The sequence below is a fragment of the Notolepis coatsorum genome (assembly GCF_963971535.1).
Source record: "Notolepis coatsorum genome assembly, chromosome: 13".
Taxonomy (NCBI): domain Eukaryota; kingdom Metazoa; phylum Chordata; class Actinopteri; order Aulopiformes; family Paralepididae; genus Notolepis; species Notolepis coatsorum.
In genome coordinates this window covers 61,718,095-61,790,183 of record NC_140177.1, presented here as the reverse complement: position 1 = coordinate 61,790,183, position 72,089 = coordinate 61,718,095, and the positions used below count along the sequence as shown (strand labels likewise).

Below are 72,089 nucleotides of genomic sequence, written 5' to 3'. Positions count from 1 at the left end.
TCAGTCTGGTCGAAGATGCTAAAAAGACCCGTTTCTTCTTCTTCTTCTTTTGAATTTCCGGCAGAGTAGACGCATCGTGGCATATTACTGCCCTCCGCACTTCTTTTGATGATCTCTTCTTCTTCTTCTTCTTCTTCTTCTTCTTCTTCTTCTTCTTCTTCTTCTTCTTCTTCTTCTTCTTCTTCTTCTTCTTCTTCTTCTTCTTCTTCTTCTTCTTCTTCTTCTTCTTCTTCTTCTTCTTCTTCTTCTTCTTCTTCTTCTTCTTCTTCTTCTTCTTCTTCTTCTTCTTCTTCTTTCTTGGCGTATTTCTTCCCTCCTCATTTCTTATACTACACTAGTGGTGTTCCATCTTTAGGCCTCTTCAACTCACACTTTCTCCTTCTTCTCTGCTCCTCTTGCCTGTCCAATACTAATACATACACTAACGCTATATCCTCTGGTACAACTCTGAAGCATGCAGAAATGTCAGCACTGCCTCTGTGATCAACTGGTGGTTCTCATTATCCATGCCAAAGAATGATTTAAGAGAGAAGGAAGATACTCCCAGCTCTACCAGACTTTTATAAAAGATTCCCCTCTCTTTCCTATACCTTACACATTTTAGGAAGACATGCCCGACAGTTTCAGTCTCTCCACATTCACACACCCCATCTGGATGTTTGCCCACAATGAACAAGCTGTTCAACCCACAGTGCCCCAGCCTCAGTCTACACATCTTCACCCTATCACTCCTTGACCCATATCCCTCCACCTTGATCTTGACCCGAGGCTGCAGAGAGAAATAGTGCCTTCCCTTGGTCCCCCTTTCCCACTCATCCTGCCACTCAGCCTCAACTCCTTTCTTTATCTTATCTCTGAGTTCTACTCTTCCCATTGAAATACCTATCTCTTCCTCCCTTCCCAGGCTCTGTTTGGCAAGGGAGTCAGCCATCTCATTCCCCGCAATCCCAGCGTGTCCCGGGACCCAACAAAACTCCACTGACCAGCCCGCTTATAGAGACCCAAAGGTTCTAGAATGTTCGGTTATGACATGGTTCTAGAATGTTCGGTTATGACATCATACGGTGACAGCGCGAAGGTTCGATAATTCTATCATGACGTCATACTGTGGTTCTAGAATGTTGTACGTTCTAGAAAGAACTACTATGACATCACCCCAAACGTTCCTGACTGTTTTATGTTCTAGAAGGCTACTATGACATCACCACAAACGTTCTAGAAGGTTCTATGTTCTAAAATGCTCTATTATGACAAATGACTCTCTCTAAATCCCATCAATATCATATAATGCAATAACCTAAACACATATAGCTTTGGCTCTTACAAATGCCATGGTGAAAAAATTTAATATTGATCTAAAAAACGCTGTACAGCGATCTTGGCGGTCAACGCATGGCGGGCAATAACGCTGAAAAGCGATTTTGGCGACCAATGTGGCAAAAATGGGGCTTGTTTTCTTTTTTGACGATTGTATACCCAAAGTAATTTGCGATTTATTATACTTTTTTTTCCTCACATTTTTGTTTATTATACTTTTTTGAGGACATACAAGAAAAATATGCATTATTGAATTGCCATTGCCAACATAGGACAGATGAAAGTAAAATATTACAAGAAACCACCTCTAAGTGAGGGGGAAGTGAAGTATTCTAGTTAAGAATGAAACATGAGCAGAATGGATAGTAATATTCTTACCCCTAGGGGGCAATGTAGACTTATAAAACCCTGGTATAACAACAACATTAAACAGAAAAAGAAATGATTTGGTCGCACAACAAAGTTACATCAATAGTATATATTGTGGGAGCTATTCACTATTCACATTTATTTAATATATTTATTTGTTGTGGTTTTGTAGAGTTAATTTGTTATGAGTTGCAGCTAAATGCTTTTATTTTGAAGCGGTTTGGGCAATTGGGAAGCACAGCAAGTTTCAAGTTTCAAGTTTCTTTAATAGTTGTCATACAGAAGTACAGAATACTTTTATACAAAATGCTTCTTACTGTTTCGCTCCAGAGACTGTGTTAGACAAGATAGTATGAAATAAAATAAAAAATAGTATAGCATGTAAAATAGAAGTGAAAATAGAGGTCACAGTGTTCAGTATAGACATATGTACAATGTTCGATGCAGAATAGAAGTAACTGAGTTACCATACAATATACTATGCAATGTAGTTGTACTAATATACAATAATATATAGTGCAGAGCAGAAATGGGATGAGGTACAATTTAGGTAACTCAAGTCAAGAGTTTTATTTGTCACGGCATACGAGTATACAATGAAATGCGGGTGGTCTTGCCCGCAACGATGTGCAATACAGTGGTACAACATATAATAGAATCCAATTTGCTAATACTAATTTAAAGTGGCCTTTCCTTTTGGCAATAAGTGTGGGTGTGTGCGGCATGAGTGTGTGCCCGCTCATGTTAAAGTGTTAAAGTGGCTGCTAGTGTGAGCGTGCACAGCGTGCGTGTCGTGTGTGTGCTCATGTGTGCTTATGTGTGGATAGTTCAATGTTCATTGTTCAAGACTCTGATGGCCTGGGGGAAGAAGCTGAGCCTAAGCCTCTCTGTCCTAGTAGCTGGGGTTCGCAGGCGTCAGCAGCGTGACCTCAGCAGCTGAAACAGGCTGTTATTGGGGTGGTGGGGGTCTTTCATTATTCTGCAGGCTCTGGATTTGCACCTCTTGTTGTATAGAACCTGCAGGGGAGGTAGTGCAATACCCGTGGTACGCTCGGCTGAGCGCACCACTCTCTGTAGGGCCTTCTTGTCCTGTGCCGTGCTGTTTCCATACCAGGCAGTGATGTTTCCGGTCAAGATGCTCTCTACAGCTCCTGAGTAGAAGGACTGGAGTATCTTCCCCGATACTCTGAACTTCCTTAACTGTCTCAGGTGGTAGAGGCGCTGTTTCGCCTTCTTTACTACTGTGTCTATGTGTGTTGACCATGTCAGATCCTCTGAGATGTGGACCCCCAGGTACTTAAATCTGCTCACCCTGTCCACGGTAGCCCCGTTAATCATCAGTGGTGTACAATTTACAGTAAGGTGTGCGAGTTGTAGTGCAAATCCTTTACCAATAAATATAAAGTGTAAAGTGTGTTTAGGTGTTCTAAAGTGTGTAAAGTGGGTGCTGCAGTGAGTTGCCCGTTTAAAGTGAGTGTGTGCGTGTGGATGTGTGTGCTGTGTGCATTTGATGGTTACTGCATAGTGTTTATTGTTCGTTGAGCAGCCTGATGGCCTGGGGATAGAAGCTCCTTCTGAGTCTTTCTGTGCTCGCCTTAAGACTCCGGTATCGCTTGCCTGACCGCAGCAGTTCAAAGAGGCAGTTGTTCGGTTGGCTGGAGTCCTTGATGATTCTCTTAGCCTTCCCCCTGCACCGCTTGTTGTAAATGTTCTGGAGAGTGGGAAGCCCCCCTCCAATTGTGCGTTCGGCTGAACGTGTCACTCTTTGTAGTCTGCTACGGTCTTGTGCAGTGCTATTCCCAAACCAGGAGGTGATGTTGCCAGTCAGGATGCTCTCGATTGTACATAAGTAGAAGTTCCTAAGGATCTTCTGACTGACTTGGAACTTCCTGAGGAAGTAGAGGCGTTGTCGTGCCTTCTTCACAACACTGTCAATGTGTGTGGTCCATGTCAAGTCCTCGGATATGTGGGCTCCGAGGTACTTGAAACTGTTCATTCTCTCAACCGGTGCCCCGTTGATGCTGAGGGGGCTGTAGTCCTTGACCCCCGACCTCCTGAAGTCCACAATCATCTCTTTTGTTTTGCTGACGTTCAGGGAGAGGCAGTTCTCCTGACACCACTGTGACAGATTCTCTACCTCTTCCAGGTAGGCCCTCTCGTCGTTGGCAGAGATCAGGCCCACCACTACTGTGTCATCAGCAAATTTGATGATTGTGTTGTTGTTCCGCTGTGCCACGCAGTCATGTGTGTACAGGGAGTAGAGGAGGGGGCTCAGAACACAGCCCTGGGGGGCCCCTATGTTGAGCGTGATGGATGAGGAGGTGCAGTTGCCTGCTCTTACCACCTGGGGTCTGCCCGTCAGGAAGTCCAAGACCCACTGGCAGAGGTCATAGTTCAAGCCCAGGTCCCTGAGCTTGGCTATGAGTTTGGAGGGGACTATGGTATTGAATGCTGAGCTGTAGTCAATGAACAGCATTCTCACATAGTTCCCCTGCCTCTTGTCCAGGTGTGATGCTGCTGTGTGCAGCACATGGGCTATGGCATCCTCCGTGGATCTGTTAGGGCGGTATGCAAATTGCAGGGGGTCCAGGTTGATGGGGAGGGAGGAACAGATGTAGCCCTTCACTAGCTTCTCAAAGCACTTCATGGCTATGGAGGTGAGCGCTACAGGGCGGTAGTCGTTGAGGCAAGCAGGCGTAGATTTTTTGGGTACAGGGATGATGGTGCTGGGTGTATTTAGGTGATTAGAGATTGTATTGTATTAAGGATCCCCATTAGCTGGTGCCATAGCAACCAGCTAGTCTTCCTGGGGTCCACACACACACAAAAACATACAAAAACAATTATTGCAAAAACTAAATTATTAAAAGTCAGTACACACAATGCATAATGAAACTAACAATCAAGATAGCTAAAATTACATTACAGTGTAAAAATACTTTACAATGTTAAAAACAATTTAAGATTGAGGACAACAGCAATCAGTGGGCACCAGGGAAGGTGTATGGTTTTCTCAGCGTCAGGGAGAGACAAGAAAACACAATTTCAAACATCCTCCACAAACACAAGGAAGGAACCCCACGTTTTCTTGAACCTGGATGAAGAACCTCTCAGACTCCTCAGAGTACATCTCATATTTTCTAATTTGATCTAAGTAGAGTACATCTCTAATTCAGTGAAGGTGAGAGGGGGGAGCAGAGGACCTCCATTTCAACCGAATCAGACGCCTGGCCAGTAGAGTGGTAAATGCCACAAAGTGTGCTTTGTGCTTTGATAGTGATAACGTAGGTGGAGAATATCCAAAAAGAGCTGTCAATACAGTTGGTTAAGAATTTGTCTCAATACTTCCTGAGATGGTCTAAAAAATATCTGTCTAATACCTGTGCAAGGATGGGCATGACCAAAACATGTGAATATATGTGGTTGGAGCTGAATGACATCTATCACATATAGGATCGATATCCTCATATACTTTGGCTAATCTGACTTTCGTCAGGTGTACCCGATGAACAATTTTGCATTGTTTCAGCCTGTGTCTTGCACAAATAGAAGAAGAATGAACAAGACGCAGAATGTTATGCCAAATGTCATCCGAGATCTCCTCCTTTTTTCTGCATTTTTGTGGATAGGACAGGCAGAGAGGAAAGTTGGGTGAAGAGATGGGGAAGACATGCAGCATAGGTTCCGGGCCGGATTCGAACCCAGGACGCTGCGATTACACTGCGAGCGCAGGTACGTGGTGCGCCACTGTGGCACCCAGACAGTATGTTTGAGAGGTCGAAGGTTGATCACCTAGTAAATAACCATTTTTACTGTCCTTATCAGATTCAGATTCCTTTATTAAGCCATATGTGTAACCACATTGGTAATTGTCTCAGCATTACAGGGTAGGCATTTTTCCATACATTTTCTTTTCACATAACAACACACAGGACAAAGACAGTGCAGTGCAGGATTAATCATTTGAATATATATATATATATATATATATATATATATATATATATATATATATATATATATATATATATATATATATATATATATATATATATATAAAGTGTAAAGTGCAGTGCAGAGTTCCAGGTCAGTCCCAGTGCAGTATTCTTGCCAGTGACATTGTTATTGTTATTGTGCCAGTGTCACTTGGGGGCGGAGGGGTCCTGAGGCATTAATCAGCCTGGCAGCTGAGGGGAAGAAACTTAGTCTATGACGAGCTTTCACAGCCTTTGGGATCCGCAGCCTTCTCCCAGAGGGGAGCAGGGTGAAGAGGCTGTGGGAGGGGTTGGCCATGATCTTTCTTGCCCTCTTCAGTACCCTGGAGTCGTGCAGGGACCTGAGGGAGGGCAGGGGACAGCCGATCACCCTCTCCGCTGCAGCTTGGCGAGATATTTTGCCACTGCAGCGGGGAACCAGGAGATGATGGAGTGGGTGAGGATGGACTCAATGATGGCCGTGTAAAAGTTCAAGAGTCAACATGTTCCAACACATCTAATAACACATCTAATAGACCTACTTTGAACCTTGTTGATGTCTGTATTTGGAGGACGATATATACAACCTTAATGTAGGCTATATATTTGCCATTTTGTATTAATAGTCCATATATCTTGTATTGTTATTTTTTTTATTGTTGGTTTAATATTTTTTTTACCTTGCTTAGTGTGCACATTGTAAGAGCCAGTGGAGAAACATTCCACTGCTCACCATACTGGTATGATGTTGCATGTAACAAATAAAACCTTGAACTTGCACTTGAACTTGAACATCAATCATGTAAATCGAACCATGCCATCCCATAATTAGTGATCATGATCAATCACGCTATTTAAACAGGCCAAATCTGCACAATATGGCATATCTACTGCTGCTGGAAGATATCGCTGATCGAGTGCTGAGGAGTGAGTGCCAGTAGGGGAGAGTGGGGTGAGTAGTGCCACTTTTTACTTAAAGTGCCTTTAAAGCAAGGGGATTACAGTAATGCCCCCAACTAAAATATGTACATATAGTTTAGGATGTTGTGCATCCCTGGGGACAATCAATTTGGATCTTAAATAAACTTTCAGAAATATAGCTTTAGAAAAAAAAGTGGTTTTGTGGCACAACTTGCCCCCGTGCGGGGTAAATTGTGACATTAGAGAGAATACACTGGGGTAAATTGTGCCATTGATAATTTTACGTAAAACAGATAATTTTAATCTCAAAAGCGGTAAAAGCATCCTGCAGATCTTCATCTCCTTTCCAACCTGACGTATAGTCTTCCCCTGTTGCACCTCTTTCACTGCTCTTTCCAACTTATCAAGAGGAGTTGAAACCCTGTCTGTCTTCCGTTTGTATATCTGCGTGGCATGATGGATTTTGGTCTAAAATTAAGAATATCACATAATTTTAGTGATCAAATGCAAGAATGCAATGTACAATAAAATCATGGTGTACCTTACTAAAGCACTAAAACATGTGTGAACTGTTTTCAAAGTTGTCTATAATTGTTCAAACACAGCAATCAAAAAACCTCGATCATACAAATTTTACTTTGGAGGGCAAAAAACTGTTTTTTGAACTTAAATGTGCTTACCTCTCAAGCCAGGGCCCTCATTCATCAACGTGTGCGTAGAACATGTTCTATTTCCACACGTAAGTACAGAATTTAGAATGAGTGTACGCACAGGAAAGTCGGGATTCATCACACGTGCGTACGCAGGTTCTACGCACACCTGTCATGATGAATATGACTTTGATCCTACGTTTGAGCTCGTGCACTGTTTTAAGTATTTGCATACCAGAAACGCCCCGATTAACCATATACGGTAATGGAATACACCCATGAAATGTGGAAAAATGGACTAAGCCGAGGGAAGCGTGTCATGAGACAGGCTGACAGACGTGTACACTTACGGTGATGTCGGATATGATATCTATTAACCATTGCTGCCTGGGCAGCGCAAACACTAATAAATACCGCGCTGGAATATGACTGCCTTTTCCCGTGTTGTTTGATTAATACCCAGGGATTAAAGTTCTCCTCAATTTTATTCCAAATCGCGATGGATCTCCCGTCAATTTTCTACCTGCTGCATATGATTTCTAGAGGCATACTACAATCTATTTTGATGTCAGTATTGGGTAGCCTATATAAACAATAATACGAGAGCATATACAAGAACAATGAATCTCACTGCATGTATGATGTAGCCTGCCTTTCAATACATGAACTTGAATTCCATCATGTTTGTGTGCGGGACTCACAAGGCTGTTGTCACAATGGGTGGTACCGCCCGGTACAGTAATAATAACAGTCCACACAATATCACGATCCATGCCATAGCCTATGTTCTATTAGGACATGATCTGTGACGACAAATGTTCTAGAATGTTTGATTAAGATATCATACTCTGACAGCATGCCTATGATCAACAAAAACGCGAACTTGAATCCCATCATATACATAGTCTGTCCACTATCTGGTGTCATTGCAATGCGTTTTCTATTCTTTCTTATACAGTAAAAAGGGGGAAGAACACTATATTCATATGACTTGTATTCTGCTTACAGCTTCGAAATTCCACTTGTTTCGTTTAACGTAAAGCCTTTTAAATATAATCAAAACGTTCCCGTGTTTCTGTGGTCTGTGCGCAAAATAATAACGAGTTGAGCTTTATGATTTATGATGAATTGAAAATGGGGGACCCTGATGTAAACAAGACGAAAGTCTTTCTCTGGTCTGCATCCCCTTAACAATTGTATGTACTGAGCTGTACTGTACTGTACGTCTGTACCCATTCTGCAATCTGTTAATAAACTTTTCAATCAATCAAGCTACGCGGAGCGCAGTCAGTCAGTAGCCTACACCCCGTATATTCCGATAACGCTATATAAACCATGCTGCATTCATTCTGAGAGAGATCTATTATTCCAAATGCTATTTATAGGGTTTTGACCATAATTACACTACTGTTGCTATTTTACAATTAACTATAATGAATTACGGTTCATACTAGAACATGCCAGTGTTATTATGCACAGAAGCTCATTTCCTTGTTGTAATAATATATTCTACCACTGGGCGTCAGCTAAGTGTGCTCTGACCTGTGCGTAGACGTAAGCACGGAGTCAAGTTCAAGTTGAAATTGATGAATCCCACTCTTTGCTTAGAAATGATCGTACGCACAGGGTACGCACAAATCTGTGCGTAGAACACGTTGATGAATGAGGGCCCAGGGCCCTCATGCATCAACGTGTTCTACGCACAGATCTGTGCGTAACCCGTGCGTACGATCATTTCTAAGCAAAGAGTGGGATTCATCAATTTCGATTTGAACTTGACTTCGTGCGTACATCTACGCACATTTCAGACCTGGCGTACCTAGCTCCCAGTGGTAGAATATCGCTACTACGCATAAGCACTCCTCAGTCCTGCATTAGTTCCAAGGCGGAAATAAAGTCACTGGCGCGTGTTCTGTATGACCCCCGTGATTCATCATAGTTCATTGTGAAACAGCGATATTAGTGTAATTATGGTCAAAACCCTATAAATAGCATTTGGAATAATAGATCTTTCTCTCAGAATGAATGCAGCATGTCATATATCATGTTACGATGAATTGAAAATGGGGGACCCTGATGTAAACAAGACGAAAGTCTTTCTCTGGTCTGCATCCCCTTAACAATTGTATGTATTGAGCTGTACTGTACTGTACCCATTCTGCAATCTGTTAATAAAGTTCTCATTCATTCATGGTTTATATAGCGTTATCGGAATATACGGGGTGTATGCTACTGACTGACTGCGCTCCGCGTAGCTTGATTGATTGATTGATTGAAAAGTTTATTAACAGATTGCAGAATGGGTACAGTACAGTACAGCTCAGTACATACAATTGTTAATTGGGGATGCAGACCAACTTTCGTCCTGTTTACATCAGGGTCCCCCATTTTCAATTCATCATAAATCATAAAGCTCAACTCGTTATTATTTTGCGCACAGACCGCCGAAACACGGGAACGTTTTGATTATATTTAAAAGGCTTTACGTTAAACGAAACAAGTGGAATTTCGAAGCTGTAAGCAGAATAAGTCATATGAATATAGTGTTCTTCCCCCTTTTTACTGTACAAGAAAGAATAGAAAACGCATTGCAATGACACCATGCAGATAGTGGACAGACTATATGATGGAATTCAAGTTCATGTATTGAAAGGCAGGATACATCATACATGCAGTGAGATTCATTGTTCTTGTATATGCTCTCGTATTATATTGTTTATATAGGCTACCCAATACTGACATCAAAATAGATTGTAGTAGTATGCCTCTAGAAATCATGCAGCAGGTAGAAAATTGACGGGAGATCCATCGCGATTTGGAATAGAATTGAGGAGAACTTTAATCCGTGGGTATTAATCAAACAACACGGGAAAAGGCAGTCATATTCCAGCGCGGTCTTTATTAGCCGACAACAAAATAGATGCCTCTAAAAATCATATAGCCAATCGAACACAACTAATAAAGGCATTCATATTGTACAGCACGGTTATAATGACACACAACACAACCAACGCCAAACAGTGGTCAACGAACGGTCTTTATTAGTATTTTGAGCTGTCCAGGCAGAATTGCAGCAATGGTCTTAGGGAGCCGTTGATATCTGACATCACCGTTTACAAATCCGCCTTTTATTTATCCACCTCCGTTACGAGGACCTCCACCTCGGTGTCTGTGTAGTTTCTCTTTTTCGTTCGCTTTGCCATCCTCCAACATTCCACGCACAGGGATTCCCTCATGGTATTTGAAGGGGAGGGCCTGACCATATTTGGTTGGTCGGGGCGGTTTTGGTATGCAAATACGTGAAAGCGTGCACGAGCTGCGGCGCAGGGCCAAGGTGGGATTCATCATGACAGGTGTGCGTAGAGCCTGCTTACGCACGTGTGATGAATGCCGACTTCCCTGTGCGTGCGCTAGTTCTAAATTCCGTGCTTACGTGTGGAAGTAGGTCAAGGTCAAAGTCCACGTTGATGCATGAGGGCCCAGGTGTCTCCCTTCTCTGCAGGTTGAGTGAAATGGATGCCTCTTAAAAAATATGTTGTCACATGACCAACTTCTTCTATGGTTTTCTAGATAACAGGAGTGGAACTACATGCCCCTTGGCACTTCTCACCCCACTCTCCCCTACTGCAACCATGCAGATATATTAGCAGAGAGCGATGAGTACCTAGTGGGATGCTACCAAGACCTGTCCTAATGGAGTTGTACGATACCATGGAGCCAGCACTGAGGAGCCGGACCAGATGCTCAAACCGTATGCAACCACACGTCCAGGTACTGTCCACCTTGGGCTTTTTAGCTACTGGGACATTCTAGAGGGAGCTAGGAGACAGAGTTGGCATATCGCAGACATCCATCAGCAGCGGCCTCCAGTGAGTCATGGATGGAATCATACAACCAGATTAATTTCCATATCTCAAAAGCAATACCACTCCATCAACGTTCAAATCATCTGTGACGCTGTCACGTTTTAGACTCAATCGTGAAAGTTGTAAAAGATACTTAAAGATATAAGAGATGAAACACTTTTGAAGGTATTTATTATAAAAAGTTAACAAGCAATGTAATATAAAAGTGAATAAGCAAAGTATTTATACAAGGTGAATATAGCAAGGTACAATTGAAATCTAGATTGTTACAACCGGCCGGTCGAGTATATAAGAGAAAGAAAAAAACAGTCAAGTCATTGTGGGTCAGTCCAGCAGTCTCGTCCGTGGAGTCCAGTCAGTCCGTCCAGTCAGTGTCCAGTAGAAGTCAAAGCAGAAGAAGTTCCCCCTTCCCTGTGAGGGTGATCTTTATTAGTCCCCTAGTCCAGTGTGTGTATGTGGTGTCTCTCCTCAGTGCACGTCGTGTGTCTTGTGTATTGGTCAGCCTGTATGTCAGCCGTGCATGAGTGCGTGGTACGCACACTTACGTGCGCATTTGTGCGTGTCTCTATGATAACGATCTGTGATTAATGGAGACTAGAGTATGCGACCAGTGGTTGACCTGGTCGTATATTAGTTGGCTTGTGGCATTTTGTCATAATGAGTTGAATTATTTGATCCGGGCTAGTCTGGTGGGATCTCTCACCAAAGGCGAGGGTGCATGTATGTGTGTGTGTGTGTGTGTGTGTGTGTGTGTGTGGGGGAGATGTGTGCGTGTGTGTAGGTTTGTGTGTGTGTGTGCTTTGAGAGTGTGGGGGTGTGGAGTGAAAGTGTATGTGTGTGTGCTTGTCCTATGTGTAAGTGTGTGTGTATCTAGTGTGTGTGTATCTGTCCTGTGTGTATGTGTGTGTGTATGCTTGTGTGTGAGAGAGACGGAACCACAGCCTGCACCAAGGGTCAGCAGGTCACTGATAAGAATCTGTGAGTGGCCCTCTGGCTGGGAGAGAGACGTCTTTTTAAGGGAAACAAACTTTGTATAGTGTAATGATGGGAGAATGTCTCTGCTAGAATATTTACGTGATATACGTGTCATATTTCAACAACGCCAAGAACCACCTGCTCAACATGGTTTACCGCTTCCCAGGAGGTGCACATGACTCTTACATCTTACAAAACAGCTCTGTGGGTGTGCACCTCGAACAAGGAGATGCTGGAGACACATGGCTAATTGGTGATTAATCGTTCCAGCAACAGTAGGCTTCTATTCTTCTAATGACTTGTTTTAGTAGCAGATTGCGGATATGTGCTGGCCCCCTGGTTGATGACCCCACTCATCAACCCTAAGATGGAGCAGGAGGTGGCCTACAATGAGAGCTTTGCGCGCACTCGTTCCAGTGTCGAGCGCAGCATCAGACTGCTGAAAAGACGCTGGATGTGTTTGGATGCAGAAGCTGGTACACCGGTGACTGCTGTGGTGCCCATGATGGCAGACAACCCTGAGCCAGCTGTTCCTCCTTCAGTGGCCAACATCTCTCTCCTGTGTTTTGCCATTCTTTTTCACTTCAGCCGCTGTGCGTCCCTCTCCTGACACCACGTTAACCTCACATCTCATCCCATGCTACTCTTTTTTTGGGTGGCCTTGTACCCCATATTGACACTACTAAATAAGATGTCATGCTTATGTTCTACTCCTTGCAACAGTTAGGTCTGCGTTTACTGGCCGGTGCACCACCGGTGTTCGCTTTCTGCTTTGACATGATTTTCATGTCATATATATATATATATATATTCTCCACACCTGTATAATAAAAATTACATATACATGTATCTGTAGCTACTACATCTATATCTATACATATCCCTTACCTACTCTTACTAGTTACACTGCTGGCCAGTATGACTTACGTTACTACCATAGGGTCTTTATACCTGTATCACTGTAAATATTAATACTACAACTCTGTACATCTGATTAGCACTATTACTAATTTAGATATTTTACACCCAGTTTAATCACCTTTACATTTGCACTCAAACTTATTTTCGTTGTACTTGTGTCTTGTGCTGTATAATGACAATACATTTGAATCTATACAAATTTTGATCAGTTGCAAATTGCTTTTGCGTTTGCGTGGATTCTGTGTGCACATGATCCTGTGGTTGCATGCTTTTATAAGGAGCTGGTGGAGCATTTGTGTATGCAAATTCAGGTGTACGAGAAGGCACGTTCAATTTAAGAATCAGTGGCATTCCAGGCGGCTACGTGGTGTAGTGGGCAAGGCGCTCGCCACGAAATCTGGAGACGCTGGGCTTGCCTGTTCGAGCCCAGCGCTCCACATTTGCTTTCAGTTTAGCTGGTCGTCCGTACTAATACACATTGGCCGTATTAGGACTATGACTCCTACAGGTCGGTTGGTGCGCCTGCGCAGTAGAATCAGGAAGTGTCGGGGGCAGCGTGAGCCTCCCACGCGTTACTCCTCGCCACTGAGAGATCGAGCTGCGCAGGTGAAAAGATGCGACTGCTGTTACCTCAAGTACCGGAGGGGACTTGTGCTATGTATGACTTAGTCCACATTGCAGCCGGCTTGTGGGAGGCAAGAAACAGCGTTCGTGACAGGGGAGGGTTGAATTGGATGATACGAAATTGGGATGGGAGAAAATATAGAAAATGGGAGAAAAAGTGGATAAAAAAAAAAAAAGAATCAGTGGCATTCCTCATTCTGGGGAGTGCAGCTGAGAACACTTTTGGCTGTTTAAGAGCACATTCCACGCGTTCATGAATCCAGCTGGGATCTTTCTTAGGGTTGTCTTACCAAGTTTGTAAGAAGACATTTAAGAAAATGTTCCAGAATGAGGTCCCTTGTGTGTATTAATTAAAACAGCCTTTGTCCAGTCACATCCACAACATGTCACTGAGGAGCCCTATCTACGTTTCTGTTCCAGTGAACGGACAAGTGAAGCAGCTTCTTTTGGAGTGTCGATTCTTCTCCGTGTTCCACCCACCATCACCTTTAATGTTGCCGGGTACAGTAGCACATAATCCATTCCCATTTTCCTCAGCAGTGCCCTAATGTCATCAAAAGCCTTGCGCCTTCGTACCGCCTTAGCAGAGTAGTAGTTAAAGAAGGAAAATCCTGGGTTCCTTGTGTGTGTGATCGTCCTGTTTGCGTGAATATTAAAGGCAACCACCTTGTGTTCAGCCTTTCGTTCAGCGTTTCTCTGATTGGCCACACGGCCACGTGACCGCGCGGCAGAGAGTTGCGCCGCCCGCGGCAGCGGCCATCTTCCGTTGTAGAATTGTTTACATCAGGGTGAACGCTGTTGTATTCGCAAATATGAGAGCCAGCAATACACAGCTCCAGTTAACCTAATTTATACCGTAATGAATCATTAAAAAAATATACCGTTAACTGGAATATGTTGTTTCTTTACACATATGTTGGGATTATGTAATTGGTTTGTCATGACAAAACAATAAAAATCGCTACTTTACATCAGGGTGAACGCTGTTACGCTGCCACCACCCACTTCAATGACAGAGCTCTCATATTTGCGAATGCATAAACTATATCTTAAATTATGGCTATGTGTCTAATATGGCTGTCGCGAAGTCATTGATAAGCGACAGCCATATTAGACACAGCCATAATTTAAGATATAGTTTATGCATTCGCAAAATATGAGAGCTCTGTCATTGAAGGGCTTCTACAACGGAGCACGGCCGCTGCTGCTGGAGCTGGACCAAGTCAAGCCGGCGGCGGCGCACGGAAGCCGGGGACAAACCACCGCATCGCCCCGCTGGCGCTTCAGCAGCCTCCACTGATGTACAGTGACACCCAGAGTTTCTAGTTACAGTAGTGACGCGTGAATCGAGATAGTCCTAACAGCGTTTATTATTAAGAGTCAGATAGTCCTAACAGTGTTTAGTCCTAACAGTGTTTATTAGTAAGAGTCAGATAGTCCTAACAGTGTTTATTATTAAGAGTCAGATAGTCCTAACAGTGTTTATTATTAAGAGTCCTAACAGTGTTTATTATTAATTAACGTCATAAACCAACTACCAGATTTATTTTGCACCAGGGAACTTGAAGGTTCCTGCCGCGCTCGCGGCAAAAGGGGGCGGGCTAGCGGCGTGGGGTCGTGGCCAATCAGAGAAAAGCTGAACACAAGTTGGTTGCCTTTAATATTCTTGCCTTTAATATTCACGCGTCCTGTTTAGGTCGGCGAGATCCAAGCTGACGAGCTGCCTCCATTACACACTGCTCGTCTGTGAAGTTATGGAACTTCATCATCACTGGTCTGGGATGCTGATTGGGGGTTTTGGTGCTAAGTCGTCATGCAACGACACATACATGCGATGGGCAGCACACACAGGAACACACATGCAATTTTTGGGTCGCCGATGAAATTTCGTCTCTGCACTTGACCCACGCATCCCCCCCCCCCCCCCCCCCCTAAGGGCAGCCGGGAGCAGACATGGGCTGCGGCGTGGGGACGAGCCCGGGGACCAATCCAAGTGCTCCTGTCTGTCCTCGTCAGGGACGCGACAGCGTTTGCGATCTGTTCTGCACGTTTTTCCATTGGGTTTACCTCTTTTTCTGGAGGGGAAACCCTTGTGAGCACGGGGAGAAGATGCAAACTCCACACAGACAGGCATGGGAGATAATCAATTTTTCAAAGAATTTCACCGGATCAGAACCTTCTGAACTCTCTGCACCTGCGACGCTGACCTCAGTTGTCGAGATCATTGATGTGTTCTAGCATGTCATGCACTTGTTTCTCAAGAGATACCATCTTCTACTCATCAGAAATCCATTTCCCCACTCCTCCCACTTGGACAGCGACTGCTTACAATTGTGAGGTCTAACAGTATGTCTGTGTTATACAGTGTATATTTTTGCCTTTTGTATTGTATTTATTATTATTATTATTGTATTTATTATTTGTCCCCCAGTTTAGACAAGGTCACTCACAGAAGGCAAATGAAAACCGTAAATTCCTCACTTCTAACAGTATTTATGAGTTTATATTTGTTCCTTTTCTTTATTATTATCATTTTTCTTTTGTATTGTATTTATTTATGTATACTTGACCCCACCCAAATTGATGAACGCAAGTATTTGAAATCATCTTCCTTTAATAAAAAATGTATTCGCAAAAAAATACATAACATCATCTTTGGGTCCAGTATGGATACACATGAATGATTGGCGGCTGAGTGATCCACTGTATGTTCCAATGTCTCAGCTAGTCTTTTCTCTGGCAGGAGTGGAAAGCGCAGGATTTCTCCAGATCTAATGGGGGTAATAGAGAATAGAAATTAGATTTCAAATTGTAGAATTGATGGAAATGTATTGTTTGTTTGTTTGTGTGTGTGTGTGTGTGTGTATGTGTGTGTGTGTGTGTGTGTGTGTGTGTGTGTGTGTGTGTGTGTGTGTGTGTGTGTGTGTGTGTGTGTGTGTGTGTGTGTGTGTGTGTGTGTGTGTGTGTGTGTGTGTGTGTGTGTGTGTGTGTGTGTGTGTGTGTGTGTGTGTCAGGGTTGTGTTGTTCAATTCCATTTCAAGCATAGAAAGTCCACTTCTTGAATTGAAAATGACTTGATTTTCCTCTATCCTGGTGTGTGTGTTTGTGTGTGTGTGAGTGTATATTTGTTTCCTTTATTTATTTAGATAGTATGTTAATGAGTTAATTTGGAATACAGTTATATTACTCTTCATTGAAGCCACAGTACACCACAGTACAAACCTGGAGTATAGTCAGTGCACTGCCTGAGCGGGACCATGGCAACACGCAAGTAGTCCTCTCCCAGGAAACTCTCATAGGTTCCCTCGGCTGGCACTTCCTGGAGGCACTTTGTTGAGTCTTTGAAGAGGAGATTCTTTCCTCCAATCGATGAGAACATTTTGAATGATGTGCCATCGGTACCAAACTTTGCCTGAACACAAGGCAAGCAAGTGTAATTAACTTTGTAGATTGTATTTGACATCTAATTTATGTTGTAGAAGGATAATACAAATAAATCCATTTGATTAGCAAATCTCTACCAGGCGGCAGTCACCCACTTCTTTTCTAATAGCCTATACGTTAGGCGGGGCTTAAGTGTTAACCAATAGAAGTGTTGACAACATAGACCAATGAAAACAGATCTCACTGCAGTATTCCTATTACACTATTGCACTAGTCTAGTACACTATTGAACTATTACACACTTACACTAGCAAACTAGTACACTATTACACACTTTTATACTACTACACTATTGCATACTATTACACGATTACACACTATTAATACTAATAAACTTTGTTTGAGAATTGCAGCCCAAAGTGCTTTACAGCAGTAAAATGGACATACAATTTGTATAAAATAGACAGAATAAAAGCAATGCAGAAAAGAAAAGGGTAAAAACAATGCAGACAATAACAATACAAACCAAACCAACAATTAAATTGAAACAAATAAATACTCACACATTTTAAAACCAGATAGTCTTTACCTGTTTGATGGATGTACAGTAGTGAGTGCAAAGCAGTGTTAGTGTCAAATGCTCCTTTTTCGTTATCAAATTTGAGTCACCTTCATTTATTTTTTTGTTTAGTCAGTTTTAGTCAACTACAGGTCTGAGCATTTTAGTAGTCAGTTTTAGTCTCGATTTTGTCTTTTTAGTTTTAGTCTAGATTTAGTCGCAGAAAACGGATGACATTTTTGTCTAGTTTTCATCAATGAAAAAAAAGCATTTTATTCTCTTGTAATGCAATTCTATTTATTCTTTAAGTATAGTTTATGCCAAACCCAAATTATACAATGGCATGCACATTTCTTGATTCTGATTCATGACTCATTGTGGAACAAAATATAAATCGCGGGAAGTCTGTTGTTAGATGCCATTCGTCAAAAGGTCATTCGTCATTTCACTGTTAATAAAATTTTCAAGCAATCAATCAATCAATCAATCAATCCAATAACACATGCTCACTTCACTGTTAAACGGCATGCTTTGAAGCAGCTCGGAGGTGCATGCCATCTAAGAATGAAGTGAGTGTGTGTTATTGGAATGATTGATTGATTGATTGAAAATTGTATTAATGTCCGCCTTGTTTCGAACTGGTTATGCTTTGACCACACGCTCACTTAAAACAGCGCACCTCCCAGCTGTTTCTATAGAAAGTAGGTTAAAAAAAAATTTGCCTCCTATAGGGAGGCAACTTCTTCCTTTTTTTTAACCTACTTTCTATAGAAGCATCTAAGAATGAAGTGAGCGTGTGTTATTGGAATGATTGATTGATTGAAAATGTTATTAATGTGCGCCTTGTTTCGAACTGGTTATGATTAGGCCCTCTTTCGAAGTCGGTTATGCTTAGAGTTTGAAATCAGGGCTGGTGGTCTATCGCCCTGCTCTAAAGATAAACTCTAAGCATAACCGACTTCGAAAGAGGGCCTAAGCATAACCAGTTCGAAACAAGGCGGACATTAATCAAATTTTCAATCAATCAATCAATTCAATAACACACGCTCACAGCGCACCTCCCAGCTGCTTCTATAGAAAGTAGGTTAAAATAAAAATGTGCCTCCTATAGGGAGGCAACTTCTTTCTTTTTTTTTAACCTACTTTAAGCATCTAAGAATGAAGTGAGCGTGTGTTATTGGAATGATTGATTGATTGAAAATTGTATTAATGTCCGCCTTGTTTCGAACTGGTTATGCTTTGGCCCTCTTTCGAAGTCGGTTATGCTTAGGATAGTGTAAATACACAGTACACACTGATTGCAATTCTCACTGGGACCTACACATTTCACACACACACACACACACACATACCACAATGAAAACTATCAGTGCAACTTAGTTTACATGAATCGAAAAAAGCTAGATCAATTTAGATATAAAACATTTTTCCTTTATAATGGTAAAATAACATGATTATTTTTTTTATCTCAAAGTATTTTTGGCAAATAAAAATATTTAAAACAATAAAATAATCGGCGGTTAGGTGGCGTAGCGGAGATTGCGTTCGTCACCAACCCCGGAGCTGTGAGCTGGATTCGCCTGTTCGAATCCAGCTCACAGCTCCGGGGTTGTCACCAGCTTGGCTGGCCGTTCACACTAATACAATTGGCTGTATTAGAGGGTGGGAGAAGCTGGCGGGGTGGGTCCGGGTCGTTGTAAACAGCGACTCCTACAGTTCGGTCGGGGCGCCTGCTAAGCGCGGATAGGACCTGAGTGGGATAGTGTGATCCTTCCACACGCTACGCCCTCTCAGGGAGGATCCGCGCTGCCAGGTGAAAAGAAGCGGTTGATTCATGTTGTTTTTTCGAGTTATTTGCACCGATCGATGTTCACTGTATCAAGATGGAGTCTCTCTAACGATAGCGAGTGGCCGGACCACATATGGATGAGCACTACCGGTTCAAAGGTTAATTTCCGGTTGGCGATCTGCCGATCGGCCACCAGATGGCGCTCTTGAACCGCTAGAGAGTTGAGAGGAGATCAGCAGTGTGTCTCAGGGCTCCGGAAAGGAAATATGATTTCGATGACAGATTTTTGAAATATTGACATCAAAGACGAGTTACGGCGTCTTCGGCAGAATGAGCATGGCTAGGAAAGACGAGTTCCGGCGTTTTCGGCGATTAAAGTGTTAACAGCATAAAACAACCTCCTTATAACCGACATGGGGGCAAATTGGAGGCGAGTGTTGTTTTCCATTTATACTACATTCCAGTCGATTCCCTTTTGTCCGTCGAGTTGTACCGTAGATCGCTAACGCCACTTTAAACTTAAAACTTAAAATGGCGGCCTCCATCAGAGCATTAGCAACGCTAACAACATTAGCGAAGCTGCCACTGCACTTCTATGTACATAAAGTGTGCTAATAGTAACAACATATCACAACCCCTAAGACTGGGAGCGTTCTAACTCTACTGAGCATGTACCCAACATTATATGAAAAATTAAAAGTCATTACGATGTTTTAGTGCGCTTCAAGCACTAAAGGTTAAGCCCTAGCCCTATTTTCTGAAGATCCGCCTAAAAATACATACGTAAGTAAATGGAAGATTGCTCCACTTCTACAAGGCCCATTTGCATGTTCTTGGTATCTAGGGACATCTATGGATCTCATGGAATGTATTCCCAGTGTCAGAAATATTGTGTCTGTTACTAGGCTTGAGTAAATTGTGATGAAACAAAGGAGAATATAAATTATGATCTTTCTTTGCATCTTTGACAATGAATAAAACCATGCTAAAAATGACCAGACATGAAAAACTGCCACTGAGCTCGTTCAGCACCTTCTTGAGATCATGTGTACAAAGAAAATCTAAATCTAAGCAAATTAATAAAGGGAATATGATTAAACAGAATGTTTTGGAGATACAGTACTGAATTCTGCCATCTCAACACATGTAATTGGAAATATTATTATAGAATATAGAATATCAGGCCTATAAATGACCTTATTATAGCCAACAAATCTCCTCTTTCAAATGGCAGAGTTCAATTTGGATTTAGTATCTCCAGGCGTGCACTGAAGAACCGTGAATGAAATCAGTTCCATTCTTATAATGGATATGGCTCCGCCATTTTGGATCGGAATGCAACATGGATTGTTGCTAAATGTTCACAGAAGGTAGACACACAAACTGCGCTCCAATCTATGCCAATAACGTTCATACAGAAGTCATTTGCTTTCAGGAAGCTGGAATCGCCTGGGAAAGGTAGTTTTTCGCAATTTCAACGCTCGTTGAGAGCTCTGGATGCCCTCTCCTCATATGACTACAATTGGCGACAAGCCGCTAATTCAAAATGGCGGATATTCGCTAAATTATTAACTCATTCCCCGCCAACAACGAGTTTACTCGTTATTGGGAGCCGACGCTTGAACGCCAACAACGAGTATACTGATTATTTGATAATTTTTCCTTTTTTTCCCGATATTTGTATTCATTATTCATCCAGGGACTTTGGTGTTACCATAGGGAATGAGTCTGAGATCGCCAAAGTGCAATACCGGCCGCATCCAGCTAGACGGCGGTATCAAGCACCCTTTGAGACCTTGTATCTTGGCCTGTGCAACGGTCAAATGTCACCGGGCTCACTTTTCTTTGTCGGGTGAATGGAAAGGTTATAACGATCGGATTGGGAAGCATCAAAGGCTCCCGATGCATGATGTGTGGTAGATTATGTTGGCGACACGATCAACACCAATACTGGGACTCACGATCAGATAATTGGAATATTCTTTTTGGGGTACATCCTAGTGAAGGTAAGGGCTATATGATATCAATCCTGCGTTGATCCAACCATGTCTTCACCCCGATCACAACATGTCTATAACGTTACTCCACAACGTATGCCGTTGGTGGTGATCAAAGCATAAAAAAAACGACACCCCCCCTTTCATGCATTCATGATGAAACATAATACCTATGATATAGATTTGATTTGGGAATAATAGCGTGTACAGGCAAGAAACGGCAACGTTTATAGTAGAATTTATGTATAAGGCTATTACTCAGCCCTTCGGGAACTACCCCAGACCACGCTATAACCATACTTATATTCACCATGGTATAACACGGGAACGTATGGATGAAGAAATGAATTCTTTTTCACATATTGAACGATAGATAGGTGATGTCAAATGGGCCATAGTATTGTATCCATAGCTATAATATAGAATATAGTTATAGCTCTACAAACAAGGTGACACACTCCTATCTTTTAAAGTGTGGCAGTGCTAGAACGGGGCCCGACTAATCCCCGGCGGTCAATGAGTTAAGACATTCCATAAACTAAAATCTCACTAATAACAATTTAACCTATTGGTAAACAAACGTATTGCTGAAAATATACACTATGACTGCTGTTGTGACATGGTTAGGGTCTTTACTCTTGGATACATTTGAAGAAAAGAAAAAAAAGACTTAAATGCTATGTACTTTTGGTAGAACTCTTCGGCTGCTGCAGGAGTGTTGAGAGAGTAGCGGATTCCGTTCATGGTTATTGAAAATATTGCTGGGTGGTATAAGCTGTAGTCAAGAGAGACCTGGGACGCGGTTTTTAGCCTCGCGTAGCTTGGCATTTAGTGGGCCATAATCCGTGCAGAACTTAGCTATTGCCGGAAACGGAAATGCTGAAATAATAACGTGAATTATTCTAAAAGTTATAATTATTTTGTCTCATCTTGTTTTAGTCAACATAAATTAAGAGATTTCGTCATGGTTTTTGTGTCACGACATTTTGTGTCGTCAGTTGTAGTCAACGTCATTGCATTAATTATTTAGTCATGTTAGATGGTCTACATTAACTCATTCACGGCCAGACCCGAGATTTCTCGGGTTAACTCGCCAGCGGTTGAGCGCCAGACCCGAGATGTCTCGGGTTTTGATCCTTTGATATTTTTCCTCTGATCCTCGTTCTAGCCGTCCCTGAGTCGTTTGTATATGTTTGAATTGCAATGCCGACTATCACCAGGTGGCAGTATCATCTGTGTCTGAACTGGAAAGGCTTGGTGTTGATACAAGTCTTCCTTTTTTTTTTTTGGTAGGGGCTCCGCCTCCTGCTTGAACAGAGATTCACACTGATCGCCTCCATTGCCTAAGTGTATTTTACCATCGAAACATGTATAGACATATACACTGGTGATGGCGATGCAATCACTTGGAATAATTCTTTTTGGAATACCTTCTGGCTAAGGTATATTCTAGGTCTATTTTACCTAATCTGAAACGTGTTTTTCTAACTATCACAGTTCTTTTTTTTATCCACTTTTTCTCCTCTTTTTCTATTTTTCTCCCATCCCAATTTAGCCGTGCCAATTCTCCCCTCCCCTGTCTTGTGCCCCCCACTGGCCGGTTGTAGGAAGGATAGAAGCCCATCGCATGTCCCCTCCGATACATGTGTAGGCAGCCAGTCACATCTTTTCACCTGCCAGCGCGGACTCTCATTTGGCGAGGAGTAACGTGTAGGAGGCTCACACTGCCCCCGCCATTTTCCTGTCTCTGCTGTGTAGGCGCCCCAACCGACCTGTAGGAGTCGCTGTTTACAACGTCCAGATTACCACCCATCGATTTCCCACCCGCTAACTCTGCCAATTGAGTTAGTATGACGGCCGGCCCAAGCCGGAGGCAACGCCGACAGCCAGATTCGATACCGGTGTCTCGTGCGTTGGTGATGAGCCACCCAGCCGCCTCTAACGATCACCGTCCTGTGTTAAAACATGCTCGGCAAACACGATCACAGTTTTGAGTTAAAACAACCCCCCCCCCCATCCCCTTGATGATTTTGTGAAGGTACATATATACATGTTATATTAGGGCTGGGCAATATGGCAAAAAATCATATCGTGATAACGATATGATAATGTTATCATATCATTCGATATCGATAATAATAAATAAATAAAAATTTTACATAAACAGATGTATGTTTATTCTGCAGCAATTCTTTGTCGTTGCCGCCATCTTTAGTGTTACATCCCCTCACACTCCAGTTCTCAGGCTGCAGCTGGTTTAAAAGCGAAAGTAAACCGGCTTCTCTGCTGGCTGTGGCTCCAGGGGAGTTGAACAGTTCTGGCTCTGCTAGTTTCTTTTCTATCTTTTGGCGCTTTTTTGGTGGACAAACCACCCGCACATGTGCACCGTGACTCGTGACTGGAGTCTAGCTCTGCTAGCACACATAGCCTACTGTGTACTGACGGTTTCAAACTGTATTTTAAATTAGAAAGCAAACAAAATAAATGGACAAGAGAAAAAGAAATCTCAATTTGGTCAGTATTGTCATTTGGACAAGCAAAGCCATTACTTTAAGTTGCAGGCAAGAAAGACAAGTCTGTCCACTGTCTCTGGTTTTAAAACTGCCCTGTTGCAGGTCAAAAAAAAAATTCTATATCGATTATTAAAATATATCGCGATATTTATCGTTATCGTTATATCGCCCAGCCCTATGTTATATACCTTTGATTTGGGAGTATTTGGGGGTTCAGGGAATCAACCAGAACGATTCAGGCTTATTGCACATAACGCGTTTTATCTCATGATCTATGAAAAAAGACTGGATTATCTTGGAAATGCGATGTTTAGCGTGTAATAAACTACAAACTACAGTGTGTAGAAACAAAAAAAATGTCCATGTTGCAGTACAAGTAATGTCTGTCAAATGAGCCACACCATTGTCTCCACAGCTATAATACAGAACACACACAGCTTTGCAAATATAGTGAAACACCGCGGAAACTACTATCAAGCTGGCCATCTAGCGGTAGAGATAACCGCTAAGCGTGGCGCTCAAAGTGTTAACGTGACGTCACGTCTCGTTGTCGTCAGGGGAAAAAGCTTAGTTGACAACCATATTTAGTCATCATTTTAGTTGACAAAATTTATACTGGTGCAAAGTGTCAGAATGCATTAAAAGGCTATGGTGAAGAGATACGTTTTTAGCTTTGGTGCGTAATTAGCAACAGCTGCATCCCCGATTCTCTTTTGGCTGTAGCTGGGAACCTTCAATAAACCATTAGTAAATTATTGTAGTGTTCTTGGGGGCACATATACAATTTAACTATGTAGCTTAGAAGAATTGACAATGTAGCTTGGCCCTATTCCATCTAGGGCTGATCCATGCCTTTATTTCAAGCCAACTTGATTACTGTAAAGCACTCTTTACTGGCCTCAGGGAAAAGAAACATGGGAGAGACTTCAGCTCATTCAAAACTGCAGCTAGAACCAAGAGGAGAGAGCACAGTGTAGTCCAGTGTTGACTACTCTGCACTGGCTTCCGGTAACATTTAGAATAGATTTTCTCCATATATACAAAGCCCTCAATGGAATAGGCCCAAGCTACATTGCCAATTCTTGTAAGCTACATAGTTCAATTGTCAACGATGTTCCCCCAAGAACACTGCAATAATCATACTGTGCTTCATACTGGATAACCAGCTCCTCCTAGGCCAAAATGACGAATGTAAAGGTAATGGGGCTACTGTAAAAAGCACTTCAACATACTCGAAAACAAACATCCTTGGGTGCCCTATGGAGTAGGTTTCAGCATTTACTTCAGGGCTTGATTGGACTGAAGTGTGGCCTCATTACTTTACACTCATACATTAGCTGCAGTTATCCAGTATGAAGAACATCATGGATTATGCTGAGAAAGGACTCCACCGACCAACAACATCAACAACGTCATTAGGAAATAGGGCTATGGGTTAGAAATTTAACTCTTTAATTCCCTTTAATAAAAAGTGAGCTTGAGATCAGTCGTGTCTAGTGCTGTACCAACCTGTTGCTCCTGGAGTATGCGCACCACCTGCTTGCGGGTTTCTGGGCGTGTCACGACAGCATGAGCAGGCACCTGGGCTAGGTTGCATCTGGCAAAATCAGTGATGGGAGCAGTGGCAGGGCTTGAACCTCGAGGGCAAACCAGCTCAAAGTCTTCACTGTTTAAACCCTGAGCCCATGGTTCTTGGTTGGCTGGTCAAGATAGGGGTGGGATGAAAGGGGCGAGAGAGATGAAGAGAAATGTTAACAGGGACATATGTATATTTATACAGGTTAAGTTTTCCTCTCTACATCGCCCCCATACCCCAATTGGATCCGTCATCAGCTCTATTTTCAATCTTTCAAAATGTTCTTACGTACCCCAGTTGCTATTGCATGTACTTATTTGTGTTTCATTACACGTATATGTACATGCTTACCAACTGTTTCGCCTGTTTTATAGCAACACTACTATCACTGACATCTAAGAAGGGAGATCCCCCCTTGAATGGCCCTTCTGTGGTGCTTTTTTCCCTATTGCTAGGTTTTTTGTGAGTTTTCGTGTGGGGTATGTCTGGGAGTGTTGCATTAATTTATTTATTATAAATTTTATTTTGGATTTCATGGTGTTTTTGTTTTGTTCTTGATTTATTGTGATGTTTCTTCTTCGTTATTGGCCGCCAGCGGTTAACCGTTTTTCTTTTTTTCCGACTTTAACACTTTCCGTGCCACTCACGAGATTTCTCGTGTTTTTGTATAGGTGGTTGAAAGCCACTCACGAGATTTCTCTGAATTTTTTTTTATTTTAATTTTTTTAAGCGATCTGAAAAATGATTGCATCACCCGAGCCTACCCGAGTATAGCCGAGCGGCGCCGGCGATCACTGTGGAAAAAAGCGCCCCCTGTCGTCTCCCAGATGACATAAGTGATTTTGGAATGGACTCAATGAAAATGAATGGGGAAAAAAATCCGGTACTCCACATTTTCCAGTTCACTGATCCAGCCGGGGTTACCACAGTTCATTCTGGAACCTCAGATCCCCGCTGATCATGGAGTTCTACAGTATCGCGTTGGATCCATACACGTATCGATTTTTTCGAATGGTGATCAGGAATTGGAATATACCAGTTGGATACCATCTGATGTCAGGTAAGGACTCTATGTTATCAGTGTTAGGATAATCAGAGTAAGTTTGATGAAGTTATAAGCTGTTTTGTGAAATGTCTTCTTTCGGTTTCACTGTAAAAGTCTGTGAGGAAATCAACGGAGCGATTATCCGTGCGCGGCCGTAATGTGCTTGCGTGCACGTATAATATTGATCATCTAGCGTTTATTTGAAAACGATTCATAAAAAGGCAGACGAATATCAACGTTGTGGAATATTCCACTAAAAGACGATTTTCATAGAATGCTCCAGAATGAGCTGTTTTTTATATCAAAACGGGGGCTTTTCTAACTGCTCTGAAACAGAAACGACGCGATAAAAAAACAATCTGCCTTGACAGCACTGACTGGAAAATAGTCTTTGATAATGCGATGGGCAGATTAGACACATAGCCATAATTTAAAACATAGATTAGGCGATATTAACGTTAACATTGGCGCCGATGGTGGCATTCAGCCAGTAAAAAGGAAAACCAGGCGTGGCGCTCAAAGTGTTAATATTCTATACACTCTCACGGACCTCTGTGTTATCATTGGAACTCATTCTGAGACCCGAGAGTGCAATGCCGGCCGAATCCCTACGAACGCCCTACCCAAAGCTGTAAAGGAATGTGAATCCCTACCCACATTCAAAACCGCTCTTAAGGAGCACCTACGGGAGGCTGCAATTCGAAACTGGCCACCGTAAATGCCCAAAACCCCCACCACCTCCTAATAGACAGTCTCCTCCCCACCGCATGTATATATTCCCTCCCAGCCGTATGTATATTTCTCTCCCACCCACCCACCCCCTCCTAATGTACAGTCCCCTCCCCATCATATGTATATACTCTGTCAGGATCTAGGGGTAACAGTACTGTATATTTGAATACCGTTTATGTCACAAATGTATCAGTACTAAATACCGATATGTCCCTATGCCATAAATGTCATGTATGTTGTGTATGTCATAAATGTCTATATGAATTGAAAATGGGGGACCCTGATGGAAACAAGACAAACGTCTTTCTCAGGTCTGCATCCCCTTAACAATTGTGTGTATTGAGCCGTACTGTATTGTACCCATTCTGCAATCTGTTAAATAAAGTTTTCATTCATTCCTGCTAGGTGGCATATCACCTACCCTTTGAAACCTTATTTCACACTGTGTGTTACATTTTATATGGTCCGGGCGGAGAATTTGGACCCAGGCAAGTGAAACGCTTCATCCGAACACCTTGGAACGTGTTCAGCACACTTGATGCATATTTTGTGCCCGATGGACATACTGGAAATTGCGATCAGACAATTGGAATATTCTTTTTGCAATACCTCCTATCAAAGGTAAGGACTATATGACATCACACCTACTTTGATCCAACAATGATTTCACATCGATCGCAACGATCAACGTATGTAGTATTCAGTATGTATGTAGTATGCCGTTGCGGACGATCAGAGCATCACAAAACGCCCCCCCCCCCCCCCCCCCCCCCCATGATGAAACATAATACCTATTACCTATATACCTTTGATTTGGAAATAATATCGTGTCCAGGCGAGAAACGCGAACGACTTTTGCAAAATGCACACAGCGCTCTATAACTCAGCTTCCGGAAATTAACCAGGATCACTCTGAAACTATAAAATATTCACCACGGGATAACACGCGAACGTATACATGAACAAAATGTACTCTTTTTTACATGTTGGACGAGAGATAGTGACTGTCAAATGAGCCATAGTATTGTCTCCATAGCTATAATATAGAATATAGATATAGCTCTGCAAACATTGTGACGCACAGTGAAAATGCCTATCTTTTAGCGTGGCTCATTGACTACAGGGATGAGGGTAATCGCTTGCGCTGAATGAGTTAAAGAACACGTGTCCGGCCCATGGGGACATTAGGGTGGGATCACGATATGATACAATATCGATTCTTTGGACAACAATATGATATTTGCCGATATCACAAAGTCTGCCACGATACGATACGATTCAGGTGCCTGCGATCGATATGAGACGATATTATATGCCCATTTAACACAATCAGTAACATTTAGATCAACTCAAAAAAGGCAACGGAAATATCATTTGACATTTTTATTTTTGAGCTCTTCCAGACATTTAAAGGGGACCTGCATTGCTATTCCTTGCACTATTTGGGCAACTTTACACAATTCCTGTGAGTCTATGGAAGACATCTGTATGCTTTTTTTTTTTTAAATCTCCCCATCCCAATTTAGTCGTTATGCCAATTCCCCCCCTCCCCTACCTGGTTGTTGTGCGCATGTTCCTCCTACTGGTCGGTACAAGGGAACCCTGAAGTCTACCACACGCTTCCTCCAACACATGTGGAGACAGCTAGTGGCTCTTTTTTCACCTGGCAGCGAGGACTCTCATTGGTGAATCGTAATGCGTGGGAGGTCACGCTGCCTTCACCATTTCCTGCCTTTCGCTGAGCAGGCGCCCAGACCTGACCTGTAGGCGTCGCTGTCCACAACGCCAGATTACCACCCACGACTTCCCTCTCCCTAACTCAGCCAAACGAGTTAGTATGACGACCGGCCCAAGCCGCAGGGCAATGCTGACTCCGGGAGTCGAGACCGCAGCCTCTTGCATTGGTGACAAGCGCAATCTCCGCTACGCCACCCGACCGCCCCTCTTGTTTTATATTTCTAATGAAGTACTCAAAAGCATAATTTTTCAGCCTCAGGATTTCAGGCTGTTATTGGATGGGCTCCGCCCATAAGCGCTTTCAGTGACAGTCACCCACACAGCGTGATACATACGAGAGAGAGAAAGAATGAGCAAGCGAGAGAGAGAGAGAGATGCGTCCCCGACACACACGCAGTCAAGTTTGTGTGTAAATGCCCCGACGAGGGAGAGAGAGAGAGAGGAGAGATGCGTCGCCGACACACACGCAGTCAAGTTTGTGTGTAAATGCTCCGACGAGGGAGAGAGATGGCGCACACACATTTACACACACTTCTGCATGGTCCCGCCAGTCCCTCTCTCTCTCTCTCTATCTCTATCTCTCTCGCTCGTTCTCTGCCTCTGTCAAAACCCGTTTGATGAAGTGTCTGGTTACACTATGAGCTAGGGGTGGACGGTATGGTCTAAAATGTATATCACGGTATAATTTGAAGCATAGACGGTAACGGTATATAACACGGTATCATCGTTTTTGATACAAAAAAAATTATTTTATTTTATATAATTTTTTTTTTTTTATAAAATATATAGATTATATAATTAGACTTGTACTTGTATTATCTGCGAGACATCGCCACCACGCAACAAGCTCCACTGTCTGTGTGTACTCTAGTAGCCTCCAGCTACGGCCAGGATTCTCCGGAGCTGCACCTGGACCTATACTCGAGTAGCCTCGAGCAGAGCTACGGCCAGGATTCTCCGGTGAAACATAATTCTCCGGTGAAACTTATGTGATTGCGTTTTACCGTTAGCATTGCGGCTAGCGTACATAGCGTGCACAGATCAATATAACTCGCTATTGATTGTTTGTACTAGTAACGTTAATGCTAGTAGAATAGACACAATGTGAGGTAATCATCATCATCCATTTTAAACCGGTTATTACCTAATGCTAACGTTAGTAGAATAGACACGAGTGTAACGTTAACGCTAGTAGAATAGACACGAGAGGTAACATTAACGCTAGTAGAATAGACACGAGAGGTAACGTTAACGTTAGTAGAATAGACACGAGAGGTAACGTTAACGCTAGTAGAATAGACACGAGAGGTAACATTAACGCTAGTAGAATAGACACGAGAGGTAACGTTAACGTTAGTAGAATAGACACGAGAGGTAACGTTAACGCTAGTAGAATAGACACGAGAGGTAACATTAGCAGAATAGACACACAAGAGTCTGGTTAACTCTTTCAGTGCCACTCACGAGATTTCTCTGGTTTTTTTTATAGGTGGTTGCATGCCACTCACGAGATTTCTCAGAATTATTATTATTATTATTTTTTTTTTGCGATCTGAAAAATTATTGCATCACCCGAGCCTACCCGAGTATAGCCGAGCTGTGCCGGTGATCACTGTGGAAAAAAGCGCCCCCTGTCGTCTCCCAGATGACATAAGTGATTTTGGAATGGACTCAATGAAAATGAATGGGGAAAAAAATCCGGTACTCCACATTTTCCAGTTCACTGATCCAGCCGGGGTTACCACAGTTCATTCTGGAGCCTCAGATCCCCGCGGATCATGGAGATCTACTGTGTCGCGTTGGATCCATACACGTATCGATTTTTTCGAATGGTGATCAGGAATTGGAATATACCAGTTGGATACCATCTGATGTCAGGTAAGGACTCTATGTTATCAGTGGTAGGATAATCGGAGTAAGTTTGATGAAGTTATAAGCTGTTTTGTGAAATGTCTTCTTTCGGTTTCACTGTAAAAGTCTGTGAGGAAATCAACGGAGCGATTATCAGTGCGCGGCCGTAATGTGCTTGCGTGCACGTATAATATTGATCATCTAGCGTTTATTTGAAAACGATTCATAAAAAGGCCGACGAATATCAACGTTGTGGAATATTCCACTAAAAGACGATTTTCATAGAATGCTCCAGAATGAGCTGTTTTTTATATCAAAACGGGGGCTTTTCTAACTGCTCTGAAACGGAAACGACGCGATAAAAAAACAATCTGTCTTCACAGCACTGACTGGAAAATAGTCTTTGATAATGCGATGGGCAGATTAGACACATAGCCATAATTTAAAACATAGATTAGGCGATATTAACGTTAACATTGGCGCCGATGGTGGCATTCAAGCGGTAAAACGGAAAACCAGGCGTGGCACTGAAAGAGTTAATGTTGTTATTGATTGATTGATTGAAAACTGTGTTTACTCTGGCTTGCTCTAAACCCTCACGGACATAGCTATGCTCACGGAGCTCTCATGCTGTACGCCAGCGGCCCCGCCTCCCCACACGGAGACAAGCGGAGTACTACCTGCAGTGGAAAAGGACCGAAGTACCAGGTACCTAAAGCGAGTAGAGTAGAGTAGGGTTGAGCCGAGTAGGTACTATGCAATGGAAAAGAGGCATTAGATGTATTTGACCCGTTGCGGAAAAAAACAGCAGGGACTTATTTCGGGTCGCAAAATAGGCACACTCTGTAGCCCTGCTCTGCTGTAATGTCTACACGGCGTTTCACATGCTACTGCTGTGCTGTTGGGCGGATACGACTCGCCACGGGATTTTTAAAATAAGAGTATCGCAATATGAACCGATCTTTTTACGTTGCATCGATCCTATTGGATCATTGATAATAGATCGATATATCGATCTGGATCAATGTATCGTCCCACCCCTTAACGTGTGTTGTCGGGCCTTACAAATAATGTTAAATGTAAGTAATAATATGATTGAATATAACTGCACTTTAACTGTTCCACAAGGGGGCGCTATAGGCATAAGGAGACGTAGCTGTAGCAGCTGAAGTCAGGTAGCAGGTATAAGAGGGAATGTTCCCTCCCCCCTCTGTCTCTCTCACTCTAGCTCTCAAGGAGAGCAGGTCTTGTGGTGGAAATGTGGAAAGTACTTAAGCATTACATCACGCGCAGGAGTGGTTTGTGAACAATAAACCATGCCTAGGGGTGGTCGTTAGGCCCGAGGCACAGCAGAGGGTCGTTAGACCCCCCTAGGCATGGTTTATTGTTCACAAATCACGACTGCGCGTGATGTAATGCTTAAGTACATTCAAATCAACTGCCACATTCATCCAACCTTATTGCTATACAATAAACACACATTAATCGAAGATTTATTGAAAAAACCATCCGCCAGAAAAAGTAGTTCCCACAACAACAAAAAAGAGAAATTGCCTCCATGTGGAAGCAGCTCGGAAGTGCATCCAACCAACTAACACATCCAACTGTGTGTTATTGGAATCCAACTGCCTTTCAACTAAGACATCCAACCAACTAACACATCCAACTGTCTTTCAACTAAGACATCCAACCAACTAACACATCCAACTGTCTTTCAACTAAGACATCCAACCAACTAACACATCCAACTGCCTTTCAACTAAGACATCCAACCAACTAACACATCCAACTTTTCTTTAGTTTTTAATTATGAAGTTAGTGGTTGTTATTGGAATGATTGATTGATTGATTGAAAATTTTATTACCAGATGCAGAATGGGTACAATACAGTACGGCTCAATACACACAATTGTTAAGGGGATGCATGTGTGTGTGTGTGTGTCTGTGTGGGGGTGTGTGGGGTGAGTGGAGAGCCAGCTTCGGACAGTGTGAGAGTGAGGGCTGCAGTCAGGGAGAAGGAAAAAGAAATTGAAAATAAAATTGCAAATTAATCAATCAATCAATCCGCGATTTTTCTTTTGTTACACAATGATTCATGCACTGGCGTAACTCTCTCTTAATGTGTGCCGGGGACAGATTTGGGGGCGTGGCGAGTGACGTCGATGGGGGGGGGGGGGGTTAGGGCCCGTAGCCGCATTTCTGCAGACCCCTCTCTGATTGGTTGAACTCTATTTCTGCAGACCCCTCTCTGATTGGTTGAGCGAAGCCCCTCTCTGATTGGTTGAGCGTGCGCATGCGCATGAGCCGCGACAAGCTCCTCCAGAAACTCCTCCAGAAACTCCGTTAAGCTCCAGAGAGAGAGGCTGAAAACCCACAGTTCTTGCCCGACGGATGGGAGCGAATCCTGGATCCGAGGTTTCTGATGACTACCCCCAAAACACGGAGGTTGCGAACGCAATTTATACGCATGGAAGTATTGATTACGCCATAACGAATCATTAAAAAAATATACCGTTAACTGGAATATGTTGTGTGTGTGCCTTTCTGAATATGATTTGGGAGGGTTATAATAGAAGAAAGACAGTGTAAACAATATAACGTTATGTGAATAAACCGCGAAATAATAACTAATTCCTTGGTCAATAGAAGTCTCTGTGATACTTTCTGAATATGATTTGGGAGGGTTATAATAGAAGAAAGACAGTGTAAACAATATAACGTTATGTGAATAAACCGCGAAATAATAACTAATTCCTTGGTCAATAGAAGTCTCTGTGATACTTTCTGAATATGATTTGGGAGGGTTATAATAGAAGAAAGACAGTGTAAACAATATAACGTTATGTGAATAAACCGCGAAATAATAACTAATTCCTTGGTCAATAGAAGTCTCTGTGATACTTTCTGAATATGATTTGGGAGGGTTATAATAGAAGAAAGACAGTGTAAACAATATGTTTGACGTATTTTAACACACACCTAGGCTGACGACCCGAGCTATTATTATGCAAAGACAAGTACTTTAGCGAGTGGGTACTTGGCCCTTGCAGGGCAAGAATGCGACCCCCATCTACTGCTCTTTGCATAATAATAGAACAGGTAGTCAGACTCAGCTCTTTGGACGGTAAAACGTGGGGGGGACACCTTCCGCCGTCCCCGGCGTCAAATACGCCCCTGGATTCATGACCCATAGATTACACAATCCAACATTGTGTAAGAGACTAAGACATTCGCCGTGACAGAATCGCTTGATATTTAGTCGTTATGACGCTATCAACATATCCATTTGTTAAAGATTATTGTCCGCCATCTTGTGATCCGGCGGAGTGATGTGATGTGATTCGGTTGTGGGCGGGTCCTGGGACCAGCAGCGTGGAGAGTTCCCTATACATACGTGTAAATGGACTGTTTCAGCCAATCAGAATCGAGAAATTTGCATGCCGTTGTATAAATATGAAATAAACCACGCCAGTTAAGGCTAAAGAGGACCTTGTTGTCATGACCAGTTATTTTGCTCCCCAGGTGACTCTGTCAACAGTATTCGATTTCTCTCTAGCACCACCATGAGGCCAAACTTTAACATAAACATTTTGTGCATCTCCTCATCCATTAGTCATACAATTATGAAACTGATATCCAGAGACGTGTCTCCCTGTGTACAACAACACTTATTTCCCTACTCCGACTAGCCTGTTCACCTGATTCTCACCAAACTTGCTTTGTGGAATCACGGGACTAACATCTTTAAATGTGTCATTTAAATAATTGATAGGCCAAACCATATGACTGCCTGATCCAATAAAATGTCGGAAAACGCATGGTAAACATGAAATTATGCTTACTTTTTACTTGTGAACGCACTGTCCGATTTGCACCAGACTACAAATATGTTTTCATAAAACTAAAAACATTAACTACTAATCATAGAGGGGAAGCATTATAAACAGCTTGTTTAGGCTTGTTAATCTGACGACTTCAAACCCTGCCCAAATAGCAAGGAGTAGATATGCAAATTTATTTACCTCTTTCAAACCCTCCCTATATCTATACTAACGAATTTCTTCAAGAAACTGCAAAGGTTAATATCTGCATTCATATGGAAAATGGATGGGGACCTCTATGAAAATAACATACTGTACTCCGGTCCTCTGAACAGTTATGCAGCCAGCACCTTCTACCTCCCAACTACTAATTTCTTCAAATATTTACAGGTCAGACACTTCATAAGTACAGGTCAGGGAGGAAGCTCCACTCTCCTCAAGCCCCTCCTCATTGACGATATTCTAAAAGGTGTCACACACCCCAGAGGCATTCTATTTTTAACAGAATAATAGAATTTTGGCCTTTAATGAAACAAAACCCCTAAACACTAGAACCAAATGGGAACAGGACTTGGACTGTACTTTTGAAGACGACGAATGGGAATCATTATGTGACTCGGCACTATCCTTTTCATATAACACTCAACATAAATGTATGCAATTTAACATTATCCATAGAACCTATTTTACGCCAGAAAGACTTCACAGGATGAATGACTCGATCTCAGATCTTTGCCCTAGGTGCTCAACTGAAACAGGTAGCCTTCTCCACATGTTCTGGGACTGTAACAAACTAAAACCATACTGGGGCTCAATATGTGAGACTCTCAAAGAGATCACTGGGTTTGAGATCCCTTGTACACCTAAATTAGCTTTATTAGGCGACATGTCTGACATCTCTCCTGATAAGAGAAACAAGGTGCGGTTCATCAAATTGGCCATGGTTGCTGGTAATAAGTGTATTGCCTTGCTGTGGAAAAGTGTAGATTCCCCCTTATCTATGTGGCTTAGTGAAATGTCTTCGTACATGGCATCAGAGAAAATTATGTTCAATCTCAAAAGAAAATCACATCTCTTTGATAAATGCTGGTCTGGATTTAGGCAATACATAGGAAATATTTCATAGCAGGTTGTAAGTTGACTATGAGATTTGTTTGATATAGATATATGAGCACCTACATAGACAGGTATAGCTGAATTTGTAAGTATAGAATTGATTTCACCAATTCTACTTCCTTATTACAATTTAAATGTTTTACTTATTTTTTAAACAAACAATTTTCCTACGGTCCTTGTCTGAGGGTGGGGGGGTCTAGTCTTGAGGGCTTTTACTTAAAAAATTATTTCTGTGGGGGTATTTGATTTATGTACCTACGGCTACGTTTCTTACTAGAGGGGAAGGGGTTGTTTTGGGGGTTTTGGGTGAGGGGGAGGTTCTAGGGGGCGGGGATTGGGAGGGGGGCAGTTTACAACATTGTCTAACTTGATATTGTTTAAATTACTATGTAAACTAATGCTGTAAACGAAAAAAACACATAAACATATTGTTAAAAAAAAGGAGTAGATGTGCAATTCCCCCCCAGTGCCTAAATTACATTTCAGACTGCCAAATCCATAAAACCCATTTTCCATAATATGTTCCCTGTAAGGAACAGAGTAAACTAAAAATGTTGCATCTCAGGAATACACAGAGACTATCATGGAAAAGACGCGCAAATGGGAAGCAGGCTAAAACAGGGAGGAACATATAAACAGACCAATACATGTCAACAACAGCCACTTACCACCTCCCGTGTTCTCTGGCACAATGGTGTGTTTGACGAAGGCAACATCTCCAGCACGCTCAACTAGACATCTACAGTGATAAAACCAAACATTCAATATATAAGGAAGGTGATTAATTTCAAGCTGTACCAATGGGGTGAAAATAGAACAGTTGCAGTCTCTAAAATGAAAGGACTTTTACACAGGCGGAATCGTTAACACCGAGATTGCTGGACAACTCTTAAAGACCCATACCAGTATAGTGCACTGATAAGCCTACCTTGTACGAGCCAAGTTGGTTAGTCTCTCTTTCTGAAGTGTCACTGATCAAATGCAACATACAAGATAGATACAAGGTTCTAAGAAAAGTAGCTTCCATCACTATTCGATTCTGGTTGAGGATGGTCCGATCTCACTTAAAATATGTAAATAAAGTACTAATCGACCACAGGAAAAAGGTACGTATTGTACGTTATGTTATAGCTAGCCATAAGTAATATATTGACGTGTTTACAAAGATTTACAATGTGTATGTATTACAAATAAGTACATATACCGTATTACTAAATAAATGTATATTTAAATAATAAATTATAAAAACGTTTGAGCTCCCCTGCTGGGAAGCGAACCTGGGGCGCTCGTATGGGAGGCAAATCTACCTCTACCTCAAGACTACAGTACCGAGACACACTTTTCCAATAGCCTTGCCCAAACCTTAACCACACTTAAACTAACCATAACTGTCGAAGACAAACCCTAACTTTACATCTTAATCACAACAGCTAAACGTTAATACAAACCATCATCATAGTATTGCTGCGTTTGCATCAGAGTGGATGGGTGTCTTAGTCTAGTGGTGAGAGCACCTGGCCGTGACCACAATCATTGTTGGTTCGACTCCCGGTCGTGGTGTTTGTAAATGGTAAATGGCTGCATTTATATAGCGCTTTTTTTTTTTTTTTTTTTTTTATTTTTTTCCCCTCCATTTTCCTCCGATTTTCTCCCATCCCAATGTTAGTCGTATGCCAATTCCCAGTCCCTTCCTGGTCGCTGCGCACTTACCCCCCACAGTCAGATCATCTGGGAGAGTGGAGGCTATCACGTGCTTCCTCCGACACACGTCCAGCCAATCAACCGCTTCTTTTCACCTGGCAGCGCGGATTCTCATCGAGAGGGCGTAGCGTGTGGGAGGACCACACTATCCCCCTCAAGTCCTATCCGCGCTTAGCAGGCGCCCCGACCGAACTGTAGGAGTCGCTGTTTACAACGACCCGGACCCACCCCGCCAGCTTCTCCCACCCTCTAATACAGCCAATTGTATTAGTGCAGACGGCCAGCCAAGCTGGTGACAACCCCGGAGCTGTGAGCTGGATTCGAACAGGCGAATCCAGCTCACAGCTCCGGGGTTGGTGACGAACGCAATCTCCGCTCGGCCACCTAACCGCCTTATATAGCGCTTTTATCCAAAGCGCTTTACAATTTGTTCCTCACATTTTACCCATTCACTCACACATTGGTGCCGACCTGCTCATAGGGAGCAATTAGAGGTTAAGTGTCTTGCTCAAGGACACTTCGACATGCTGCCCGGGTGGAGTGGGAATCGAACCGGGAACCTACGGATTGCCAGACGACTGCTCTACCTCCCGAGCCACTGTCGCCCCATTTTTTTGGGGGACTTTTGCAGATACGAAACGTGAAAATATTAGTTATGGCTATAACATAACGTATGTTGTACCATTTTTCCTGTGGTCGATTAGTACTTTATTTACCTTTTCTGATGAGGCTGTGTTGTTCAGGCAGTCATGTCATTTTGGCTCAAGTCTCAACCAAGCCATTATAGTACTAGTGCCCCCTACCTGAAAGCCCCATTGTAGCCATAGTATTGCTCATGAGCAGTGGTTTTGCACTTGTCTCCATCCCCCACGTTTGCTCGACCACTGCCTTTGCAATTTGCACAGAATGGAGAGTTAATATCTGCTCCAGGGGCACAGCCACTAGCGAAGAAGTCACCTGAAGAAGAGACACACAAAGCAGTATGTATTGGTATCGTAAGAAAATCGTAAGAATATTAAGTTTGAATTGAGGAAATTAGTTAAAAACTTATATTTGTTCTTGAGATTGACAAATGTAACCCATTCCCACCGAGTGATGACACTGACTAACCATTTCAACAAAATTCAACTAGAATGAAAGCATGTCTCCATTCTTATTTCTTATTTTTTCGTGGTGAGACTTCACAGTTGTTTACGTTTGGATCACTACTTGGGCCTATAACGTTTCCTCTTATTTGTCGTCATTATTTCATAAAAAGGATCACGATTCATAATCAAAAATTAAAAAAAAACACCATATCATAACATACATATGTGCATGCTCAAACAGAAGAACTTGTAAGGGCAATTGCACTGGGTTTTATGTATCGCCAATAGGTGATTTATTTTCTTGTTCAGCCCATCTCTGGTTTACAATGCTTGAGAATTAAAAAGGTACAAGTGAAGGTTTAATACCTGTGTCCATTACTTACTGAAGACGCAGCTGCCAGTGTTACGATAGACATGGCCCATGGGGACGTTCCACCCTGCAGTTCTGCCAAATCCAGTGTGGCAGGACTTCTTGCCCTTCAGTTCATCCCAGGACTTTATTGTACCCTTCCTCACCACTGCTACAGCATAGTAAGAGGAGGATGCCACTGTGGAGGAAAAAGTCGATGGAATATAATGTATAAGGAAGAGGATCAGATACCTAGATTCATTCATCAGTCATTCATTTGGTAGAAACATCTTGATAACTAACTGTGAAGAGCTGATTGGTTCAATGTAAAAAATTAAATAAGACAGCTGCAAGCAGCCTTTTTCAGGAAAAATAAGTTGTTTGTTTGGCCTGATGGTGGCACTATGGAGTATGAAGAAATGTGGTCCGACATAATCCCAGGCCCATCCCAAACATACAATACAGTATACCTATGTGAAGTTTGATTGGTTCAACCAAACTGTTTTTGTTTTCCTGTTTGTGAACCTTACCAACGTCATGACTGTTTGTCATGGTCAGTCTGTTGAATAGCTTTAATAATAGACTGTTTGTCATGGTCAGTCTGTTGAATAGCTTTAATAATAGACTGTTTGTCATGGTCAGTCTGTTGAATAGCTTTAATAATATACTGTTTGTCATGGTCAGTCTGTTGAATAGCTTTAATAATATACTGTTTGTCATGGTCAGTCTGTTGAATAGCTTTAATAATAGACTGTTTGTCATGGTCAGTCTGTTGAATAGCTTTAATACTAGACTGTTTGTCATGGTCAGTCTGTTGAATAGCTTTAATAATAGGATTCCAAAGATGCCTCATGCTTATTTTGGTGGAGATTGGATGAAATGTGAAGAAGCAAGAAGAAGGAGCATGAGCAATCGATTTGGCTTGACCCAATGATTCTTATTTTCTCATTTTGATTCTAGGCTGGATGGTTCAGAAGTTATTGTCCAAAATGTAATAGAGCAACTATCTGGCCAATCCTTGCAATTCTTGTGGTCGGAGTAGTGGGGGGCATTTTGAACCCACCCAAACAGTTTAGTTGCTCTGGGACTTAACGGTTTCTGAGTTCCAGAAGAAAGGGAAGAAGAACAAGAACAAGAACAAGAACAAGAAGAAATACTTGGACCCCTAAAAAAAGACACTTAAGACAGTTGTACTTACCATTCGAGCGGCATAACTCTGTGGAAAGGTTGGATATATAAATCATGTTAATGTAGAAGACATGTAATGAAACCACAAGCTTGTACATGTCTGTTTCCGTGACATACAGCTACGGCTGTATTCAATACTTAAAATATTTGTATATGAATATTGAGTCAACAATCCAATGTGGCACACATGTTTTTTTTTTTCTTTTTTTTTTTTTTTTACTTATGGATGTGTAATCTTGTGGAGGTTTTACTTATGGATGTGAATATTGTTACTCAGTTGATAGAGTTGTACCCTTCCTGATGACCTGTCGTACAGAACTTGTAAATCGCTTTGGATAAAAGCGTCAGCTAAATGACTAAATGTAAATGTAATCCAGTGGAGGATTTACTTATGGATGTGTAATCCTGTGGAGGTTTTACTTATGGATGTGTAATCCTGTGGGGGTTTTACTTATGGATGTGTAATCCAGTGGAGGTTTTACTTATGGATGTGTAATCCAGTGGCGGTTTTACTTATGGATGTGTAATCCAGTGGAGGTTTTACTTATGGATGTGTAATCCAGTGGAGGTTTTACTTATGGATGTGTAATCCAGTGGAGGTTTTACTTATGGATGTGTAATCCAGTGGAGGTTTTACTTATGGATGTGTAATCCAGTGGAGGTTTTACTTATGGATGTGTAATCCAGTGGAGGTTTTCTGTGCAGTAGCAGATAAGGCTAGGCTATCCTAATAAGGACATCTATTTAGTATAACATAATAAATAATAAAAGGACAAGACCAGGGGTGCATTGCTCATGGGACGGGGTTGCACGCCGAGCAACCATCTTTTGTGAGCAGAAGTGTGTGAACGCACATGCACGGATGTGCGCGCATGCGCGTGCACTCAAGAACGCGCTGCACTCGACTCGTCGCGTGTACCTGGCTACCTTGCATAAGCATAACAATAGCGCATGGAATGCAACCCATTTCATGGCAATCACATTCACAGGTTTGGTGTGAACGGTGCTCTGCCTGAGTCAGACCACCGTTCACACCAAACCTGAGGGGAGGGGGCAGGGAGCTCTGTGTCTATTCCATCCTAGTATCCAACCATCCACTACACTACACAGTAAAATACTTATGCACAAAAGTAATTCCATGCAGCACTGCAGAATGTGAAAGGGGATTCAGCGCCATGAATCAAATTATCACCCCAACCCGCTCAAATGTAACTACAATTACATTTAAAACATTGTTTGTTTTTCCACCATATCTGTTGACAATATAATTTCTTTATATCTTGAAGGCTACATCCTGTGCGCACGCGAGGGAACATTTATGCGCATGCGCGCAACAATTTGTGTTCCTCTGTTGTCCTTTCTTTCTTAACCCTTTCATTACCACACTACATAAGGTTAACCTTTCACTGGGGGCGGCTAGGTGGTGTAGTGGGCAAGGCACTCGCCACCAGTGTGGAGACGCTAGGATTCGCGTGTTCGAATCCAGCTCTCCACATTGTTTTCAGTTTAGCTGGTCGTCCGCAGTAATACACATTGGCCGTATTACGGGGAGGGAAAACTGAAGGGTGGGGATCGAACGTTGTGAACAAGCGACTCCTACAAGTCGGTTGGTGCGCCTGCGCAGTAGAATCAGGAAGTGTCGGGGGCAGCGTGAGCCTCCCACGCGTTACTCCTCGACACTGAGAGATCGAGCTGCGCAGGTGAAAAGATGCGACTGCTGTTACCTCAAGTACCGGAGGGGACTTGTGCTATGTATGACTTAGTCCACATTGCAGCCGGCTTGTGGGAGGCAAGAAACAGCGTTCGTGACAGGGGAGGGTTGAATTGGATGATACGAAAATTGGGATGGGAGAAAATATAGAAAAATGGGAGAAAAAGTGGATAAAAAAAAAGGTTAACCTTTCACTACTGGTAGTGAAAGGGTTAACCTTCTATAGTGTGGTAGTGAAAGGGTTAATGTGTGCTCCTTCATGCATTCCTGACTGGGAGTTGGAGTGTTAACATATTGCTGAGCAAACAATCACCTACGTCTGTGAAAAGGAGAAGCTTCAAAAGGTAGTGGCCTAAATCATAAAGACATGAGCAATAGATAATGTTGAGATTTATTGGAATGGTCATCATTCCATATTGCAGGTTGCATACATTCACAGTATGCCCACTACTGCAAACAGTGTATCTAGCTAGATTCACTGACGGATTTCATAAAAAGTGACAGGGAGCTTCTGTGAAAATGTTGCATATTCAGATTTACAATGCTTTTGCAGACCATTAACTCATTGGCCGCCAACGATCAATATATGTGTGTTTGTCCGACAACCGTTGAACGGCAACCATATATACGTTATTTGATCGTTATTTTTTTTATTCGATATTTCTATTCATTACAGGCGCACAGACTCAGGGTTAACATGGGGAATCCACATGAGAATGTAAAAGTGCAATACCGGCCGCATCACGCTAGACAGCGGTATCAAGCACCCTTTCTTTTTTTTTCTTCTTTTTATTATCTTTATTAGCATTTCACAGCTTTTTCTGGCCATGCAGGACCGATAGAGGAGAGAGGGAGAACGGGAGGAGAGGTAGGGAAGACACACGGCAAATGGCCACCGGGACTGGGAAACTAACCCGGGGCGACCGCTTCGCGACTCAGCGCGCTATATGGTGTGCTACTGGGGCGCCCATCGAGCACCCTTTCTACCCTTGTATCTTTCTCTGTGGGATGGCCCCAGGTCTCCGGTTTCACTTTTCCTTGTCGACTGAGTGGAGCGGTTCTCCCGGTTCCATTGAAGCACGTCAAATATCTCCGATCCATATGTTGTGGTGAATTATGCCGTAGACAAAATGGACATTGGATATACCAAATGGCGATCAAACAATTGGAATATCATTTTTGGAATACTCCCGGCCACAGGTAAGGGCAATTTGACATACATTTTAGCTTGATCCTGCAATGCTTTCATACCGATCGGGCTGATAGCCGTTTTTAGTGTTCAATGCGAATGCCGTTACTGACAATCAAATAATCAGAAACGACCCCCCCTTTCATGCATTCATGATGGAACATAATAGCTATGATGTAGATTTGATTTCGGGATAATAGCGTGTACATGCAAGATATGGCAACGTCTATAGTGGAATCGACGTATAGGGCTTTAACTCCCCTAGACCGCTCTAAAACCATACTTATATTCACCACGGTATAACACAGGAACGTATGGATGGAAAAATGTATTCTTTCTCACATACTGAACGATAGATAGGTGATGTCAAATGGGCCATAGTATTGTATCCATAGCTATAATATAGAATATAGTTATAGCTCTACAAACAAGGTGACTCAGTCCTATATTTTAACGTGTGGCAATGTGACCACAGGGCGATGACTAAACCCCAGCGGCCAATGAGTTAACATGGATGTACACAAACACAGCACATGGTTATATAATGCAAAACATGCAGATGTTCTTTGTTTGAATAGGCCTGCCTATTGAATATTCAAATGGGAAAAAATAACATTTGGTACTATGCTGCACACAACCTCATACCTGCATCATACTGCTCCACCATAGCAGGAACCAGACCACACTTCCCAGCTGTATACACCTCTCCTCCATCCACTGCCATGGCATCAGCCTGTTTACTCTAGGGGGGGGCACAGGAAAATTAAGATTAGACATCACACGGTCTGCTTACTTCCACCTATGCAACATCAATCGGCTCCGCCCCTCACTTACACCTACCAGCACCGCTACTTGTTCACGCCCTGGTCACATCCCACCTGGATTACTGTAACTCTCTCCTCATTGGTCTCCCACACAAGTACCTCTATAAACTCCAACTGGTCCAAAACTCAGGAGTGGAGCCTGCATTGTCACTAGAACTCCCTCCACCAACCACATCACTCCTATTCTCCACCAACTTCACTGGCTGCCTGTTAAGTCACACACTGACTACAAAGTATTACTACTCACCTTCAAGGCCCTCCATAACCTAGCCCCTCCTTATCTCACAGAACTTCTCCAGTCCTACACTCCCTCTCGGTCACTCAGATCCTCCTCTTCCTTCCAACTTATCACTCCCCCTTCCCGTCTGACTACCATGGGATCCAGAGCCTTCTCCCGCTGTGCCCCCCACCTCTGGAATTCCCTACCACAAGACATCCGTGCAATAGATAACCTCCCCACCTTTGTTTCCCCTCTCAAAACAGATGTTCATTCTGGCATATTCACTTTAATTTTAAGTTATTTTAATAATTTTTTTACCTACTTTTTCTCCTCCTTTTTCTGTGATTTTTTCTCCCATCCCAATTTCCTCTCGTGCCAATTCTCCATCCCCTGTCCTGATTGTTGCTCGCATGTGCCCCCCACTGGCCGGTCGTAGGGAGGATAGAAGCCCATCACATGTCCCCTCCGATACATGTGGAGGCAGCCAGTCACTTCTTTTCACCTGCCAGCGACTCTCATTGGCGAGGTGTAACGTGTGGGAGGCTCACACTGCCCCCGCCATCTCCTGTCTTTGCTGTGCAGGCGCCCTGACCGACCTGTAGGAGTCGCTGTTTACAACGACCAGATTACCACCCATCGACTCCCCTCCCGCTGACTCTGCCAATTAAGTCAGTATGACGGCCGGCAAAAGCCGGAGGCAACGCTGACAGCCGGATTCGAGACCGGTGTCTCTTGCGTTGGTGACGAGCGCAATGTCCGCTGCGCCACCCAGCCGCCTAATTTTACGTTTCTTATAACTGCTCCCCTATGTGTAACTCTGTAATATTGTGTTTTTACTGTGTGTAATTGTATTTGTTTTTAACCCTGTACGGCAGGGGTGTCAAACTCGTGGCCCGCGGGCCAATTGCGGCCCGCTGGATGATATTTTGCGGCCCCCTAATTGAAATAAAAGTAAAAAAAAATATATATATATATATATATATATTTTTAACCCATTCTCCGCCAATCACGTGTTAATCACACATTTATGCCTATATCTCACATTCTATGAAATACTGCAGAAAACGATAACGATTTTTTGATCCACTTTTTCTCCCATTTTCTATATTTTTCTCCCATCCCAATTTCGTATCATCCAATTCAACCCTCCCCTGTCACGGACGCTGTTTCTTGCCTCCCACAAGCCGGCTGCAATGTGGACTAAGTCATACATAGCACAAGTCCCCTCCGGTACTTGAGGTAACAGCAGTCGCATCTTTTCACCTGCGCAGCTCGATCTCTCAGTGGCGAGGAGTAACGCGTGGGAGGCTCACGCTGCCCCCGACACTTCCTGATTCTACTGCGCAGGCGCACCAACCGACCTGTAGGAGTCGCTGTCCACAACGGCCAATGTGTATTAGTACGGACGACCAGCTAAACTGAAAGCAAATGTGGAGCGCTGGGCTCGAACTGACGAGCCCAGCGTCTCCATCATTTCGTGGCGAGCGCCTTGCCCACTACGCCATGTGGCGATAAAAACATATTTATACTCAGACGGTATTTTAGTATGAATGTGTGAATGAAAAAGTAAAACGTTCCTACATCCTGAACGATAGATAATTGATGTTGAATGGGCCATAGTAATGTCAATTTAGCAATACAATTTAAAAAGTTATAGCCCTGCAAAGAAGGTGAACATCTCCATAGACAAATAGCACTGGCAGAGGATGGTTTAGGATGATCAAAGTGGTGGCAGAGAATGGTTTAATGTTGTGGGACTTGTACAGCACTTTGTTCAACTTTGTCAGTGCTGTAAAGTTTAAACCTTTTTAAATCTTAGACAAACAAAACACTTTGCTTTCATGAAATATTGTAAGCCGTCATTTGAGGCTTTATAAAAGCAGCACAATGAACACAAATCTGTCAGTGCCGAGTCCGACCTCATCTTAAATAACAAACAGCATTGCTTGTTGTAGTTAACCCATTCTCCGCCAAAATCGCTGTTCAGCGTTATTGCCCGCCATGCGTTGTCTGCCAATATCGCTGTACAGCGTGTTTCAAGTTCATATTTCATATTTTCGTCATGGAATTCATATTTCACCCACGGAGCCTTGTCATATGCTGCGGGAGCCATCACAACTCTGCAACGCTTCAATACTGCCACCTGGTGGCTGATCGGCGAGTTGCAACCGGAAGTCGATCTCTTGGGTTCCCGGTGCGTCTCACTATTCCATAACTCAATAATCCACATGATTTGGGCGTATATTAGTATTATACAAACCGGAACTGGATCGCATCGATCCACATCACATAACTGGGAGCTGTTTGCTCCACTCTCATCGCCCATCGCTACGAGGAAGCTGCCGTGAGTTTCAGCGTTTTTCTTTATCATTTTCGATACAAACTGCTCTGATCTATATATCACCCATACTACATAAATCATTTAACGTCGGTCACGGAATTATAAACGACCCCCCCCCCCCCTCCGTTCACCCGCGGATGATCAGTCATAACGCTTAGGACCATGTACAGTTGACATTTTTAATATAACGTTGATCGTATCAAACGGCATTTGATAATCTAATATATGCATTTATGTCTATATCTCACGTTCTAGGAAATACTGCAGAAAACGATAAAAACATATTTATACTCTAGACGGTATTTTCGTATGAATGTGTGAATGAAAAAGTAAAATGTTCCTACATCCTGAACGATAGCTAATCGATGTTGAATGGGCCATAGTAATGTCAATTTAGCAATACAATTAAAAAAGTTATAGCCCTGCAAAGAAGGTGAACATCTCCATAGACTTATAGTACTGGCAGAGAATGGTTTAGGATGATCAAAGTGGTGGCAGAGAATGGGTTAACAAAGAGAGGCAGAGTTGATTTTGAAAATAAAAATAAAAATCATATATATATATAATGTTTGATGCGGCCCAGCCTCACCCAGACTCTACCTCCAGCGGCCCCCAGGTAAATTGAGTTTGAGACCCCTGCTGTACGGCGACCTTGGGTGCTTTGAAAGGCACCTTTAAATAAAATGCATTATTATTATTGGAAATGTTTACCCCACAAAATGGACAAAAAGATGATAAAGCAAGGTTTTCTACATGTTTTACCATAATCTTCTTGAGACATTCTTCCACTGTTGCGGCTCTCTCTCCTAAGATGGGAGTTAGTCCGTCACTGTCAACGTTCTCAGGGGTGTCGCTCCACGTGTCACACTTTCTGGTCTCAGCCTCACCCACACAACACCATCGAATGGCAGTTGATGGGGTTCCTATGGTCGGCTCTGGAAAGCAAAGTCAAAGACACAGTTATGAAGTATGGGGCTGTGCAATATGGGGGCAGCATTAGCCTAAAAGGTTAGAGAAGTGGCTTGTGACCGGAAGGTAGTGTTGTCACGATACTGGAATTTCGAACTTCGATACGATACCTTGAAAAGTATCGATTTTCGATACCACAGGGAAAAAGATTCGATCTTAAAATGTAAATTTATTTATTATTATAATTATTTTTATAAATGTTGCTTTTGTTGCTGGTTGATACTCCTCAGCTTCTCTCTGGTACTATAAGAGAAGATAAATATAACACTTTTAAAACCCTTTGTTTATCTTTAGATCACACATTTAAAAATAACTGTTCATCTCACTTCAATCATTTTTATTGCAGAACATGGTATTTTCTCAAGCAGACAGATGTAAGCACTGTAATCTGTGTTGCATGTACCTGACGAACTGATAAGTGTTTGTATTACAGTCATATTCTGACTTAACTGAGTGCACATGTGTGTGTGGACTACTGTACTATTACAGGTATTGAAATGAACAATGCAACTTCCTTATCCATTTTTTCTTTTTCTTTAATTTTTTTTTATGAATAATTCAATATCGATATTTAGGGAAATGAGTATTGAAACCGTTTAAAATATTCAGAATCTATATGTATCGATTTTTCGATATTTTTTACAACACTAGAAGGTACCCAACTTGATCCCTGGACCAGAATCTAAATCTGGGCTGGGGAACTGAATGATCCTTGACAACTGCCACTGAACTGCCCATGAGCAAGCCATCCAACTGCTCCAGTGGAGCTGCTTAGAATCAGAATCAGAAAGGTCTTTATTACCAAGTAGTTTTCACATAAAAGGAATTTGATTTGGTTGTTTTTGGTGCGACATTAACGGACAGACAATTACGGTAGAATAAAGTAAGAAGGTGGAATAAAATAAGATGGAATATAAACTAAATAAAAAATAGAAGCACAATAGACTATAATATAATTATAAGATAGAAATAGGCCAGGGCTGTACAATTGTGCACGATCAAGTGGTCAAGTCTATACACTAATTAGAATAGAAATAACAATACAGTGAACAACACCACACAGTGTGTAGCAGGGTGTTGCTGAAAAATAGCTGAAAAGTGCTCAGTAAATCTTCCCTGGGTAAATAAAGTTTAAAGGCCTGGGCCCTCATTTATCAACGTTGCGTACGCACAGATATGTGCGTAACGCGTGCGTACGATCATTTCTAAGCAAAGTGTGGGACTTATCAATTTGAACTTGTGCTTGACTTTGTGCGTATATTTACGCACAGCTCAGGGCATGCGTACCTGGCTCCCGGCGGTAGAATATGGATACTGCAGACGGACGGCATATGCTCTCATCAGTTTCATGCATTAGTTTCAACGCGGAAATAAGCTTTCGTTCATTAGTTTGACTGACGTGTTCTGTATGACCCCCGTAATTCATTATAGTTAATTGTAAAATAGCAACAGTAATTGTAATTATGGTCAAAACCCTATAAATAGCATTTTGAATAATAGGTATTTCCTTCTGAATGAATGCAGCATGGTTTATATATAGCGTTATCGGAATATATGGGGTGTACTGACTGCGCTCAGCGTAACTCAACTCGTTATTACCTTGCGCACAGATTGCAGAAATACGGGAACGTTTTGATTATATTTAAAAGGCTTTGCCATTGTTAAACGTAATAAGTGGAATTTCGAAGCTGTAAGCAGAATACAAGTCATATGAACACCCACAATATAGTGTTCTTCCCCCTTCCTACTGTATAAGAAAGCAACGAGAACAGAGGTTATTTGTTGAGTTTATGTGTATACAAAACCCTTGCAATAAATGTGTCTTAAATGAATGAAAAGAATACATGCTCTGGATACAGAGCATATATCGTGTGGGTGATATGACTTGTATTCTGCTTACAGAATTCCACGTATTTAGTTTTACAATGTCAAAGCCTTTTAATATAAATCAAAACGTTCCCGTATTTCTGCAATCTATGCGCAAAATAATAACGAGTTGAGTTCTAACAAAGAACGTATTACATGCTGGGTAGGCTGATAGAGTAAACTGTAAATTAAATAGCCTATAACATTATAAAGGATAATGGCTATAGCAGGGGTTCCCAACCTTTATTCCCCAGAGCCCCACGATTCCTTGGAGACATAGGAATATGATATGATATAAGGTATACTGGCCCGTCCGCGAGGATAGCGAGGAGTCGGATAGCCATTAAATGCCATTTGAGAATATAGGCTATTAATGCAAAACGACGGCCTATAGCCTATACATATTATTTAATGTTTTCATAAGCGTAAAGATACAACAGCTAGATTAATGAGCAAGTTAGTTTACTGTGCAGGGTTCGCAGGGCTGTGCCATGTGCTATCAACAATGCTTAGAAAGTGTTCTATTGGGCGGTTAGGTGGCCGAGCGGAGATTGCGTTCGTCACCAGCCCCGGAGCTGTGAGCTGGATTCGCCTGTTCGAATCCAGCTCACAGCTCCGGGGTTGTCACCAGCTTGGCTGGCCGTCTGCACTAATACAATTGGCTGTATTAGAGGGTGGGAGAATCTGGCGGGGTGGGTCCGGGTCGTTGTAAACAGCGACTCCTACAGTTCGGTCGGGGCGCCTGCTAAGCGCGGATAGGACTCGAGGGGGATAGTGTGGTCCTCCCACACGCTACGCCCTCTCGATGAGAATCCGCGCTGCCAGGTGAAAAGAAGCGGTGATTGGCTGGACGTGTGTCGGAGGAAGCACGTGGTAGCCTCCACTCTCCCAGATTATCTGACTGTGGGGGGTAAGTGCGCAGCGACCAGGAAGGGACTGGGAATTGGCATACGACTAACATTGGGATGGGAGAAAACTCGGAGGAAAATGGAGGGGGGAAAAGACCCAAAAAAAAAAAAAAAAAAGTGTTCTATTTTCGCTCTTAAGCACAGAATTTAGAATGTGTGTACGTACAGAAAAATCGGGATTTATCACACGTGCGTAGACAGGTTCTACGCACACTCCATGTTGATAAATACCATTTGTTCTACGCTCCGCGCTCGTGCACGATATTAAGTATTTGCATATAGAACCGTCCGTAATTAACCATATACGGTCATGAAACACCCCCATGAAATGTGGAAAAGTGGACTAAGCCGAGCAAAGCGTGTTATGGGGGAAATACACGACAGGCTGACAGACATGTACACGTACGGTGATGTTGGATATGATATCTATTAACTTCCTAAAGACCATTTATGCCTGGGCAGCGCAAACACTAATAAAGACCGTTAACCACTGTTTGCCATGGTGTCATTAATAACCATGCTGGAATATGATCCGCGACGGATTTTCCGTAAATTTTCTACCTGCATATGATTTGTAGAGGCATACAATCTATTTTGATGTCGGTATTAGGTAGCCTATATAAACAATAATACGAGAGCATATACAAGAACAATGAATCTCACTGCCATGTAGCCTACGCCATGTGTAGCCTGCCTATATGTGATCAATACAAACTTGAACTTGAATTCCATCATGTCTGTGTGCGGGAGCTCACAAGGCTGTTGTCACAATGTAAATAAAAATGTGCACTGAAAAGTTACAGTATACATGTAGTTGGTTGATTATTTGTATGACAGTCAGTAAACCCTTGCAAAAAGTATCCGTTTTATTTAATGAATTGAAAACATGCAGCATTGCCTTCCTCCCGGCATGCAGCAACGACATGTATCAGGCAAATGCGCATCACTAAGTGGAATCCCTTTCTATTCACATAACTGCATTTGTGATGGAGCTTTGACAGCTACATGGGTGGTACAGTAACAGTCTATTGCTAGATCCATCTCCAATATCATGATGGACCGTGCCGGTGGCCAAAGACCCGAGGGTGGAGACTGACTTGAATGTGCATGGGGATGGCATTTGTGCGTTTTGTTCCACGCTCCAATTTCGGTCTCAAATTGCGGTACAAATGAAGGAGGTGTCTCGGGTATAGCGGACTCTAGTTAATATTATGTTCTCTCTGCAATTAGACTGCCCCTCATTCATTCATTCATTCCTATCTGCTATCTCTGAAAACAGTTCCCCGCGAGCGCACTGCAGTCAGTATTCCGATAACCCTATATATAAACCATGCTGCATTCATTCGGAAAGAAAGACCTATTCCAAATGCTATATTTATAGGGTTTGACAATAATTACACTACTGTCGCTATTTTACAATGAACTATAATGAATTACGGGTCATCATACAGAACACGCCAGTGTTGAAACTAATGCACGGAAGCTTATTTCCGCGTTGCAATATTCATTTTCTACCACCAGGCGCCAGGTATGCACGGTCGGAGCTGTGCGTAAATATACGCACAAAGTCAAGCACACGTTCAAATTGATCCCACACTTTGCTTAGAAATTATCGTACGCACCATTGATAAATGAGGGCCCTGGTTATCCAAAAATAAACGTTATGTGGCCGCAGAGCAGAGCTCTTGCATACAGCTAACAAATGGACAGTCAGAAATAGCCCAACATTAGCATTAAGGGGTTTAGAAAACAAGTAGACTTGCAAGCTACAAGTGGCTGAGGAAGAACTACATGGTTGTGAGGGAACACTTGTTTTTATGTAGGCCTATACTTCAAGTGTATACATACACATACAAACTTTGGTTAAATCCCAATCTCCAGACTACAGCCTTGTGGACTGAGCCCCTCATGGACTTAACTGATTAACTGATATTTCCAAGAATCAACATCAGACCTCGGATGTTGTTGTAAAAATAAACTGAATGGGCAGAAAACAGCATAAAAGCATGAATGTGGGTTTATAATAAATCTATATGCATTTTAAATAGTTTTTATCAGTATTTTATAAAATTGTATCTATGTTTTATATTCAGCTGTTTCATTTATTTATCTTGACTGGCCTGTCAATGAGCTTTCGCTGCCATGGAGGGAGTTTAGTAGCAAAGACCTTTGATTCAGTTTGCTGCGTCCAGAAGCTCACGCTACACAATTTTCTGCAAATGTTTCTGGATTTCTCAGACTGCTAGTTGATTTGACTGAGACTGATGCAAGGACTAACACTAAACAACAGGTAAGTATGAGTTTTCTTTATGCTGCATCTTATATTTGTGCCAAGTTTGTTTATGTTGCCAAGTAAAAATCAGTAATCAGTTATGTTGGTAATGTACCTTTCTTCAGGGAACGGAAGGTACTCATATATTCAGCTCCCAAATACAGGAAGGAGTCAGTGGTTTGGGGCAGCTGCACTAGCTGTGTTGTGGAGTCCGAGAATATCAAGTTCTTGGCACCGGCACCATAACCATCAGAGGAGAACAGATTAAAGCCCTGAAAAAATAATAATAATAACATTAAATGTTGCAACATGTGGTATCGCAAATGTCTGAAAAGTGTGAGATTTAGCTGTATAGGGACTGCAAACTCAAAAACATCATTCAACAGCAATACAGAGGGGTGTACAGGTATATTCAGAATTAAGAAATTTGATCATTGCTGGGACACTTCTTTCCAGAATATCTTAACTGGTGGGCAATCCCAGTACATGTGCATAAATGTACCCTCATCCCCATTTGTACATAAGGAGCATCTGGAGTCTTGTTTAAGTCCCATTCTGTTCAATCTTATAGGAGTCAGGTATGTCCTATGAATATAGTTAAGATTGATTTGTTGATGGTCCGGGTTACGTGACGCAAGTCGAACGTTTGCCCAGGCTTCTTGCCAATCAAAGTTTATTTCCAGGTCTGGTATATCCCTCCTCCAGACTGAGTCTAGGTGGAGGATTCCATACGAGGACATTAGTAATTGATGATAAAAATCTGATACAAAACCTATCGATGTCTCTCTTTCATAGAAGAATTTGTGGTATCTGTGGTGTTCAATTGGTATCCTTAATGGGACTCCATGAGCCTTCAAACATAACAATAACTGTGCGTAAAAATAATATGTGGAACTGGTGAGATTAAATTTTTTATGTATTTCTTCATATCTACAAAAACCCTGTTTGTTGAAAACGTCTCCTAATGTGTGTATGCCCTGCTTTTCCCATTTAGGGTATCTTATAGGTCGTTTTCCAATCAGGAGTGCATTGTTATTGAATAGGGGAGTATGACTATGCCATTTATGTGGGTTAGAATATTATCTTTTGTGTTTCACGCCATATCCGGATCGCATGAGTAATAATGGGGCCAAATTTCTATTTGCATTGCTTAATTGATAATTTGGTGTATACTATGTCCTGCAGTCTATATGGTGCTACTATATTTACTTCAAAATGTCTCCAGGATACTGATGCTTGGGGATCAAACCAGGTTGTCAGTGGTCTTAAAGTGTACGCCTTAAAATAGTGGTAAAAATCTGGAAATGCTGGGAGCTCCCGTAGCTCACCGCATATCTCGGCGCTATTTCTGCGTCGGGGAAAACCGTGCTCGTCACGGATCTGGGGGACACGAGTTCGATTCCCGGACCCGCCATCATTTCTCAGAATGTCTTCCCCTGCTCTACATCCCATTTCAACCTGTTTCTGTCGGTCATGCTTGACCAGAAAAAGCGATAAACGCTAAAAAATAAAAAGTTTAAAAAAAAAATAACTGGAAATGACATACCTCCGTCGGTTTTGTTTCTCAGTGCGGTGGATCTTTTTATACGTGGTGGTTTGTTATTCCAAATAAATGTGTATGCGGTAGAGTGTAATTTTTTCCAGTAACCATCTGGAAGGGGTAACGGTAGCATTGAGCTAATGAAGTTGATTCTAGGTAGGACATCCATCTTAACTATTGATACCCGTGCCTGTACTGAGTTTTTAAGTTTTGTCCACCTGTCAAAGTCGTATTTGATCTTATTTTGGATTTTTATGTAATTGTACTTCACCATGTTAGATTTATGTTTGGCTTATAGTAGGGAATACTTCAACTCCCAAACATCTAAAGTGTTTAACCATTGGTATTTCTTCTGGAAGGAGTATATTTTTTGCAGGGGCATTAAGTGGAAGGAAAGCCGACTTTGGCCAATTTATCCTAAATCCCGATAGATTGCCAAAGTCATCAATCAACTTGAGAAGATGAGGCCTTGCGGTGTTAGGGTTCTGCATGAACAGTATTACGTCGTCCGCATATAAACACATTTTATGTTGTGTGCCCTTGATTGCGATTGGTTCTATGGATTGGGATTGTCTTATATATTGTGCTAAAGGCTCTAATGATAAATCGAATAGTCCGGGACTAAGAGGGCAACCCTGTCTAGAAGAGCGTGATACCGGAAAGATTTCGGAGGTGATTATACCTGTTGTAATCATGGCCGATGGGTCTTTGTATAATACTTTAATCATATCAATGAATCCTTTTCCTAACCCCATCCTTTCTAATACTGCCCATAGATAAGACCATTCCAACCTATCAAAAGCTTTCATCGCATCCAGGGACAGCATCGCCTTAGGTGTGGTGTCATCCTTGCTGGCTTCTAGTACGTGTAGTAATCGTCTTATATTATCCGTGATCAAGCGGCCTCTTATGAAGCCAGTCTGATCCGGATGAACTAAAGACGTCATATGCTTTTGAAGTCTGATGGCTAATACCTTAGAGTACAGTTTGATATCGGTTCCGAGGAGGCTTAAGGGTCTATAACTACCGCAATCGGTGGGGTCTTTGTCTTTTTTAAGGAGGACTGTTATGAGTGCAATATTGTCGTTCTTATGGAAGTTCCCCTCCGTGATTGAGTATAAAATCATATTAAGTAATAGGGGTCCAATTACGTCCCAACATGAGAGGTACATTTCTGGTGGGATACCATCTCTTCCAGGAGCCCTACCACTTTGCATTTCAGATATGGCCTCCCTGAGTTCATCTAGTGTGATGGGTGTTTCTAACTGTTTAGCGTCATCCTCTGATAGTTTAGGGAGGTTAATTTGATTAAGATATGTGTCCATTTTGTTTTGATCGAAGGTCGTTTCTGATTTATACAAGTTGGAGTAGAACTCTTTGAATGTCTCGTTGATTTTTTTAGGGTCTGTAACAAGTCCTTGTTGTGCTTTAATTGTAGTTATATCTGCAAATTTTGCATTGACTCTTAATCGCATAGCTAGTAGGTGACTTGGTTTAGAACCATGAGAGTAATGCTGTTGTCTTGTGCTACGTATTTGTACTTCAGATTGTTGTTTATAAATGGCATTAATCTCTTTTTTTAACACATTAATTTGAGTTTCCAGTCGAAACCGAGTAGTTGTATTGTAAGGAAGAAAATAACGTAGAGTAAAGCGTTTCCAGCCCTGCCAATTTTGAGCAACGATTCTTGCATATTTTGGAGGAAAAGCACCCGGTAAAATCAATCCCTTTACCGACATCCATAATATTCTGGGGTCCGGCACCGATTTCGCATTCTCCAGTAGGAATACTGAAAGAGCTTCTTTGAGTAATTGTGTAATGAATTCCTTGTTATTCAGCAATATCGATTTAAATCGCCATCTTGGGGCTCGGGATGACAGTATACCAAATGATCCTTTTAGGAGTAAATAACAGTGATCCGATAATGCATTGGGTACCATTTCCACGTCATAGTTATCAAATAGTCTCGGGGATGCAAAAACATAATCTATTCTGGAAAGTGTGTTATGTCTTGCAGATCGACAAGAGTACTTCTGGGTCGTGGGGTTGAGTGATTGCCATAGATCATTTACACCTGTATTCTTCGACCAATCCTTTAACGCATTAGATGCATTTTTTTGTTCGTTGGAAAAGGTTATCCATCCCAGGATCCCAAATGGCATTAAAATCTGCACCAATTATAAATGAGTATTCAGGAAGGTCTAACATTGTTCTGGTGAGTGTAGTGTAGAAATTAGCTTCGTACAAATTTGGGGCATATACCGCTACCAACGCTATTTTCATATTCCTGTATACAATCTTAGCTATGGTTATCCGACCATCTGCATCAGACCATACTCCCTTCAATTCAATATTCAACTTCCGTTTCACGACTATAGCAACTCCACGGGTTCTCGTTCCAAAGGAAAAGTGACTAATGTTATGGTATATGTTGTCCGCTAACGTAGCTTTGTCTTCCACTAAAATGTGCGTTTCGCTTAGAAGAGCCACGTCAACCTGTCAACTTGTAGTCATGTAGTAAATTTCTAACAGAAAATCTAGTATTTTCCTGATTCTACCTAAAAAACTAAACTGTTCCCTGTCCTCTCCTTAACCCTTTCACTACCACACTACAGAAGGTTAACCTTTCACTACCACACTACAGACGGTTAACCCATATTGTCGCAGTGAAAGGGTTAACCCTTTGGTAGTGTGGTAGTGAAAGGGTTGAAACACGCCCTCAGGTAGTGGTGCAGTGGTCATGGGATGTTGCACGCCGTTCCATCTGCTTTTTGAGCAGGCGCACGCACATGCACGGATGTGCACACGCGTGCACACAAGAATGTCCACTCGACTCTGCGCCAAGTACCCACCTGGCTACTTTGCATAACAATAGCTCAGGTTGTCAGGTGTGTTCAAATACTACAGTTGGACCATTCACACAAATCCTGTGAATGAAATGTGTTACATTCCATTCCTAGAGGCAATTAGGCATCGTCTTTATTCACGAGGGCACATTTATGCGCATGCGCATGTGCAGGTCATTAAAACACAGTGCAACCCATTATGAAATCACCACTGCCCTCAGGCATTTTAAAGTGAGGACCGGCCTGCCATGGCCACTAAATCACACTCTTCACAGTGTCATTTCAGCTGTTGCTCCATGTACCAATATGACATTCCGGACTCAGATTATGTATTTTGGACGTAGTTGGAGGTTACAACTAACAGCCAGCTGTGTCTTACCTTGACTGAAGTGAGGCTGGTGTAGATACGATTGGCTAGGGCCGTTTCCTTACGGCTGACTACAGCTTTGGCAGGTTTCTTGGCGAGGTGGCATTTCCTGTAGTCCTCGACATTTGCTCTTGTGCCGTCTTTGCACAACAGCTGATAGTTTGCCTTTTCTGCATCTGAAAATAAGTGACAGGTTTTAAAATGTAAGCTGCAATTATTTTTTAATACAAAGAGATATAATTTTTGTATTGGTCAGGAGAGGGAGTGTGTTATAGTAAATTACATCATGGCTGCGGTCATAGACAAACCTCAAGCAAGTGGCGTAGATCACCACAGCCGTGACTATTTCCTATAATCAACCTTATGGTGTTCTTGTTCTGTTCTTGACTTATTGTTATGTTTTCTTCTTGACTTGTTTAAAGAAGACCTGTACTGCCCATGGGGACATTAACGTGTGTTGTCGGGCCCTATAAATAAATTTGATTTGATTTGATTTGATTTGAGTGTTCTATTCCTTTAATACAGCAGTGTTAATAAGATATCCAATTTCATATTGTTAATAAAAAAACACTTGAGATATCAAGTTTTGATGAAGAGTTGATTCTGCTTTGTATATATGCACTGTTAAGCAACTCATAGCCGTAGTGAGCGTGGGCACGACACTTGGCTTTAGAGGGTTAATAGAGGCCTTGCACATGATTGTGTAGTTGTCTTTCTTCCAAAATGGCTGCCTGTAACCATTGGTAACCACTTTCAAAATAAAAAAAACAACTATCTAATCTAATTTTGATGAGTCGCAAATTGCTTCTGCGCTACCTGTTGAATACGGAGGTCAGCACAACCCAGATGCAATGCTCAGCCTCTCCCTTCCGGTATAAGGAGCCGTTGAATCTCTTTGCACATAGTCCTTCATGCCCTTATAAGGAGCTGGCGGGGCGTTTATGTATGCAAATTCAGGTGTACGAGAACGTGCTTTCAGTTTAAGAATGAGTGACGTTCTTCATTCAGTTGCAATCATTTCGCGTTCAGGAATCCGGAGGAGGACATCGTAGGATTCCTCTTACGGACTTCTTATGAGGTTATTTACGAGGAAACTTTTTTTTTTTTATCCACTTTTTCTCCCATTTTCTATATTTTCTCCCATCCCAATTTCGTATCGTCCAATTCAACCCTCCCCTGTCACGAACGCTGTTTCTTGCCTCCCACAAGCCGGCTGCAATGTGGACTAAGTCATACATAGCACAAGTCCCCTCCGGTACTTGAGGTAACAGCAGTCGCATCTTTTCACCTGCGCAGCTCGATCTCTCAGTGGCGAGGAGTAACGCGTGGGAGGCTCACGCTGCCCCCGACACTTCCTGATTCTACTGCGCAGGCGCACCAACCGACCTGTAGGAGTCGCTGTCCACAACGCCCGATCCCCACCCATCAGTTTCCCACCCCCTAATACGGCCAATGTGTATTAGTATGGACGGCCAGCTAAACTGAAAGCAATGTGGAGCGCTGGGCTCGAACAGGCAAGCCCAGCGTCTCCGTCATTCGTGGCGAGCGCCTTGCCCACTACGCCACGTAGCCGCCCATTTACGAGGAAACTTATGAGAATGTTAGTGAATGAGGTCCATTGTGAGTAAGCTAATGGCATTTAATTTTTTTTTTATCCACTTTTTCTCCTCCATTTTTCTATTTTTCTCCCATCCCAATTTAGCCGTGCCAATTCTCCCCTCCCCTGTCTTGGTCGTTGCTCGCATGTGCCCCCCACTGGCCGGTCGTAGGGAGGATAGAAGCCCATCACATGTCCCCTCTGATACATGTGGAGGCAGCCAGTCACATCTTTTCACCTGCCAGCGTGGACTCTCATTGGCGAGGAGTAACGTGTAGGAGGCTCACACTGCCCCCGCCATTTTCCGGTCTCTGCTGTGCAGGCGCCCTGACCGACCTGTAGGAGTCGCTGTTTACAACGTCCAGATTACCACCCATCGACTTCCCTCCCAATGACGGCCGGCCCAAGCCCGGAGGCAACGCTGACAGCTGGATTCGATACCGGTGTCTCTTGCGTTGGTGACGAGCGCAATGTCCGCTGCGCCACCCAGCTAATGGCATTTCATGAACTATACTACTAGCAAATATTTCATACCACTTAACACATTGACCACCACAGCAGGGGGCGCTGATACCCCATTCATATGGGTCACCTAGCGGCCTAATGCAGGCAGTGGATAGTGCATGATGCATATGACCTTTACCTCTGCTAATTATGTATTGCTAATTATGTATTATGTATTATAATTTCTTGTTTCCGTTTATGTGTTACAGAAAACCACTCTGAAACACCACCAGTTTGAGATATCACTCTCAACAACAGAATCCTAAATAAAAATACAAAAGGACTGTTCCCTTGACTCTTGTGTCCGCTCTCTGACCGGGGTACGCTGTTGTGGATGAGGTGGCTCCAGCAACATTGCAAACAACATTATATCTTCAATACTATTACTATAATACAATGCTAGAGACTGAAAAATGACATTTATAATGCATGTCACCTTTAAGGAACAACTGGGTCTGGCCCTCAGCTACATCTCGGACCTTTAATCCCCTATGAGACGGAGCTCAGCCAGCTTTTGGCTGTTCCAAGGTCCAGGTTAATGACTCAGGAAAACTCAGGCTTTGAAGCTCAGGTCAAATCCTTTCTCAAAAAATAAATAAAAGATGTTGACTAAATTATTGTTATAATGACTATTATCACGTTATCTTCAGTGCCATTCCTGCTCCAATTTAGTAGTAGTAGTAGTAGTAGTAGTAGTAGTAGTAGTAGTAGTAGTAGTAGTAGTAGTAGTAGTAGTAGTAGTAGTAGTAGTAGTAGTTTATTCAGTCATCATCTCACACAATACAATATACACCATCATTTAACAATATTTGATTTTACAGTGACTGAAAAGGTACAGACTGAAGCATAATGCTTATATATGCCTGTCCTATATTCTTAACAAATTACAAAAATTAAGACTCTATTTTCATTAAATTTTTCCTCCCTTCTATTTTCTGGTTTACTCTATTGATTCAACATCTCATCTGTGACTGTGACTTTATTGTATTTTATTTATTTGTTTTGAAAAGCTCTAACAGTTGTTTTTAAAAGAGCCTTATAGATAAAGTTTATTATTAGTATTACTACTACATGCCTCAGTTGCCAATGAATGTGTACTATAGGTTTTCACAGATACACAGATAAGTTAAAAAGGCAAAAAAAGGGAATACTTCTTACTACTTATTTGCATAGCAGTAAATTAAAAACAGGTCTTTTACAGGCTTATAAACACACAGGTGGACCGTGGAACATCAGTTTGACCAACAATAATACATGGCTGGAGCCAGGCACGTGCACACATAGAGCCCAAGGGGTGCTTGAGCACCTGCCTTTTTGAGCCTCGTAAAAAAAGTGCCATTTTGAGAAAAGAAAATATATCCCCCCCCCCCCCCCCCCCCCCGTTATGCATATAGACTGCCCTTCCAACTGAAAAATGTCAGGATAGAATCAAAATATTAGGTAAAGTATTCCATTGCAGTTTGCACGGCCTCCTCAGCGTGCCTCTCCACGTACTTGACTTCTATTTTATACTTGCTATACTTATTTTATTATCTATCTTTGCCCAGTCTCTGGAGTGAAACGGAAAGAAGCATTTTGTATAAAAGTATTCTGTACTTCTGTTTGACAACTAATAAAGAAACTTGAACTTGAACTTGGTGATGATGATGATGATGATGATGATGATGATGATAGAAACCGCTGTGGCGCATACAGTTGAATGCTGGTATTACACTCATTGAGGTACACGAAGAAGTCAAGTCCGATCGGATTTGGGAATCTCAAATACAAATCGGGATTGGAATAAAAAAGGCATTTATATTAAACAATACAGAATATACAGCACTTCTTGGGGTCTGTAGGGTAAGCACTTATTCCCTCCCCCCTGAACATTTATGGAGATGTATGGGCCTTTTAAGTCAGTGATAAAAGTGTCTTTCAAGGATAAGTGAGCTCCTGCACTGATTATTATAGTTCAATATTCAATATTTGATCACCAAAACCCCCCAAAAAGCATAAAAAGCCCCCCCCCCCCCCCCGCCCGAAAAGGGCCCTTAAAAATCAGGCTTGCGCGCAACGCGCGCTCGGTTAAAAGACACACACGTATAGTGCCCTTTTCAGCCATTGAGCACCTGCCCCTCTAAAGTCCTGTGCACGTCCCTGCCTGGAGCTATATTGTATAAAGCTGCAGTGATCCCTGGAGCTATTATTGTAAGCGACAGTGATCCTTATAGGATCACTACAGCTTTATACAATATAGCTCCAGCCATGTATTATTGTTGGTCAAACTGATGTTCCACCTGTGTGTTTATGTATTCTTGTTAGTGCTCTATTGGTAGAGTAATCGTTGTGGGACTAACCAGGAATAGCGCTGTGTTTGAGGAAGGCAACATCTCCTGCATCCTCCTTCAGACACCTACAGTATGAGATAGAATAACACACAGCATCAGCACTTGATAGACGAGCTAGAAGAGACTGGGGCATTTCAACAGTGGGGCAGATTTCACGTGAGATAAAAAAAAAAAAAAAAAAAAAACAGACAACAAAACAGGCAAGAGATATTAGCCTATTTGGAATGGCAATCACGCATGGAGATTAATGTAGGTGGACAACGTTTATGAGAGAAAACAGGTACTCACTTGAAGGCTCCTGCATAGTCAAAGTAAGGTTCCGCTGCGGACTTGGTGCAGTCTCCCTTGCACAACTGGCACAGCTTGGAACCAGGCATTGCTCCCGGGACACAGCTGGCAGAAAAGAAGTTACTCACCGCTGTATAACAGAAAGACATTCCCCAAATTGTCAAATATTATTTTTAAATTTTTTATTGTCCACTATACTATGAGTTGCGTAAAAAGTTATTTGACAGGTGTAAAAACCTTGAGTTAATGTGGTTTAGTGATGCAAATAGACTAAATGATTTTTGATCACAGGGTTTTTGCACTATTTAGAGAAAGCTTGGGATAAATGCACGAAAATAACATGATACGTGATGTATTTATACTTTGGCCTCTGATGGTGTGCATGGTGTAGCTTAGAAACCATGGGAGTGATTGTTCAATTGTTGTTTTTGGTGTCTTATAATCCCGTAAGGGATGGGTCGTCGGACATGACACGAAAATAAAATGTCATTCATTCATTCATTCATTCATTCATTCATTCATTCACACACACTAGTAATTTGTGGCAACTTTGATATACCATGCAAAGTGTGTGGGCTTGGATTAGCATAGATCAGCCACTCACCCTGCTCCACAGGTTCATCCTCGATGCCCGACCATTCAATTTTACCCATAGACAACAGAGCTCCTATGGCCATCTGCCAGCCTGCAGACCTCCCTAATCCAGTGTGGCATGATTTCTTGCCCTTAAGATCATTGATGGTCAAGGTAGAGCCCATCTTCACCACAGCAACAGAGTAGTAACAGGTGTCTGAAGCTGTCATACACAGAGAGTGAGAAACAGTGAGATAATCGTGTTAAAAGGATAGGTCATTCTTAATACAAAATGTGCTGCCTGAATAGATATAATGGACAGAGTTGGGGAAACTACTAGGGATGTTGTGTGTGTGTGTGTGTGTGTGTGTGTGTGTGTGTGTGTGTGTGTGTGTGTGTGTGTGTGTGTGTGTGTGTGTGTGTGTGTGTGTGTGTTAAATACTTGATTGTATTTTCAAATGATAAACCCAACTGTATATGCACTGTCTCTACACTCAACTGAACTGACACAGTAAAGTGTGAGTATTTTTGGTTAAGAGACCAGGGCATGCAAGACACTCACTAGGCAGCCTGAGGGAGCTGTTGTTGGGGTGGAATCAGGAAAATGGCTAAGTAATCTGTAGTTTGTTATTAACTACATGGCCGAAAGTAGTTAACTATTACAATTTGAAAATAAAGATTTAAAATAGGATTTTAATGTAGTTAATCTACCAACCAACTGCTGTAAAATGAAGTTAAAACGTGTAATTTGACTGAATGTAGTATGCCTCAATATTGATAATTGATTCAAGTGTATTTTTGAGAATGAAATGAATATCTATGGAAATACAATGTATTGCCAGAAAGGCTATTGATCACCAAACCCACCACTTGCGCCATAATCCTCAGCAACAATGGGACGCAGGTTATACGTTTCCAGTCCAGCTTCATAGATATCCTCTCCACCCAAAGTAATTGCATCTGCATTACCAACCTGTCAGAGGAGAGAGAGCGAGAGAGAGAGAGATGCGCATTTAAGCCTCGATCTTGACACTAACAACGCAAAGTGATGGTCTACCCCACAGGTTTACATTGGTCAGTGGTCATTCTGACCAGTCTAATGATCTTACCTTAATGTCCTGGATGCACGCAAGTTTGCTGTCTCTTCTTTCGCAGGAGAATGCAGGTGCTCGGGCTGCAAGAGCTTCACATTTTGTATGCTCGGCTTCCGAAGTTACGCACCATTTTATCGTGGTGGGGGCCGCAAACGAAGCTACTGTTGATAGAAAATATGGGGTTAGTTTGATTATTAGACACTTATTATTAGATCTCACGAATCGTTTCCAGTGTACAAATATTAGCCCCTGGCTACTTACCGAGACACCCAAGCAGCGCCGAGAGGAGGAGAATCTTCATGTTGGCACGTGGGTTCTCCTAATCAACCAAGCAGACCGTTATGGAGGCAGTTCTGGCTTTTATAGTAAACCTCCAACTCCAAGTGGGCTGAACTTAGCTGAAAAGGGCATACCGGTCGTTTGTAAAGGGTTTCCTAATGCGCGAGCGGGAGCGGTAAATTGTCCGTTATTTCCTCATAATGAAAACTTCCTGGCAGTCTCCTGGACATATTTGTCCAGAGGTGACCCAGAAGAACAGTCTGCTTATCATGAATTGGTCTAACATTTGGTTGAAATGTCGAAATGTTCTTGCTCAATATTAGCCTACTTCAATTATGTGGAGGGGGGCATAGGTCAAGGACTTCTGGCAGAGATGTGAATGGTCTGTGGAAGATTACATTTTATCATAAGGCATCCATCATCACTGTGAACAAATGGTATGACTTTGCAGCCGAATAATTGTATATGGTAAATATTTCTCCTTTAGAAAAGCCACAAAGTGACCCACATGAGAATGGTGTTTACTTAGTCAATATTACCCAACACAAGAGCTAAAGTACATGTTGATCAGAATGAGAAGCCCTGTAACATTATAAATGAAGAGCTCAAAGTATCAAAATAACACTATCTGGAACATTCAAAAATGTTACCTGCATGGGATATTTTCTAACTATTTATTCATCTGGGCCTCTTAATTAAACACTCACTGATTATCTATTACAGAATGACCTCCTAGACCAGCGGTTCTCAAACTACAGGTTGCGACCCAAAGTGGGGTCGTGGGTAGGCGACAGGGCATTGGCCAAAAAAAGAAAAAAAAAGCAATACTTTTTTTTATATGTTCTGGCAACATATTTTGGCTAAATATGCCTTGTTTTATGAATGTATTGATAACATAGTGCTGTAATACAAATGTCTAATAAATATGCATGATCAAGTTCAACAACGTGTGCTTTTATTTTGATATTCCTTAATTCCACATTGAAATTACGCGATACATTAAGTGTGGGGTTGCCAAAAAAATTCTAAATAAAATGGGGTTGTGGTATAAAAAAGTTTGAGAACCCCTGTCCTAGACCCAAATCTGTCAGGCTTTAAGACTGGTCACTCCACAGAGACAGCCCTCAACAGTCACAGATTCTCCTGGACCTGTCAGCAGCCTTTGACAGTCAACGATCAGATCCTCCTCGCATCCCTTGCAGGAATGGGAGTTGTAGGTTCTGCGCTGGCATGGCTATCATCCTACCTCGACAACCACTCCTACCAAGTATCACAGAGAGGCACCCTGTTGGCCCCCCACCCCCTACAGACGGGTGTCCCCCAGGGCCTGGTCCTTGGACCCCTCCTCTTCTCTCTCTATACCAAATCCCTGGGTAACATTATCACTTTTCATGCCTTATCACATCAATGCTACACTCTTCCTCTCCATGCCTCCCTCAGATATGCAAGTCTCTGAACGAATCTCGGCCTGCCTGTCCCAACATTTCCTCCTGGATGACAACCAACCACCTCAAACTGAACCTGAGCAAAACGGAGCTACTTAACTTGCTGGCTGAATTGATTGATTGATTGATTGAAAACTTTATTAACAGATTGCAGAATGGGTACAATACAGTACAGCTCAATACACACAATTGTTAAGGGGATGCAGACCAGAGAAAGACTTTCGTCTTGTTTACACCAGGGTCCCCCATTTTCAATTCATCAGGATGCATCCTCCCCACTGATCAACCTTTCAATCGCAGTGGAGACCGTATAGCCATGACTCTGTCCGTCCCCGATCACAAGAACTTTTATGCCTGCTTTATTCTTACTGTATATATTTCTTTCCACATCCGTCTGTACATACCTACATATAATCCTTTTTACATATCTGTAGATACTATATCTATATCTCCCTTACCTATTCTTACAAGTTACGTTGCTGGCCAGTATGACTTACTACCATAGTGTCTTTATACCTGTATCACTGTACATAATAATACTACAACTCTGTACAGTACATACAGTAGTACTAATTTATATATTTTATATCCAGTTTAATCACCTGTACATTGTATATTACTGTTGCACTTTACTGTTACATTTGCACTCTGGTTGGATGCCAAACTTCTTTTCGTTGTACTGTACTTGTGCTGTATAATAATAACAATATATTTTAATATTTTAATACTAATCTAATGAGCTGCAGCCGCTCCAGACTCTTTTGGAAGACTAGAGAAAAGGGCCTTTCTACTGAACATTGTAACTCCCATTTTCCCTGTAAACCAATGATTTGCTGATGAGGCCTTTTTTCCCAGATTGTGGTGACACCACTGGAGGGGACTCTAAGGTGAGAGTAATGGGTAAACAAAACCAAAGGTTTTGAAATCTTTCCACTATGTTATATTGTAATGTGTCCCATATGGTGATGTCTTGATGTTCCAAGTTTCTGATGTATTTATGCCACCGCATTCACTCATACTCGACAGATATTTTGAAACCTATAGAACCTGTTTTAGTGACTGGCTGGTCCTTAAGGTCCCTCGAGTTTGCTCGGAACAGGGCAAATCTGCATTTTGCTATGATGCCCCTAGCTCATGGAATGAACTCCCAACAGTCCTTACAGCAGCAGATAATAATCATAATAACGACAAGACAATTAGAAATAATAAAAAATAATAAATACAGAATATAAAAATCTAATTATATTATCACAAACACCACAAAAGACTTCAGACATTTGACATTTCCTCCCCCACTCCCACCCCAGGACCCCCGGACCCCCCAGGACCAACACCCCAACCCCGCTGCTAGAAGGTGGTCTTAACTTTCTCGGCCGCTGCGACCCACAGCTCAATGCTGGCCTGTCCCACTCCAATTACATGTGCAGTAGAGATTTCCATATAAATTACATCCAGTAGTGTCAGAGACCAATTAATCATTGTGAGTTTCTCAGGTTCCTTCCACCTCATAGCTATCACCTTCTTGGCTGCAGTAACGCCTGCCAGAAGGATTCTTTTGTTGTATGGATTATTTTCTGTTGGATGCTGGTAGTAATGATATATTGTTTAGAAGTAGTGTTGCTGCCGTAAGTGGGATTGTTAGTGTTGTGAAGGGCCAGATTAAACCGAATATATATATTTATTTATATATATATATTTAATTGTATTTGTATATTCTCTAATATTCCCTGATATCCCTTGTATATTCCTTGTACAATATGCATTGAATATCCATTCTAGCCTACTGAACATCCCATAATAGTCTCCATTCTACTATTGGTCGAGACCTTGGTGCCAGGCTGCCATACCCCTCAGACCCAGTTCAAACGTACCGCTCCACATGTACGAACAAGTCCTAGTTCCGCGTAGGAATCTGGCTACCGCACCACTAATGGGACTATTTGTTCATAGTGCGTATATATACTGCGCTACTAAAGTAGGACTTCCTTTTCAGTCCAGTTTCTTACCCTCCAATAGAGTCACAGACGTAAAGCCTCCCCGCGACGCCACGTGTGGGAGTAAGGCCATGTTCGCCTACCATCGGTATTGAGACATTGTGTATATTAATATTTGAATAGTCATATTTGGCACTATATCGTCGAGTTGGACGTAGTCTATTAAGCTAATAATAGTCTGTTAATATATAGTGCTTCGTGCGGTGAGAATACTACCGTAGTCAGTACCCCATCGTTTCGGGCAGAGAACTGGCTGCTTACCCAGGGTGGTTGACCCCACGTGAAGCTGCACCCGAGGAGCCCCAGAGCCGACGAGCGAGTGGACCTGTATACCGGATTATTCTACCGACGACAGCCCGCCTTCCCAGGCACGGATTATGCTTTGTATACATTGATTATTCCATGGATAAAGACCCCCGACACTGCCGTGTGTTGGAACCCCCCCCCCTGGAGAGGACGCAAGGTGAGGAGACGCTCTGCAAGACGAGGTCGCTTCACGTCTCTCCTCCGTGGACCAGATGACGCCGGCCCACAAAGAGTCCACCTGCTTTCATCTGTGGTCCAAGGATCGCCGGCGCATTGAACGGCACTACAGTGGGTTCACCTGGGATACCCTTGGCCGGATGAGGCAGCCGGATTCTACCCCCCCCCCCTTCCTACTCCTGTCGGCTTACAAGCGACCGGATTAACCCCCTCTAGTGTATCCAGTATATAATCATTAAAGTATCATTGCTGTTATTCCTTAAACTATTCCAGGTCGTATATGTACCACCTGCGCCTTCAGAGATTGGACATTCTCTATTGATATACCGACGAATACTCTTGCCATAAAAGTGCATACTAATTCCATTCATAAATGTGATTGATTTGATTAAGTGCTTGCTCTACACACCATCGCTGTGTAGAAATAAAGACCTATTTCTAATTCGTACATTTGTGTTGGATCCGTTTCATCTACGTGACAGTGTTCATCATAATATATTTATGCCGTGTACTGGGTGGCCGAATATTAAGTACAAAGGTAGTGGTAGTAAGTATCATATCTAGTAATACAGTCAGGGAATTGTACCCCTCAGTTACAATTGGTCCTTCGAGCCGGAGGGTAATTAGTGTAATATTAATATAGTGTTATTAATATTTAAATGGCCTATGATGAACACTCCACGAAACGATCCTCCTAACCAACGCCCGCAGCGCGAACGACGGCTCCCTCAGTACTTAGAGGCTTACGCTGTCAGTCAACAACCTAGTCTTCTACTAACAGTAAACGCGGTAAAACTAGAAAGTAAAAGTATGTCTAACCCCAACGCCCAGACTACCCCGACCATAGAGGCCCCTACGGGCTCTAATGTAACTGACCAAGTTCACGGTGGGGACCAGTGGGAACCAGACATGACTTCACACCCCGCCAGTACTGAAGAAGTAGTCCCCGATGAGTCCCGGGAGGAATACAACGCTACCGAGAGAGAACTCGGCACGGAAGAAGACGGGGAGAGCACCGTGGAGATAGAGCTCCAAGGCTCCGCAAGGAGTACCCCGAGGGAAGGCTCCCCTATACAACCGCCTTCTCCCAGCGAGGCAGAGAGGACCCTACAGCAGGCCTTCCTCATCAGCCTGAACGCCGCTGCTGAACGCGACCGACTGCAGATCCAGCAGCGAAGCGAACACGAGCAGATACGTCTAGAAATAAGACGCATTCAGATGGAAGAGAATGTGGCCCGAGAACGAGCCGGTGCTCAACGGGACGCAGCGCGCGACAGACAGCAGTCGCAACTAATAGAACAGCTGATCAGACGGACAACACCCTCTCCCTCCGCCAGAGGCTCCAGGAACTCGTCTAGACACACCTCCAGGGCGGCATCCCCTAGCCGAGTAAACAACCCTGAACTTGACCAACAGACGAGGTCTATACCCCCCACAGACCACCTCCCCCCACCGGTCCAAGCGAGACCTAGCAACCGGGAAGGAGCAGCATATCCTGTGGAGAGGCTAAACCAGAGACTACAAGCACTGGATGACCTAACTGAAGACGAAGAGGAAGAGGAGGAGAACCACGCCCGAAGACAGCACAGTACTCTACCGGACCAGGAGGTCCGGTACAGCCCAGGCTATACTCCCGCGGAGCTGCGCTACAGACCCCCGACTCTATACACGGGTGAGCACGACGCACGACCCGCACCGAGGAACAGCACCTGGACAAGCGGGCCATGGTACACTGCCGGTACCAGCCCATACCAAGGAGCGGGAGGAGACTCGCCTAGGAGGCCTCTCCCCCAACGCTCGCCGATGTATCCACAGTCAGCGTCATACATTGGCACGCCTATGGTACCCGACTTCACCCAAGAGAACCGGGCCCAGTATACAGAACTCCGCATGTGTCTGGAGACCATGTTGGTGGATGTATTGGATGAACGCCACAAATACGCCATCCTACTGAAGCACTTAAAGGTGCCCCGCGCACATAATATAGCGCTCGCCTACGCGACTTCCACCACCCCATACACAGCAGCGCTGGTAGCATTGGACCAGAGGTATGGGCGCATATGGGATTACGTGATCCAGGAGATCCGACACATCGACCGCTTACCCCCAGCAATAGACAATCGAGCACTGGACGACCTGTCCATCAGAGTGCAGTCCCTGGTAGGGATGTTGGGAGCGCAAAGAGAGAAGGGGAGGCATGAACTTTACGCCAACTCAAATGTGGAAAGGATTCTGGAGAAGCTGCCGCCCGCTCGTCAGGAGCGCTTTAGGCGGCAGAGGGACCACAGAGACCCGAATGGCCCCGAACCGAACCTCCTCGATCTAGCAGACTTCCTGGCGAGAGAAGTCAGCAGCCTACGGCTAGATACATTCGGAGGGAGCACCCCTGGCTCCAGAGAAGGAACCAGACGACTAAATGATGGAAGAAAATCGGTGACCGTGATGCACCAATCGGAGTCAGTACCGAGCAGCAGGAGCCACAGTACCCCCTCCAGAACGGAGAAGTGGAAGATAGTGTGCCCCAAGCTGAACGCGGAGGAAGCCAGTCAATGGATAAAGTCCAACAAGCGCTGCTTTCGCTGTGCGCGCTCACACATGGCAGCCGAATGCCGCTTAAAGAAAAGGTGCACCAAGTGCGATGGAGCCCATCTGGACATACTTCACGACAGTAACAGACGGCGCCCTTCACCCGCACCATCCAGCCGCAAAGCGAGCGTCATGTACATCGATCCCGCCAGCAGCAGTGGAGCCCGAGTACTCCTAAAAGTAGTGCGTGTGACACTAAGCTACCAGAATAAAGTCCTGGACACTTACGCCGTCCTCGATGACGGGTCAGAGAAGACCCTGCTGCTCGCCTCCGCTGCGGCCCAGCTAGGGCTGCGGGGAAGCGAAACCCAAATGACAATTCGGACAATAAGACGAGATTTGAAGACGATAAAGGGCGAGAATGTCTCATTCTCTATCGCAGCAAGCGGCCAGCCTGAACGACGGTACCAGATTACAGACGCTTTCACCAGCCAAGAAATAGGACTGTCGCGGTACACATACCCCGTCGCCAAGCTGATGGAGAAATATGTACATCTGCGCAAGTTACCGATCCCGCTCATAGACAATGCTATGCCGACCCTGTTGATAGGCTCCGACCATGCAGACCTCATTGTCCCGATAGACCGGGTTCATACCGGACCCCGAGGCTGTCCTGCAGCAGTCGAGACCCGTTTGGGATGGACTCTCCAAGGCCCGCTCGCCAAATCTCTCAACCGAAGTACAGCCACTAGATGTCTCCACTCCCGAGTCAAAGAGGGAGAAACCGCACTCCTGCAACACGTAGAGCGGCTATGGACCTTGGAACAAATGCCCTTTAAGAACGGAAAGAAAGACATTCGCTCTAAAGATGACATTTACGCCATTCACCTCCTCGAGACAGGGACCAAGAGAGTCCCGGTCAACGGCGTGTTGAGATACGCCACGCCACTCCTGCGGCGAGAAGGAATGCCTACTTTCCACGCCAAGACAGACGCCACAGAACGGTACCTGCTGAACACGGAGCGGCGCTTAGCCAAGAACCCCGCCCAAGAGAGTGTATACCGCGCTGAGATTGAGAAGCTCATCACAGCGGGACACGTCACAAAGATGGACATTAAAGAGGCTGACCAGACCACTGAATCGTGGTACGTGCCTCACCACAAGGTCCATCACAACGGTAAAGACTGCATAGTATTTAACTGCAGCTACCAGATCGGATCCCAAAATCTGAATAAAGAGTTACTGCCCGGTCCCACACTCGGCCCCTCCCTACTCGGCGTTCTACTCCGCTTCAGCTAAGGAAAAGGTGGCCATCAGCGGGGACATTAAAGGAATGTTCCTGCAGGTGAGATTAGTAGAGGCGGACAAGCCCCTGTTACGGTTCCTATGGAGAGAGAAGCCAGGAGATGAGCACCCAGCCATCTACCAATGGGAAGTCCTCCCCTTCGGAACGACGTGCAGCCCCTGCTGTGCTACATTTGCACTACAGAAACATGTAGCAGAGGACCCAGCAGCGGACGAAGAGGTCCGACACAGCGTAAAGAACAGCTTCTACGTAGACAACTGTCTACAAAGCCTTTCAACCCAAGAAGAAGCCGAGGCTCTCCTGATTAAACTCTGCGCCTCATTGATCAAAGGCGGCTTTGATCTCAGGCAGTGGGCCAGCAGCGATCCGCAAGTACTGCGCAGCCTCTCCTCCGAGGACAAGGCAGCCAGCAGCGAGACCTGGATGGCTACAATCCCGGGAGAAGCCCAGGAGATGACCCTGGGATTGGTGTGGCGATTCAAAACAGATTCGCTTCACTACAGACACAAGCCCCTGACTACGGAGCAGGGAAGGCCGGCGGCGGCGCCGACCAC

General features: G+C 43.0%; 1 protein-coding gene across 1 annotated transcript; it reads right to left on the bottom strand.

Moving 5' to 3' along the window:
• Window positions 1-16,312: 16,312 nt before the first annotated feature.
• Window positions 16,313-64,437, bottom strand: tfa (transferrin-a; the record flags this gene model as incomplete). Its single annotated transcript, XM_084327678.1, has 16 exons — window positions 16,313-16,388; window positions 16,840-17,029; window positions 25,369-25,559; window positions 36,406-36,476; window positions 38,242-38,395; window positions 38,910-39,074; window positions 40,074-40,091; window positions 43,609-43,705; window positions 47,111-47,283; window positions 52,479-52,635; window positions 57,129-57,292; window positions 61,557-61,612; window positions 61,836-61,965; window positions 62,440-62,631; window positions 63,276-63,381; window positions 64,432-64,437. The coding sequence occupies 16 exons, from the start codon at window positions 64,435-64,437 to the stop codon at window positions 16,342-16,344; spliced, it is 1,917 nt and encodes a 638-aa protein (XP_084183804.1). The 3' UTR covers window positions 16,313-16,341.
• Window positions 64,438-72,089: the final 7,652 nt, after the last annotated feature.